Source organism: Argentina silus, assembly GCF_951799395.1.
Source record: "Argentina silus genome assembly, chromosome: 12".
Taxonomy (NCBI): domain Eukaryota; kingdom Metazoa; phylum Chordata; class Actinopteri; order Argentiniformes; family Argentinidae; genus Argentina; species Argentina silus.
The window spans coordinates 2,094,850-2,166,596 of record NC_139666.1 but is presented as its reverse complement, the minus strand read 5'-3'; the positions used below and the strand labels follow the sequence as shown (position 1 = coordinate 2,166,596).

Below are 71,747 nucleotides of genomic sequence, written 5' to 3'. Positions count from 1 at the left end.
TTGAGAAGGTCCGCATACAACGGTGCGATGATGTTCAGTTTTAGGGACTCATTCCAGTCAGTCTTCAGACTTTTACCATCCTCTTTCCAGAGGTCTCTCCTTGAAGAATCTACCTCAAAATTTCCATTTACATGGATTGGAAGTCCAGTTTTAACTGGCAACGGCAGGGAGCAGAAAGCCCTTCCAGTGAGGTCTTCCATTCCAGTCTTAGACCCCACACAAGCTGCCAGTGCTGCCTGGGGAACTTTGTCAGAATGCTTCCTTTCTACATCAGTGTTCCTTTTGAAGGAGCCAAACTGCTCTGCAATGATCCACTTGCTTGGTCTTTTATTGGATGATGAGATCTCAACATTGTAAATGGTTTTCAATGGTGTTATTGGACTGTCAGACAGCAGGGAGTTTTGAACATAGTTTTGGAAAGAGGCATTGTCCAGAATGCTCTGCTCAGGGAGTCGTTTCTCAATGGAGAAGGTCATTATGGGCATTTTTGTGTCTGAGTTGATTTCATGGAACTGTATTTTTCGGATGTTCCTCAGGAAGAGAATCAATCCCTCAGGATCTTCAGACAGGGCTGTGGAAAGCTCTGTCATGTCATTGTCAGTGACACACTGCTTTGATATTTCTGAGCTGTTTGCCATGGTACCCATCCTGATAGGCAACCTGAACATAGTGCCCTCTTTAAGGTTGAATGTTTCCGGAAGAAATGTTTGGTAAACATCAATGAATGACTTCTTGAACTGCTCCTCTAGTGAATACTTGCAGCCAGGTGATTTTCTTGGTCCATTTTCGACGTATTTCAAATTGGGATCAGATATGCAGAGCCATTTATCACCAGTTAAGATTGCAGGGCAATCTGTCAGATGATAAACTGAGTTGAATCCTAGTCCATATTTTCCGGTTTTCCCTGGAATGTTGTGTTTTCCACCTTCTCCTAACTGTTGAATGCCTGTCAGGTCTGCATCCGAAAAAACCTTGTTGTTGTACACACACAGTGCGGGGCCTTGCAATGGATTCCATCTCTTTCCAAATGTTTTTTCTGTTCTGTGCTGTCTTTTGTCCCAGACAAAGTGAATTTCTGTTGCTTCTGCATCATCTGCATTTTGTATCAGCTCTTTCAGGATATCCTTCTTTGATGGATAAGCGGCAATGATGTTTTTAATGCGAACCGTCAATTTTTCACGTTGTCCAAACTCTTTGGCAAAAGGTGAAAATGTTTCAACCAAATGATTTTGTAGTGTGTGATGTCTTGTTGTTTTCACTCCGAAATGACGTGCCATGACACGTGGTATGTATTTATGACATAAATGAACGTCTGACACTTCCATCCAGGGTGTGTCATTGAAATGAAGTCGGCTTGCTGGTTGTAAAACACCACTTTCATCAGGTATGAGGCAGTCATCTTCTTTCCCAGATTTGGCCTCAAATAATCCCCTTTGAATTATTGTGAGACAAATGTTGAGGTCAAAATTGGAAAGTGGTCTGGATCCATAGGCATTACTCAATTTCTGAAGTACAGCAAAAAACTGCTCTGATGTGAATTGCTCATTGATGCCTACACATTCCCAAACTTCATTAAAACCATGGAAGGCATATGGAAGTACATGAAGATATGGTTTAACATCAAACTCCTTATTTTTTGCCACTGACTCCAAATCCACAAACTTGCCTTCAACTAGAAGAAAGGGGAATGAGTGTGCCCTCTCAGAAATGAATTTACGAGAGGATTCCTCCTGATAATGCAGCAAATCATTCAAAAAGCTGTAGCATTCGGTGGCTACATTGGAGAGCTCTTGTTTGTTACAGGTCTCAGAGTGCTTATATGCTTCCTGCAGCTGTTGAAGCACTGTCTTAAGTTGTGGGCTTTCCTGGACTCCCAACATGCGTAGGACTGGATCATCACAATGTATTTTCAGATTTGAATGGTCAACCACAGACTGTGTCATGCTCACTAGATGGCGACAGTTATCACTGTAAATATCAATGGGCCTCTGAAGCATGACCTTTTCATTCCTCTTTTTACATGTAATCACTGGAAGGCATGCTGGAATGAATGCTGTGTTCCTCAATGTTTCCCAGTAGGGAGAGTCTTTATCTTTTAAGGAGTCCCTCATCAACTCCAGGATGCACTGGATATGCTTGTATGCTTTCCCCTTGTTTTTTAGCCAAAGATGGCCAATTGTCTCCACTCTCTCTGTGATGTCCTGCAATGGGAGATGATCATTCAGCATTCCTAGTTCTGACAGGCGTTGAATCCTTCTGGGAGAACAAAAGCCATTTGTGGTCTCTTCAAGAAAGCGCCCCTCCTTTTGTTCAAATAAACAGGCCACTTTGCCTGATGGATTCACAAGTCTTTTGATGAACTGGAGCTGCTGTCCTCCTGTCTGTGTAGGAATGCATCTATGTGTCCTCAGTAGATTGTCAATATCATTGTCATTCAGATCAATAGCATGCAGGACAAGAGCATTCCTACTCTTGGGGTCCATGGTGTTTAGATTGTTGAATACAACTTCTCTGTAAAAGTCGATCCAGTTTAATGTTCTCTTCTGTAGAGCCTCATCAAAGCCAGCCTTATGGAAGCTGTCTCTCACCCACAGTGGAAGAGGAACAACATGATACGGTGTGTTCGAATTGCTTTGGCGGCACACCCTCTTTGCGAGCTCTCCAACTGCTTTGTCATTTTCAATACTTGGGTGCAGAAATCTTGCCGTGTCCATTGAGTACCAATTTTCCCCATCACTTAAGAGCTCAAGTTGTTTGCCAGAGATAGGCTGAACAATGGCAGAGTAAAATGCATCCACCAAGGGTTTGAAGGATTTACTCACTTTCTCTGTATTGGGCCAGCACGTGAAGTAATGGTAGTTGTTGAGTTGTCCTTTTTTTGAGAACGTTTTCAACACTAGGAGAGCAGTGACATATGCTGTTGTAACAGCATCCTGAAGGAGAGCTCTGTTCCAGTCACTTTTCAGTCCACTCTGCCAGAGACCTCTTCGATTGGAGGTCACAGCAAATGATCCATTCACATTCACTGGGAGACCCGTGTCTATTGCGAGAGGAAGAAAGCAAAAAGCTTGACCAACCAGTTTGGTTTCTTTAATGACCCATTTCCCTGTTTGTGATTCTTTGTGTAAAGGTACAGCAACACCTCCAATCGGCAAAGAGAAAGCGGTCTGCTTATTTTCTGTCTGAGCCATTAGTAAAGACTGTTGTGTCCCAAAGCAGTTATATAGAAGCCAAAACTGGACATCAGGTCCATCACAATGTTGTTGCGTTACTTCAGTAATATTGATTGTATGACAATCTATGACCTCTTTGCATTTTGGATCAAGTTTCATCAACGTTTTCAAAGCATCACTTTGCATTGCATGAAAAAAGCTGTCTTTGGGAATCTTGATTGTGTTGGCAACTTTTCTGGAGGCTGTGAAGAGTGTCACTACGTGGTGGTCTTCTGGAGGAGTGGAAGCATCATCTGTGAGATTTTGAAGAGACACGGTGTCAATGTTCTTCAGAAAGAGTAGATGGGTTTGTGAATTCTTGGTAAAGTCCTGTTGAAAAGTGATTATGTCATCTTTGCCATAAACCTTTCTGCTGATTTCTGACTTGAGAGCTTCTTCTTGTGTGCGGAAAGGTAGTTTAATGAGTGTGCCAGGGTAGAATTTCTGAGTGCTCCCTCTTGAAAGATTACAATCAAAAATGCGCTCATAAGGTCTGAATTGTCCAGGAAACCTGTTGAAAAGCTGCTGCCGTGATAGGTCAAGTTTGATTCCAGGATTTCCTTTGCTTTGAATGTGCTTTTCTAGGTGGGTTACATTTGGATCAAGTATGAGAAGGCCTTCGCCACTGAGGATTGAGGGAATATCAGTCACATGATACACTGAATTAAACCCAAGTCCAAACTTCCCGATCTTCTCCACCCTGTTTTCCTTTGAAGCAGACCCAACTTTGACGATGTTTATCCAGTCATCTTGTGTGAAAAGCTCGTTGTTGAATGCCCATAGACAAGGGCCTTGACAGAGAGTCATTCCAGGGTCTATGAGGCTATCAGGGGGGTCTGTGTGCCTCCGGAAATCCACCACAAACTTACAAGTGTTTGCTCCAGCATCCTCTGCGTTCTGAATTAGCTCTTTGAAAATGTCGTTTTCTTCATCGTATTCCTTTAGAATGTTTTTAATCCTCAGTGTTATCGGCTCTGACTGCCCACACTGTTCTATTCCAATAAACTCTGGACAGAGGATCCTGGTGCTGAGGAGTGGAATCTTCAGCCACTCTGCAGTTACACGTGGGATCTCCTCATGGATGACATGGAACTCCTCCTGGTCATTCTTGAGATCTTCTAAACCATCCCTGCCAATGTCACAGAACACAGTCTTGGATAATGGCTGCAGGGTAAACCTTTGACTCCCTGCCATGACTGGCACTGGGATGTCATCCCTGAAAGTCTTCTTCTCTTTCCACATCCAGTTAAGAATAGCGAGTGACACTTTAAGCTCAGAGGGGTTTCCAAGTGGTTCCTGCCTTTCTTCAATGGTTTGTTGGATATCATGAAGGATGTCCTTTATTTCTTCTTCTGAAAGTGAGGTCTTCACTCCAAACTCTGTTAGTAACTTCTTGTATGGTAAAAATTCCTCTGGTACTCTCCCAATGTAAGAGTTTAGATCTAAATCTGGTGGATAGGCCAAGACCACATCAGAAGGAGAAACAAAATGATTGTGAATCCATATCCAAGGTATGCACTGCTTCTTCATAATTTCTTTGAACTCAGAAAAATGATCTTGCATGAATTTGTAAGTGCTATGCAACTGTCTTTTGAATTGCCCATTTTCATCTGGATCACTCATTCCCTGTGCCATTGATTTCAACACTAACAAATTCTTAATTACCTTTTCTGCAGGAGGTCGGCGTAGGAGACCAAGTGTTTTGCTTACTTTCTCACTGAGCTCTCCAGTAAGGGGCATAACATGCCCTACAATGTCTAAGTAACGGTTATGTCTTATGTCCTGTGGCTTGTTGAGACATTTCCTCATGGCACTAGAATTCAAAGACGGAATCCATTGTAGCTGTGAAAGGTGTTGCAGCTTCTGTTTTGAGAATTTTGAAAGCAAGTCGTTGTTGTTCAGTAATTTTACTAGTGCTTCTGCTTTTTTTAAAGCCTTCTTTTTTGAGTGAACATGTAATTTCTGAACATCAGTGGCGACATGCAACACATTGTCTGAGGTGATGTCAATTTCCTTTGTCTGCATTCCAAGACACGTTAAGCTCTGAAACATCTGTGGTGTCTGTGTGTACACAGGCGGAGGGAAGAAATCTGTCTCAAAAAGGGTTTTGAAGGTTTCACTTCTTGGATCGAATAAGCTTGAGGTCTTTTTCCGCTCTCCACTTTCCATTTCAAAGAAGCTCAGATCCTTACATCTTCTGAACAAGGTCTCATTCTGTGAGAAGAGGATGCTGCCATGCTGTAGTATCCAGGCCATTATTCTCTCCATCTCTTCTTTCCTGAAAGACCTCCTCTCAACACCGTCAATCAAGTGAATGGCTGCCTTAGCTGTATCCAAGAGATCAATCTTGAGCAATAGTAGGAGCCTGCGATCGGCCTCATCGGAGCACTGCACAACTGAATTGGGCATGGGCAGCTCTGCCGGGATAGCTGGTACTACGCTTACAACTACAGCCTGCTTTGATCGAGCAGCAACATATTCTCCACCCATTAATCGGAAGAGAGGCAAGTCTGAGAGCAGGTCTCGCTCATGAGCCGTGAGAGAATCCAGAGTAGAGAGGTAGTTTTTAAGTTCTTCTTTTTCAGGGTGAGAAGCAGACTTTATTCCATCGATGACCTGATGGGCCTGTACGTTCATGAACACCTGTAGAATGCTTTTTGGGGATGGTGGTAGTACATACAAGTCCAAATCTTTGTGCTTAAGACATTCATCTCTGTTTACAACTGTACCCCCAACTTTCCTCACCACTCTCTCCACTTTGTCTGGCAAGGTGGCTTGCATGCTTTTCCGAAAGACCAGGGTTGACTTTTGCTGTAGTCTTGCAAGTAATATAGAAGACTGACCATTTTGTAGGGGCTCAATTGGTATCAAAGGCATACCATTGAAATAACTTAACTCTCCCCAGTGAGTGTTGAGAAATTTCCAGAATTCTGGAAGCCACCTTAAGGGCGGATGCTGTTCACTCCCCATCTTCCAGGTAACAGGACCATCAGTCCCTTCCCAATCTCTTGGAAGATTCTTCTTGGCAAATGCAACCACAATTTTTGCATCCACGTTGAATACTTTGAATGTATCTAAAATAATGGAGATAATATGAAAATAACAACCATGTTAAAAATGCATGTGCCAATACACATGGTATCCAAGACATTTCATACATGTACATTTATTACAATTAAATTCTTACTTGTTGCAGCAAGTTTCTTCAAATGGCGAACACAGGCAGTGCTGAGATCGTCTGGTATGAACTGGTTTTTGGAACCTGGCAGCAGATCTCTGAATCAAAAGAAAAATGAACTAGTAATATCTTAATACGAAAAAGCGTGGGTCATCTACATGAAAGGTCCTGTACTGTGCTAAGATAAGTTAAACTTACCTTGGAAATGCATCGTTGTCAATCAAAGCAATGTCTTCGTTTTTGTTCGTGAATGACTTGAAAGTCCCATCACTGAGTGGCAGCAGGTGAATACCACTAAGATCATGGTAGTTCTCATCGCTCAAGATGTACTCCAAGAGACAGAGTTTGTCCTCTTTGGAAAGATTGGACACAGCACCTCGGCGGAGGACATTTCTTACGAAGGCTGGAGTCACCCATTTCAGTGTGTCAGGCTCTTCAAAAGCCTGCTGGATAGCTTCTGATACATGATCTGGAAGGGTGATAAGCTTTTCTCCACCAGCAATTAAAGCCTTTTTCACAGCAGCCATCGCTTCCAAACTCTCAGTATCGTTGGATGGGCACACTGCCTCTGACGGAGATACAAACATTCTCCCATCCTCAGCTAGAGAAAAGACTGCGATATTCTGTTCAAACAGACGTTGTAGAACATCCAAAGCAATCCCATGCCATTTTTCTTTGTGTTTCGTCTGAGTGACATCTGGCCAGAGACGATACACCGTGGAGACAGGGAGTGCAGAGCTTTTGGACAAGTTGATGGAATCCTGAAGGATCTTGAGATACGAGTGAGGGAGGACCTCTTTAACCAGCAACTCATTCCACTTGGCAGCTTCATCGTGCTTCTGGTCTTCCTCTTGCCACTTGATGTGTCTTCTGTTGTCTGTGAGGCCAAAGCATGCATTCACGTGAACAGGGAGTCCAGTCTTATTGGATTCATTGTTTGGAAGGGGCAGAAAGCAGCTCAGTCTGCCATCAGTCGAGACGTTCTCCTGACCACATGGGAATGCTAAGTCAACTTGAGGGCGAAAACATAGCTTCTTTGCTAGCAAATCTAGCTCTGGTACATTTCCCTCTTTCATGCAGCAGGTTGTCACAAGCCACCTGGTCTTCGTTTCCACATGGTCTTTGGATATAGAGGATATGACTTTAAAGCAGGTTGACCCCTCAGTGGTTGACTCCTCTCTAGACTCCAAGTCTAGATCAGGTGATGGGCTTGATGACGTCACTTGAAGCCTGACATTGACTGAGCCATCTATGTTGATGTGCATCAAGGACACTGCTGACACATTTCTTAGGAACAAAGTGCTTATGTCTGCATCGGCGATAAAGCTATCAAAAAGCTGACCCACTTTGTCAGAGTCATACAAGTTATCTGAAATCTCTGAGGCCTTATTGCGCAAGGGAAATCTAAAGAGAGTCCCATCAAAGTGCTGATCTTTCCTGATGACTTCCTCCCATCTCTGATCACTGACTAGGTCAACGATGTCTTGAAATGGTTGAAATTGATCTTGTAAATCAGTTAGAGTTTCCTTGTCTTCCTCATCATCTAGAGACCACAGAATGCCTCCAAGTCGCTCTCCAAATAGCTTCTCTTGGGGGTCCATAAAACCAAGGTACTTGGAACTGAATATGCATGGTACATCTAGAAATGCAAGTTGACAGAGCAAAAGTATACGTATGAACAGCTGGTTATGGAGGGCAATTAAAACTGTACAGTAGTTGCATCATTCATAGTGATAATAATACGTGGGCTGTAACCTGTTATGTGGTAGACAGAGTTGAATCCAATCCCAAATCTCCCAACTTTGTTTGGATCATCGCGCTTCACACTTCTGCCTGAAAGCTGAATGCCTTTCCAGTCCTTTTCAGTGAACACAGCATTGTTGAACGCATAAAGGGCAGGACCTGGTCAGAAACAGGAGAATTTCAATTAGTCACTGTAACAATGCAATTAAATCAATTCCACATTACAATTTATTCATGGACCAACAAGATAATATATTGAGATCATGTGAGCACTTGTATTCCAGAATGATTGTAACAATTATTATCTGTACCTGAATTTGTAGGAAGACCTACTGTAGCTAAGTAGAAAGCCTCGCCTTGCATTGAAAGCCTTGTGTTGCTACCTAACAGGCTAGGGTTGGGTTGGCTAACTGGCTAGTCATTATCACTTATTATTGGCAAGCTAGCTACATACTAGCTGCATGTGTTTGACAATGGTTTGACTCTATGGTAGCTAATAAAATGTATATTTCTCCAACCTCCAATGTAAGGAATAAAAATCAATTGTCGTTTCATCTGTAGTTTAGTGGGTTTATTTGGTAATTTGAATGCTTCACTGTATGCTTTTTGATATTTTATTGAGATGATCAAACCTACCAATTTGCACCAATGCCAATGTCTACAAATGGCGTATAAACCTTTATACATGCCTATAAGGGTGATTTGTAATAATGCACGTTGGATTATTACGGCAGAACATGTTAACTCTGACAGCCGTAGTTGCTTCACAAATGCAAGGCGGACGCACCTTGGTACGTTCCCAGATCATCACTCCACAGGCTCCGCCTCCCGTAGCTGCGGTCATCGTGGATGAAGACCACCCCTGAGGCTCCAGCATCGTCTGCATTCTGGATCAGCTCCTGTTCAAACCAGGGCACAAACAGTGACATCATTTAGCGCCGTTTACTCAAAGGGATGGTGTGACATTCTGGAATTCAATACCATTTTTCGATGGTTGAGAGTCGAGAGACGAACTCATAGATAGCATGTCTGTATGTCTGTGAGTGCAGTTTGAAGCTAGTTGCTAAGCCAATGCTAAACGCGTCGGCGCACAGACTGGAAGTCTCCAGGAGCAGCTAGCCTTCTCTCTATGCCAAAGCTAGGTGGTTAGCACATTTACTTAGGACATTTTAATATTTCAATTATAGTGGTTTTAGAAGCAGTTAGTAATGCCAAGTTGATAGAATCTCATGATTCATATGTTTCTTATGATTATCAGTTAAAATTAACACATTTATAAAATATTGAGGTATAGCTTTGGAAGACAATAAATGACCAATCACCCAGCTTTGGCATAGTTAGGAGGTCCTTTCCCTGCTTTTGAGAGAAGCTGACTAGCTCTTTCCTGTAGACTTCCAGTCTTTGCGCTAATGCGTTTAGTATTAGCTCAGCAGCTAACATCTGACTCTGGGTGAGTAGAAAAGGGCCTTGATTGCCAAAATAACATTTTAATTAAAGGGCCAATCTGGAATTCAAACAACAACAAAGCAGTCTCTCCGCCACCACCATGTGCCATTTAGTACTACCTACCTTCATTCATTCATTGTGAATTACCAGAGAGTACCTCTTGCTATCACACATGTCGTTGTTTTGTAAATACAGTAGCAGGTAAATACCATCTTCAACCAGAATGTAAAATAAAGTGGTACCCAATTATTAAATTACAGTGTAATAACATGTTGCTGTTATTGACGCCGGTATGAGAGCAACAATGTATTATGACCATAAAGATAATGGTTAGTTAATAATAGACTGTGGACACCTCGTGTAGCTCTTTTGGAGGAGGATTAGTTAAGCTCACCTTCAGGATTAGTTAAGCTCACCTTCAGGATTAGTTAAACTCACCTTCAGGATTAGTTAAGCTCACCTTCAGTATCTGTCCTCCGTCAGGGTACCTCCTCAGGATGTCCTTCAGGTAGTCTAGAAAGGGCGGTGCTGTGGCACCAAATGCACTGCTACACCAAAACATCAACAACATGTTATCTAGCATCCATAGTCATGAAGTAGTACTATACTAGACACATACGTGGCACGCACTCATCAGTCAGAATATGTATAGTAATTAAGCTACTTGTACTAAATTATTTAGGGCAATTAACATATTGGCATACACAGATGGCAATTACAACACATACCTGGCATGCACTCACCACTGACAATATGGTGCTCATAGCGTTCAGTCAAAGAACTGCACAGCATTCAAAATCTATTTTCTGCAATTCTACACATTTAACTACACATTTGACATGACAATAAATAACTGTCGGGCCTGTTTACAATTATAATCCATTAAATAAAATTGGGCAAAATTGGGCCTATTAAAAAGCGCGTTTCATGCAATATATTTTACATGACTATTTGTTTCGTTTGTGCATTTGGCTACCTGACTGTCTCCACGAGCTACCTGACTGTCTCTACCTGACTGTCTCTACCTGACTGTCCCTACCTGACTGTCTCTACCTGACTGTCTCTACCTGACTGTCTCTACCTGACTGTCTCTACCTGACTGTCTCCACGAGCTACCTGACTGTCTCTACCTGACTGTCTCTACCTGACTGTCTCCACGAGCTACCTGACTGTCTCTACCTGACTGTCTCTACCTGACTGTCTCTACCTGACTGTCTCCACGAGCTGGGGTGCCTTATTTATTGTACTGAGCGACTTGTGCTTTTTGAGTTTGGTTTGGCTTTTGAAAAATTTCTCGATTTTTCGATTTTAAACAATGAATGCATTATGCCCTTACAACCTCCCCCAGTGTGCTGCATTTCTCAGTAGATGCACGCACGCACGCACGCACACACACACACACACACACACACACACACACACACACACACACACACACACACACACACACACAAACACACACACAGCGCTGCAATATTGACATAATAATGCTGATATTTGGCTGCCAAACTTAAAATCACAAGTGTTCATTATCTCACTTTCCCCATCATCCCAGAAACGGAGACAGTGTGAAAAACAGCGCAGGTTAGAAGAAAATATATATTTTTTTAAAAACGTTTTTTCAGCTATATTAGCAACTGGTAACATTAGCACATAACATTGTTACAGTACACATCTGGAATGTCAAATCAAAACACTAGATCGCTCAACATCTAAAATAGCATATAATGGACTGACCAACATATTCACAAACACTTTTCTGTCACCCTCAATTTGGAGTCACACCTCATAGTTGTGTGATTAGCTCTGATTTTGAATTAATCATTATGTTGCCCAGTAAATTCACTCCCAAACACTGGTACCAGGCTCTGTTCTCGAGCCTGGGATTGAGGTGAGGTAGACATCTATAGAAAAATAGGAAATTACTATCAAACATGTTATTAATAATATTGTTTTCACAATTTCAACAATAAAAAAAAAACCTCAACAATTAACAGTTAATATGAGCTTATCATGACGGTTGTCATGATGGTCTGACAGACAGAAAGGTAGGACACTAGTAGCCCCCCGCCATGCCCTGTCCTCTCTGAGCCCCAGCCACGCCCTGAGGAGCTAGCTTTCCCTAAGCATTTCATTGCACCATCTACGGCTGTATTCTGTGTATATGATAAATAAACATTGATTTGATTTGATTTGACACTTGTATTTTCTGGGGTTTTTCCATCTAGTCTCCAGCTAATGCCTGGAATCTGTCACATCCAAAATAATAGATCCAGTTTTTGACAAGTATGCTGTATCATCATCATCATCATCATCATCATCGCCATAAGGAGAATATTGTATTCTAGATACATTTAAATGCATATTTACCTCAAGTACATAAAATGATCATATTTAATCTGAAGAAATGTCATCAAGCACAAACGTTACCCATGTAACGGTTTTATATTTCACATTTTTGTACATTTACATTTATGGCACTTAGCAGACGCCTTTATACAAAGTGACTTACAACAAATACATATGTTTAAGTAAGTGAATCATCTATCCATCAGTCATCATAAGATAAAGTAATCAATGCTCGGACCAGGGGCCATTGGCAGTCACAATGCTAGAAGAAGGATTTTTTTTTTTATTAACAGGAGAGAAACTTGTACACGGGGGTAGTGGGGGTGAAGAGGTCTATAGTCTCCTATGATGCTTCGCTGCCATGCACTTCCCTTCTGACTCAGCACTTACTTAATTCCTGTACCTGAAACGAAACTTAAAAGCCGGTCCACCAACTATCAAATCAATTTGAAAAAAAACCTGTTGTGAAATTGTGTTTCGTTTCCTTGTAAACCATTCACTTTTCAGACAGACAAGGCTTGTTTGAGTTCAAGATTGAACCCAACTAGAATTTGATTTGTAAATTTGCTGAATACAAGCTATCAAGTTCATACCCCGAAGAAACACCTTTATTTTCTGGGGGGTTTTTTGGGTTAGGGATAAAACAAACATTCTGGACAGACAGCCAAATCTACTGACCAATCACACGGTTGAATGAATGTGGAAATTGCCTTCCAAAATAAAACTGCCTTCAAAATAAAAGCCCCCCTCCACCTCTGTTTGAAATATAAACATTTGAATAACACTTTAACAAAATTAGTTTTTCAGTGATATTGATGCAGTAACCAAAATATATGAATTGAAAAATAAACTACACATTTATCACAAGAGCCACAATTCATCAAAATGTGGCATCTTGGCGCCCCACTAATAACGGAACAGGCACGTGTAACCCCCCAGAGGCGCGTGCCCAGTCAACACCGTTGGAAAAGCAGCTAGGCGCGCCGCCGCGACGGTGAAGGAGCGCGCAAAACAGATTGAACACAGCGGTGAAAAGGCGCTGGCACATTGAAAAAAGCTTATGGTCTCATTTTGCCTAACCCTGCATGTCAATTCAAAAGAAAATAATCAAACCATTTAGAAATTCTGACCCTGATGTCAAACTTATTTGACCTCTTATTTGCGGTATTATGACCCACATTCTATCATGAAATCATCCACAGCCACAACAGTTGTATGAGCATCTGGTTTTAGCGCCATATAAACATTTGGAAAACATTTAACTATTAACGATTATTTGCACAACTTTGAAACCATCTCCACAACTTTGAAACCATATTCTGCACAGCTTTCAACATCCTACTCACCGAGTTTTCTTCTGTGTCCTCGACATCCTTCCACATTTCTAGGATCCTATGAATGAGAATCAATAAATTATATGGAGATGACAAATACAACTGTCCTGTTCAGCAGGCACGCTTTATCTCTCCAAGAAAAGCTAAGAAAAGTATATTATTGTTTTAGAAAACATTTCCAAGGCACTCCTCAAATCCGCAAGCATGTGTGGTCACCACAATATCAAGCCTTGGCAGGTCCGACAGTTGACTCTTGGGCCTTTGTAGCATTCTCCCTCTTTTCATTGTTTTTTTTATTTTTATTTAACGCACCTGGTTTAATTTTCGTTAACTTCTAATACTTCTGAATATGAATAGGTTGGCCTTAACGAACGATACATGAACCATCAGGCTTGAACATCTGAGGCGTTCCTAATTTCAGCCCAAGATATGCTGTATCATCATCATCATCATTGTCATAAGGAGAATATTGTATTCTAGATACATTTAAATGTATATTTACCTCAAGTACATAAGATGATCATATTTAATCTGAAGAAATGTCATCAAGCACGAACTTGTCGTCAAAGACACAAACGTTTCCGTGTAAAGGTTTTATAACCTCCTATGATGCTTCCCTGCCGTGCACTTCCCTTCTGACTCATCACTTACTGAACTCCTGCTCCTGAAACGAAACCTAAAAGCTGGTCCATCATGACTGACTATCAAATCAAACTGTTGTGAAATTGTGTTTCCTTTCCTGGTAAACCATGAACTTCTTTCAGACAGACAGGGCTTGTTTGAGTTCAAGATTGAACCCGACTAGAATTAGGGCGAGGCTAGACAAGACCAGGCGGGGGTAAGGGGTCAGTGCTGTCATAAGGGGTGCAAGATTAGACAAAAGAAGAAAAAAAATCCACTACCACTACCACTTTTTGTAGGGTGTCCCAATAGTGTAGGAGAAATACCAAAAGTGTTTGTTGAAGTCGACTTCGTCTGAGGAACCAGTAACGGATCCTTTAGTGCACGTGTGACATCGTAGCCCCCCCCCCCCCCATATCTAAACACCATGTCAAAAGTTCCCTTTGCACTCGTGCACAAACTTCTATTGCAGTTTATTTATTAAGGATTTCAATTGCCGTCATGTTGTCATCGTCGTATTTTCAAGCCCTGCAGTCAGAATTCCACTTTATTGTCCAATTTGAGACTGCACAGACACACCGCCTGTTCTAAATTAGCCTAGCCTGAATTCAGTCAAACAAGCCCGACCCATCGCAGCATACAGGCTTTTCCTGATTCAGGTGCAGGTGTGAAGAAAACATAAATGATTGGTCATGAAAAGTGCCACAGTGAAGGGCCTGCTGCGCTATGCAGCCTGTAAAGCCTCTGCCTGAGCCTCTGTTCATACCTCAATGAGGTGAAATGGGTGAAGCTAGTTTTAGCAATAGTGTTCATCGTCATAAGAAGAGACTGCGGGGCTTCACAGCCGTCGTAAATCTCATGCAGCCAAATCGGACAGATTATAAACCCATCATGCAAATTCTTGAAAGGCGCTGATCAGCGCCGGTCGGCAACTGCTCAAAATTGACCTTCTCAAACAGACTCATCAAGGCCGGATGCACAAACTCGGAAGACTTCTGCTTCCAAGATTTATGGCACATAACAGTGTAATAAAACTGGAATCCACAAAGCAGGCATATAGGCAACAAGAAGCATTGATTTTGGTACAGCCCTACTGTACATACAATATGTTCTCGTCGCAGTTTTCTAGTAATGAAGTAAGATTTTCCTTCTGTCCCTTTAACTCCTTATCGCGTCCACATTCAGAAACACACCCCTGTTCAGCTCAGCTGGAGGTGCGCTGTAAGTAGTGCCACATACATAGACTGTAATGTATGGCTGTATCATGGTGTATTTTGTAGGGAAACCTTGTCATACTGTATTAACATTTCAATGTAATTGATGTCTAGTTCTGTTCGTAATCGTTTAGGATAATCGAGAGCGGGTGCGTCCGCCATGATGGCCGCTCCTCAATGCGTACGGGCGGCTACATATTTCTTTTATCTGTGTATGTTACTAGACGAAGATGGAAAATGAACTGTGGTTATCGTCGTGCCACAGAACGTACACAAATTCATATCATGAATGACATGAACGACGTGAGAATGTACACAATTCAGTGACCGTCAATTGGATTGAGACACAATTCTTGCCGGCACACTAACATGGTTCGGAGATGAACAATGCATTGAAATCGAATTACTATATTCCCTTCTTGACTTCGTCGTTATAGAACAGTATCAGTGACCAAAAAACGAATTACAAATCACTAGTGACCAGTAGCATAAACAGTGTATTTGCACACGTTCAATTAATACAATGCATTTGCCTCTTGCGCATTTTACGCAGTATACTATGAGGCATTGTGGTCCAAATCATCTCTCTCAGCTCTCTCTCAGCTCTCTCTGTCTCTCTCTCTCTCTCTCTCTCTCTCTCACACACACACACACACAAACACACACACATTCAATAGAGTTGTTAATCGTACAAGTTTGTACTATCAAAAACAATCACACAGCACTATGTTTTCTACTTTCAGGCGTGGAGAGGATCACACACACACAAACTCAACCATTAGCTCCAACGCCATGACAACCTATGTTTACTCCTCTCCCACCGTGGTTCCTGATAGCACTGTGCTGGATGAGGCCAGTGAGGAGGAGGGCCAAGCTGTGGCACCAGCCACCCCCAGGCCACACCTATGCTCAGAATGTGGATGCACCTTCAGCCGGCAGCCAGAGTCAGAGACACACAGGAGGTCCTCAGCTTCTACAGAACGTCCGTACACCTGTGATCTGTGTGGAGAGACCTTCGCCCAGCCCTCAGCCCTCGCCAGACACCAGCGCCTCCACCCAGATGAGAGGGCGTCCAGATGCCCGTCCTGCGCCAAACGGACCGGCCTCCCCTCGGGCCGACTGCGCCCCGCACGCGTCGCCCGCATGGACAAGCACGCGTACAACTGCCCGCTCTGCGCCAAGACCTTCATCTCCTCCTCCCACCTGACCCTGCACCTGCGCTCGCACAAAGGAGAGAGGAAGTTCAGGTGCGGCGTCTGCGGGAAAGTCTTCGGGCAGTCCTGCCACCTGATGCGCCACAAGACCATCCACAGCGGCGACAGGCCGTTCAAATGCCCCGAGTGCGGCAAGAGCTTCGGCCGCGCCTCCCACCTCAAGACCCACCGGCGGCTCCACACGGGCGAGAAGCCCTTCAGGTGCACCCAGTGTGACAAGGCTTTCACCCAGAAGGCAGGGCTTATCATGCACTATCGACAGCATACAGGGGAGCGGCCCTACAAGTGTGACCAGTGTGGGAAAGCCTTCTGCTCCTCCGCCCTCCTGCTCTCCCACAAGGCCCTGGAGTCAGGCGAGCAGAGCTTCCACTGTGACAGGTGTGACAAGAGCTTCAAGTCCGCAGCGGCGCTGAGACTGCACGGGAAAACCCACGGCACCCCGGAGGACCTCCGCTGCGGGGTCTGCTGCCACTCCTTCGTGCGCTCCTCTTACCTGCAGCTGTACATGCGCTTGCACAGCAGACAGAGGCCGTACCACTGCAAGGTGTGTAACAAGACGTTTGCCAAGATGGTCACCTTCATGAGACACTGTGAAAAACACCTGAGGCAGAATAGGGGTGACGATGACGATGACGATGACGATGAGGAGGTTGAAGAGGAGGAGGAGGAGGAGGAGGAAGAGGAGGAGGAGGAGGAAGATGTCAAACCTCCTATGGTGCCTCCGCCTCCCTCTCCTCCCTCTCCTTCATCCATGTCCACTCTGCCTCTTTTCTCAGAGGTCATCACACGCTCCCGAACAAGAGCCAAGAGTAAGATGGAGTGAATGAATACACAACCATGCACCAAATCAGAAATCGGAATTGGGTTACAGAACAATACCATTGTGCTACTTTCAATACAAAAACACTCAGCTCTTGTAAAAAATCCTTTAAAGACTTTGTCTATAAATTAATAACTATCTCCGTGCTCTGTTTTATTCTTGTTCTATGATGATGTCTTTAACATTTTGACATTGTTGTGTTTTAAAAGGCTTGTTCATCATTTATATTTAGAGGTTTTCACTGTATCCTTTGTGTCTTTAATAACAGATTTGTCAAAAGTTTATTCATGGTAGATGTAAAATTGGACATGCACTGTGAGTGAATTTATAGGACGTTGATCCTATAATGAAGGAACTTTCTCTTTTGATTACAAGGTATTTGATTACATGGTATTTGATTACATGGCATTTGCAAAGTCCATTTATGCAACTATTGTCTGAGGGCATGTCTCATGTGTCTTGGATCTTGAAGCTTACTGGCATTGTGATATAGAAAGTCTCTAGTCAAATATATTCTAATTCCATCGTAAACTAATGCAATGCAAAATCTGCAGATTAAAAAGCAACCACGTAGAATTGCTGCATACAAGTTGTTCCTCCTCTCGTCCACTAGGTGGAACTACTGAGCTTCTGTGTAACTTGGTTCAAGTAATGAAACATTTTTAATGTACGACCTAATGTATAACAAACCTGAGCTCTTAACCATTTTTCCAAAAACCAGTTTACAATGTTATTGTGGTGCTTCCTCATTCCATTTACTGTCTTTGTAATGAAAACAATATTCAGAACCTAGAGATCGCATTCCATTTTGACGACAATAAATGTCCCGTCTCTGGATTTAACAGGTTAAAGGTTATTTCATCTTCTTCCAGGCATGTGTGTGGTTCAGGGTCACGTCTTCAACTCAGTCTTCTGTCATTGTGAATCATTTAATACTACTACTACTACTAATAATAATATATTAAATGTGTATGGTTCAGGGTCACGTCTTCAACTCAGTCTTCTGTCACTGTGTAAATGAATTAATCAGAATTCAACTCTCTGTGTCAATAATAATAATAATAATAATAATAATAATAATACATTAAATGTGTATAGCACTTTCTCATGGACTCAAAGCACTTTACATGTCCAAAATATTAAAATAAAAATATAGGAGGACAGTCACAGAACATACATAATATACAGGTGAGTTTAATAATGTGTTCAATGTGGTTTGGCTTTCTACATCCTCCACTGATAGAATCTGAGTGTCATCTCCACATTGGGAAACTCTAGTTTTGGTCATAGAACAGCTATGTGACCAAATATGAATCATATCAATAACTCCTTAGTTATGTATATATCTTCAAAAACTCTGAAGGAAATTGCCATTAAAGTACAGTATATTTAGAAAAAAATATAGAAACCCAGTTGCAATCATTACTGCTGTACACAAATGATTTCCATAACTGTGTGTAAGTAGAAGATCCTGATTTGGGTGTTTTATTTGCACTGCAAAGAGAAGTATATCTGTGAAATGAACGCTTTGTAAGGAGTTCTAATGTTCATTGTCCACTAGATGGGGGTATAGGCATGGTAATGTTCAATCAATGAATCCAGCCTGATTCTGTTGACTTCTAATATGATATATAAGCCATTTATCTGACGCTTTTATCCAAAGCGATTTACATTGCAGTGAGTGCACACATTTCAGTATACATGGTCCCAGCAGGAATCAAACCCACAACCTAAGCGTTGTTAGTGTTAGAAATTATTTTTATAAAAACAGTTTATTATTGCTATAATAAAAATACATTACTGCAGTGTGCTAAATTTACTAATGTGATGGCCTGTTGATAAATGAGAGATGGATCAAGCATTAGTCCCATAGTACATTGGATTAATACATGGAGAGGTTAAGCCAGGTCATCAAGAAAGATGTTGCAACACACGCTTACACAAAGAGCTATAGTGGAAAGTACCAGGCTAGGGAGGAAAGGCTAGGGAGGACATAGGTATCTTACAGTAGCTGTCTTATCTCTTACAGGGTGCTGACTCCGCAGATGGGACAATGGTGTGACCAGCCCGTGAACAACAAGGGATGCCAAGTCTAAACCGCGGTTCCTCCCCAACCAAATAGCCAATCACAATCATTTTGTATACTGTAAATACTTTGTTTGACTGTTTGAATGCATCCATTTATGGAAGGTTGGTTACAGATTAACAGCTTGCTGACTGTGATTTTCTTCGCCAAAAGTGGTCCTTGTACAAGCCTAGAATTCTGACATATAAATAAATAGTTAAAAGTAAGAAGTAGTTTGTCTTCTCCTTCAAATAAAGAACACGTTTTCTCACATTAGTGCCATGCTCTACCAACTGAGCCACAGAAGGCCTTCTGATATGTGGCCGTACTCATCTTAGATGGGAACATTGAACCAGGCTGATTTAGATTGTGTTCAATGTTTCCTCATCAGGGAATTCTCCATTTCAAGATGCAGTCATGTAGGCTATATCATGAATCTTTCTGGTAAATAAATAATCCTGGCACTCTAATAATAATCTGGCTGGGGAGGGTATGCTGACGATATGGCACGGTGACCCTACTGACATCACCGCAGTCACAGAACAGGCTGATAATCCCTGTGCCACAACCCACTTTCCCCCTCAGCGAGTGTGACCTGTAACCTGCTGTCTAACTGCTAGCCTTTCGATAGCTGGTTAACCTCGGGTATTTGAGGAGATGGTCACGTGTGTCGGCAAGCCAGAGGTCGTTCGAGGCTCGGTCGGAGCAAGTCGAACTGCGGGGCGGTGACTGCTTGCGACAGCTTGACATCTGTTTCACAGCACTGTTGTTAAGGATAACCTGGCGGTTCGCCTCAGTGTGGTGCCTTGCTGACAACATCTCCAAGTGAAGGCGCTGAATTGTCAAACACAGGACAACACAAATATACACAGTCAGTCTCAGAATCCTGAGTTGCCAAAATACCCTAAATTATCCCGTCTTGTGGTTGCAGCTAGATGGGACATATTGACCCTGTAGCTTCGCCCACCACCACCTGTCAGGTGAGCTCTGAGTCTGTCTCCAGCGATGAAACTAAGATAGGATATGTGATCACGCATAATGAGCAACCATGCAATGCATTATTTTGCATATACGTTCAAATACCAGGATATGTTGGTCAGTTTAACTGTGTGCTAAACAAGGAAGTGCGGTACATTCACACACCTGGTCACTGCCTTTCTCAGTGAAATCTGCCAGCCCAATATATCCCTCAGGGGATTGGTGTCATGCTCTGCCTCCTGCATCATCAAGAAGCTCAGCCCGCTCACCGCTCAAAAACAACAGCAGCAGGATATAAAGCTCTAGTTAGCGCTTGTTTCATGTATGTCATGTTTCTTTATGGTGTCAAGTTCGCCAATTAAGAGTTAACAAATCCCATGCAAAGAATTGCAGGGATTTGGACATTTTTGGTCATTCAGTTGAAATGTCGTTAAATGCTGTTAAATGCTTATTTCCAGGTTCAGTTACAGTTACAGGTTACAGTGTGTTCAAAATATTTGTCTCGACACAAAAGTTCCTCTTGACATAAATGCTTTCCAACACAATGTTTAAATAATTTCTAATAAACTTTGCATGCTTCCTCCTTTTATATATCGTATATGAAAAGTCATACAGCTGCCACATAAACAGTTATGGGACAAAGACAAGAATGTTTTTTATTTGTTGTTTAAACAATTTTAAAAACTAAATTAAAATCACAATTCAAAAAGAAGCAATTTACAGATATATTGATGTCTCTTTGTATAACACAAAATGATGAGGGTAATTTGTTTTGAAGGCAAACATAGGCTTGAATCATTCCTCTGGTGCACCAGACTATTTGGGTAGACAGTCTCTTAAATCACATCAACTATATCAAGGCTATGGATGACAATTATGGTTCAAATGTGTTAGGGTTAGGGTTAGGGTTAGGGTTAGGGTTAGGTTAGGCATCCCCAAGCCATAACCCTAACCCTGTAATCCCAACCTGATGTGGTACTTGACCTTTATCTAATGTATGTGTCAGTTTTCCTGGTATTAGAGCCAATTCCATTATGTTACTCTGACTAATCTGACTATACTCTGAGACATTACACACACACACACACACACACACACACACACACACACACACACACACACACACACACACACACACACACTCTTTGGCAAATATCTGTCTGGTGTCAATTTCCCAACACATTGTTTTTACAGCCTATAAAACATAAGGTTACTGCCTAAATTCACTCGTTCTTCTTCTTCTTCTTCAAAGTCCTCTTCACGCAGCACTTATGGAAACAGAAGAAGCAGCTTTTAACCGTCACGACAACAACAACGGCCGCTATGATAAGGAGCAGGCCGAAGACATCCAGGCTGTGGTACTGGATCCAGTTCAAGTCATGGGCCGCTGGCCTCAGATGCTCCGCCCCCTTATGCCTCATCACAAACTCGGTCCAGTAGACAGCCAGGTCCAGAGGTTCTACAGGACGGTCCAGATGCACCGCGGAGAGTTTCATCATCTTCTCTTTGTAACTATGGAGACAAGATAGGGCACATTTCAAATCAAATGCTTTATTTGATATTTATTGCACACAACCCCCCCCGAAACAACACACATGCACACCCCTAGGAGAGAGCACAGGGTCAGCCATAGTTCAGCGCCCCATGGACCAGTTGGGGGTTAAGTGCCACAGGTAGGCATATGATGCCAGCAACCCTTCAGTCACCAGCTCACATCCCTCTGCCTCCTGGGGTGGGGAATCGAACCAGCAACTTACCAATTGCTGGCTGCCCTTCCTAACCTCTGGACTACCTGCCCCCTTTAAGATGCCCATAATAGGTGTAAAACATCTGTTAAGGCGGTGGAGGACACTCATTTGATATTCATTAACGTTTTGCACCATGCTACACTTATTGACCAATATTCAACACAGTGATGATATGAAAATTACAAAAAAGTTGTCGATAAGGGTACTCATGTGCAGCTTAATTAAGCCCACAAGTCTATGTGTGCTGTGGTCCTCTGTGGCTCAGTTGGTTGAGCACGGCGCTAACAACGCTTAGGTTGTGCGTTCGGTTTCCGCTGGGACCATATATACTGAAATGTATGCACTCATTGCGATGTAGGTCGCTTTTGGATAAAAGCGTCAGCTAAATGGCATGTATTGTTATTATTACTGTATCTGGACAAAATGAATAAGACTGTCCCCTGATCTACTTGAAAATCTCCTCATATAACACAATGTCTAACCTCTTGTCGTTGATGACCTTGTTGAGGGCCTCCAACAAGATGTCTGAGGTCAGGTCAAATATACTGAGGACCTCCCCCACGCCTCTGGCAGCCATGCGGTGCACGTTGTCCCCCTGGTCTCCAAACAGTGGCACCATCACCATGGGCACGCCGTTGCAGAGCCCTTCATAGATGCCATGGGCCCCTCCGTGGGTAATGAAGGCCTTGATCTTGGGGTGGCCTACACGGAGAAGGACACATCCACCAAGAGTCAGAATCAAATTAAACTAAACTTAATTAACTTAACTATTATTCCCATGACATTAAAGGGTTGGTTCAGGATTTTTCAACTTAACTCATTTTATTGTCGAGGGTGAATAAAGTCACCCAAATGGTCAACATTCTAGAGTGCCACGGGTGACTTTACTCACCAAAAATGCATCAATTATGACGCTTCATTTTGTAGCCAATCAAAGTATTGTCGCTAGGTAAACACCACATAAAACACTTGGGACTCTTGGTGTTATTGGCAGTTAGTGAGTTAAACAGTTAAACATCTGACTATAAGTTGAAAAATCCTGAACCAACCTTTTAGGTCGATAATAACTTTATGATATAATATATGATGCTCTATACCTTACCACTGTATTTAACTTAGTGTTGTGTATTTTACTTTAAAAAGTACCATCCTGAAACCTTGCCCATGTGTTCTTCCTAGAATGTGTGAGAAGCCAAACAAACCTAGAAGGTCGTTTTGAGGGAGCCACTTCATCAGTTTGACGTTCTTTGGGGCGTTTTCAGGCACGGCTCCTGTGTATCTCCACAGAACCTTGAGACACAAACAGCACAAACAGTTTAACATCGGCCCTGTTTAACATCGGCCCAGTTTAACATCGGCCCTGTTTAACATCGGCCCAGTTTAACATCGGCCCTGTTTAACACCGGCCCTGTTTAACACCGGCCCTGTTTAACATCGGCCCTGTTTAACATCGGCCCAGTTTAACATCGGCCCTGTTTAACATCGGCCCAGTTTAACATCGGCCCTGTTTAACACCGGCCCTGTTTAACACCGGCCCTGTTTAACACCGGCCCTGTTTAACATCGGCCCAGTTTAACATCGGCCCTGTTTAACATCGGCCCAGTTTAACATCGGCCCTGTTTAACACCGGCCCTGTTTAACACCGGCCCTGTTTAACACCGGCCCTGTTTAACATCGGCCCTGTTTAACACCGGCCCTGTTTAACGTCGGCTCTTGCACAAATACCAGTCAAGATAAGCGAGTTAGCATTCCTAAGAGATAAGAAAGGCAGGGGACAAAAGAGTTGTTCTCTGTTTCGGAGAACTGATGATTGATTAGGAATTTACGCATACAAGCATTAATAACTAACACAGCATAGGAAAACAAAGATTGATCTTAATGGGCCACAAAATGCTTGCACAAGGGATTGTGGTCGTAAACATGTTCTTATTGTTAGAAACCTACAACCCTAATAAATCGGATATACAGTACCAGTCAAAAGTTTGGACACAGCTTGCCAAGAGTGTGCAAAGCTGTCATCAAAGCAAAAGGTGGCTACTTTGAAGAATCTAAAATATAAAACATATTCTGGTTTGTTTTTTAACACTTTTTTGTTTACTACATAATTCCATATGTGTTCCTTCATAGTTTTGATGTCTTCAATATTAATCTACAATGTAGAAAATAAGAAAAAAAATAAAGAAAAACCATTGAATGAGAAGGTGTGTCCAAACTTTTGACTGGTACTGTAGATGACCATACGTTTTATGTTATTGACAATGATTATCCGGTCTGAGGAGGATGCTAATGGAGGTCCCTCCTCAGAATTAGCAAACAATGTGGCCTGGGTTGGTCCAGTGATCATTTGGATATCTATCCAATAAAAAGAACTACCCACTAAAAAAATTATTAGCAAACAAAATTGAACTGAGAAGGTATGTGCATCACTAAGATTGAAAGGATTGCATGTTTCATGTAAACATATTCTGTTGCACTCACAATTTGAATGTCTAGTTGTACTGTAATAGAGTGGTATTGCATTGAATTAGAGTTAAGGCCAGTTTACCCTTTGAGGAATCTGCCTGAAGGCTTCAAAGAATTGTTTGGCGTTTTCCTCTGGCATCTTGGACACTATGGATCCCAGGGTAAAGACAACAAACCCATCCTCTCCAGACCCTTCTACAAACTCTTCTACGTCCTGCAGGGAGGGAGGGGAGAAACCAGAGGTCACATGAAACAAACACAATACATCAATGTTTTTTTAGGGCATTTCTGCTTCATTGGGACAGAGATAGTAGAGATCGACAGGAAGGATGGGTGAGAGAGAGGAGGGATGACATGCAGGATATGTCGATGGCCGGAATCGAACCAGGGACCTTGCGATGACATGGCATGCGCCTTAGTGTGCTACGCCACTGAGCGCCCCACAATGCATCAATACTTAAGTATTCACTGGTTTCTTTAGTCTAACATTCACTTCAGGAGACTGACGTTATCGAAGGAGGTCAGGTAAATTTCTCATGCCCTCTGTTCATAAAAGATAAAGGCATGGGTCCTATACAACAATCACAGCAGAAAAAACAACAATGTCCTCCTTCCTTCAGCGCTCTCTAACACAATAAGGCCCCTCAGTTCCTTTCTTAGATTACCATGGCCAGAGTCCAGGGGGGAGAAACTGCTTTTCCTGGCTCAGGTTTCAGTGCCTGCTTTGAAGGTTTCCAGAGGACGAGAGTGGGTGGATGAAGCTCTCCCTAGAACATGGCCTGTTTATGGCAGCCTGCTGTTTCTCTCTCAAAACAATGCATTGCCAAACTAATGCTTATTGCACACACTCCTCCTTCAAACGATCCCTCAAAACCCATCTTTTTAAACTTGCTTTTAATCTTTAACTATTATTTATAGTTGTTTTTACTTTTATTTGTGCTTTTGTTTTACTTTCTATTTATCTATGTGTTCTTGTTCTCTCCATGGGATGTAGTGTCTTTGAGTACTGAGAAAAGCGCTACACAAAATAAATGCATTATTATTATTATTATTATTATTATTATTATTATTGTTATTATTAAGCATGAACTGTCATTGTTGCTCTCCCCAAGCTCAAGAATGTGGTTTGCAAACATCTCCAAAAAGAACTGTTTCGACATTTTGCGAACAAGACCATTGTCTTGTGGTCCAGTGGTTTTAAACTCTCCAAAGAACAGTTATGAAAGTATGTTTGGCATGATTCCCATAGCACTCTGGAGAAAGTCACTCCATATTACTGAATTTATAGTTCTAGTACTCTGGACTAAGTGTTTCTAAATGTATTTTCAGATCACAAGGCAAAGGAGAAGAAAGTTTGCAATTCAGAAAATGACATTTGAGCGTTGAACAATTGAGCAAAGATTTATTGTAAATGTTGTACTTTACGCCTGTGTTTTTTTGTGTTTTTTCTGTGTTTGTTTTTACAGTATCCTTATATTTTTGCACTTTATTTGCATTATTTATATACTTTCCAGGCATATAATACCTGTACCTTACGCAATCTCAGCCACAAACAAGCAAATACACACCTTGTTGCATGACCCGGACCCATAACATGCACGATGCCCACTCTAAGTTCTATGTTTTAACATCCTTTCCAAAGACTCACCTTCGGTAGTGGACTTCTCTTGCCGCCATTGATGCCTCCAATGTGGATCATATTGGGCATGCTGGGTCTCGGATACTCAAAGCTGAAATCATACCTGAGCAGCCAGATAGCACCTTGCCCAATGAGCTCCCTGTAAGTCATATCCTTCTCTAGATACCTGCTGGTGAGCTCGTCAAAGCTTCTATACATGACCTGACACAAGTAAGACTCCAGCACGAACGTCATCGTGTTCTTCAACCTCTGGAGGAAGTTCATGCGGTCTGTGTTGCCCGTGTAGAAGCGCGGGACGTAGGAGATGGGACTGGGGCACTGGGCCGCTCGGTCATCCAGCCCACAGGGCATCCCACGCAGGAAATAGACAGCAGGGATGGAGAAGGTTTCGGCCAGGATGGAGCCGCAGGGGAGGAAGGGGTCGGTAAGCAGGAGCTCGAAGCCTTCCCCCCGCAGACGCTGCATCAGAGGCTGGTCATACAGTAGCCCCTCGCAGCCCCTAACCTGCATGGTGGTGATGTTGACCAACCTCTCTACGTTGACGAAAATGTCCATTATACCCGGTTTCTTGGCGAACACGCTGTCTTTCAGCTGGTCCATATTGCTTTCCAGCTCAGCCTTGGTGTAAGGCACGTGGAAGGTCTGTGTCCTGTAGGAGTCCGATCCCTGGATGAGGATGCTGGTCTCTGGCACCAGGACCACCATGTCATGGCCCCTCTGGGAGAGCTCGTTCACCAACAGCTTCATGCTGAGCCAATGACTCCCGTCCACGGGCATAACCAGCACCTTCCCCCCCTGCACGGGCCCCAGAGTGCAGCAGCACAGCCAGACCAGCAGCCCACGCAGAGCAGGAACCCACACCCCTCTACCCATGCCTCCTTTAGGCAGTGTGAGCAGTGTCACTGTGAGAAGGATACTACTTCGCTGAAATTAGGAGGGGGCTGTGCTCTTAGACTAAAGGGTGTGTGTGTGTGTGTGTGTGTGTGTGTGTGTCTTTGGCTTCTGCCTGAGTAAAAAATGCTTGTGCAGGCAGACTGTTATATAAGCCTCAACAGGAAGGGAGGGCGGGACGGAGGAAGGGTGTAAAGTCCATATTGGCTGAATTCTCTCAGAGTAATTATTTATTATGTCCAATTGAGAGATTAGAATTTAGGTGAAAGATTTGCTAGCTTTTGATACAATCATTTATTTAAAGCTACACCAGAAATTGTTTAATAAACAAGTTTTTTCACACAAAGATTTAGAAAAACGTACAATATTCTGGTATTACTACCATTGTATACTGTATATACTGAGTCTTGAATTATGGGTTTCTTCTATAAAATAAACAGTATTTTGTCAATTGAACAAAATACACCCTGACTTGTTATTAAAAGGAAAAGCAATGTAAAAGTCATTAAGCAGCACATGCAAGTCATGGTGGCCATGCACACTTGCATGGATTACCTCATGTTTCGTGCGAAAACTGGCCCATTACCTACTGCTCCTCCCTGTCTCCTCCTACCCAAAACAGCTTCACACGCACACACAGGCGCTTCAAAAAGACCAGTGGCGTGCGAAGCCATCTGTCTCGGGAAACAAACACCCACACCTCCACTCGGCAGAGATAACATCAACTATATGATATACGGAAAGGAATTTCACCTGTCAGAGCCAACACTACCTGTGCTAACATCATTTCAGAGAACTTTGACACAGATACTTTAGATTTGTCGCACATTTGTATTGTATTGTATTTTGTATACCCTTTAACGTTAGGTATGGTAAAAGACATCGGGACTGAATTACAGTAATACTGACTGAAAACATCATTACGATTACAATAGACAAACTAATAGTAGTAAATATTGATTTGGGGGCGAAATGATTCAACAATGTAATAACAATTAAATGTTAGTTGTTTCTATGTTTGTTTGCATATCTGTCAGGAGGCTACAGAGTAGTAATGTATATATATTACAGAGTAAACAACGAGCTGTGGAATGTAGCCGGCCCCGGGGACAATCCAACACTCAGTAATTAGGCTACTTTGATGTCAGTGATTGACCATCTGTTTTCAGTGAGATGATGGTCCTTAGAATAAATGGAAAGTGACCACACTAAGAACACAATTAACCAACAGTATAATTTCTGAGCACACTTCAAATGACATGCCTTGGGTATTATATTCTCTAAAACGTAACGTTGGGAGTCTAAACGGGCCATTTCCCCTGTGCTCTGTAAACAGATCCTGTCGTTTTCATGTGAATGAAATTAAGAGGGCTGTTTATTACGAAATTAAGATGCCTAACCTTAACCTCTCAAATAGTACTGCCTGACCGCCACGCAAGTCGTAGTTCACGTAGTTTACGCAACATATTTTACGTTTTTTATGTTTCTTACGTCAAAACAGGCGGTCAAACGCTGGTATAGTCAGATAACATGTGCACACAGATCGTATTTCCTTGGTCTGCAGAAATGACTCCCCAGAACGTGTTCAGTTGGAGACTATGTTGGTTTTTACAGACTCTAGAGTCTAGACTGTACAGTACCAGTCTACAGTACCAGTCAAAAGTTTGGACACACGTTGCCAAGAGTGTGCAAAGCTGTCATCAAAGCAAAAGGTGGCTACTTTGAAGAATCTAAAATATAAACCATATTCTGGTTTGTTTAACACTTTTTTGTTTACTACATAATTCCATATGTGTTCCTTCATAGATTTGATGTCTTCAATATTAATCTACAATGTAGAAAATAATAAAAAATGAAGAAAAACCATTGAATGAGAAGGTGTGTCCAAACTTTTGACTGGTACTGTATAGCTAGACTAATCTCACAGTAAACAAAGACAATCCTGGCCCTGGACACAGGGCCTTTGTTTCCTAGTGCAGCACTAACACACCCGATTTATGTGTTCAAGATTAGTTGCATCAGGGGTTAGTGACAAGCGGAGACTGAAATTCACCTCTTCTGGACCAGGACCAGATTTAAGAAACCCCGGACCAGATTTAAGCAGCACATGCACCAGATTTAAAAAACCCTGGTTTAATCTACATTTTTTACGCCATATTTTAACTACTGGTACCTACCAGAGGCAAAGGATTTGGCTCTTCACAATTCATCCCACCAACCATGACCATATTAGGCATCAGAGGTCGGGGGAACTCGAAGGCGAAGTCAGAGCGCATGAGCCAGATGGACGCTTTGCTCATCATCTCCACCATAGACGTCTCCTTCTGCAGGAAGTCTGAGGCCAGTTCGTCCACCGCAGAGTACAGGTACCTGCAGGACAGGGGCTCCAGAAGGCCCCTTACGATGTTGACTGTCCTCTGCCCCAAGGTCATGTGATCGGTGTAGTGCGAGAAACGGTATGGGACGTAGGAGCTGGGCAGTGGGCACTGGGTGGCCACAAAGTCCAGGCTACACGGGAGGCCGCTCTGAAAGTAGATGGATGGGATGGCGAGATACTCTGCAACGATGACTCCGAGGGGTTCGAAGGGGTCGCTGAGGATGGCGTCGAACTCCAGATCCCTCAGAGTCTGCATCATCTCCCGGTTGTAGAGCAGGCTGTCGCAGGCGTTGCGGGTGTAGTTTCGGAGCACCTCCAGGGTCCTGAAGTAGGACCACATCCTCATCAGAGCGTTAGACTGGTCCAGGCTCATAAGTTGGTCCAGGTTGCTCCTCTGGATCTTCTGAAGCTGGTCCTTGGTGTAGGGCACTGGGAAGGTGAGGGTGGTACAGTGAGCCGAGGGACCCATGCTGCCACTCACCTCTGGTATGACCACCACCACCTGGTTGCCCCTGCGCCCCAGCTCCTCCACCAGGGGCTTCAGGCCCGTCCAGTGGCTGCCGTCGGATGGTACCACCAACAGCTTTCCTGCCTGAACCCAGACCAAACAGAGGGAGAGGAGCAGCAGCCCTTGACCTCTGAACTCGAAAATCACCCTCCCTTTAGCCATGGTTCAGGCACCGTTCCCTTCAGCAACACAAAAGTAGAGTGAAAAATAATGAATGCTCAGCTACACTGTATCAAGGGAGGTTAGGAAACATGTGTACTTATAGAAAATGCTGAGTCATCATGCTTACAGTTTAGGAGGGGCAGGCATTAGGCAGGAATCAAGGCAAGATTACAAATTAAACAAAACATGTTGAGAGCCGGGGTGGCTTTTTCCCTCTGTCCTGTAGGAGAATAATACAAATGCTGTAAACCAGTATTGGACTCAGAGTAAGTGTTCCAAAAGTTGAGAATACCTTCCACTCAATCCCTGAGTGGAAGTTTTATTCATCATAAACTCATACAGGGCCATTTTCATTGTGTAAACAACTGTCTGAATGTTGCCTGTTTGATCCTGTAATATTGATGACAGTGATCTGCACATTTGTACCCTGAAGTCCCTCATTATAAGTACCCGGGTACTGTATCTGGATTGATCATGAACTGTTCTTTAAAATGCATGTTGAGAAACTGATCAAGAATTTTAGAGTTTTTTTGTATAGAAATAAGTCCTGCTTCACCTTTGAGAAAGGGAGGAAGATTGTCCAGGCCACGCTCCTCCCTGTCCTCCACTATGGTGACACAATTGACATTCACACAGCAGCCTCAGCTCTTAAACCACCAGACTCGGTTCATCACTCTGCTCCGCGGTTCATTGGGTCAGGAGTCTTTGACTTCGACAAGGGCTTATCATTGGACTTTATTAGTATATAAAGCTTTACTTTTAAAACTCCCGTTTTATCTCACACCACTGCTTTCATGGTAACCTCGCGGTGATCAGACACGCTCTCAGAGCTTGCAACTTGTGTCCACAGAATTGGGAAAAACTGCTTCTAGCTACTGTGCTCCTCAGACTTGGAACGATCTTCAGGGTAGACTGAGGTTGGAGCACTTGATCGTTTTAAGTCGTTGGTCAGGGACCAGCTCACAGAGGCATGCTCTTGTTTGGAGTCATTATTGTGTATCTTTGGTGTTTTACTGTGTTGCATATTCAATGTGTTGTTTTGTAATTGTATTTCTACGTGGACAAGGTATACCAGTAAAAAAGACCTTGGTCTCTGTGGGGGGACATGCAGCGTTCGGCCTGTAGAGGGAGCTACAGGACCGTGGCCGGGGTTGTGTCGGCGAGACTTTTGTTGCACACCTGCTGCGAATTAAGTCTCGCCGGCCAATGTAACAATGTCCGGTGGTACACAGAGGCAGACGCAGTATAATGATAAGGGAATTTCTCCCGTTTATTTTCAAAGGGGTCCGCTGGCACGGTTCGGCTTTCCAGCCTCGTTCAAAGTCTCTCTTTTGGTGCTCGGCTCTGCTCTCGCCGCCTGCTTCTCCAGCTTAGCTCCCTTACTGAAATGGCAGAAGCACACCCATCTTAAACATTCCCCGGCGAGACTTAATTCGCAGCAGGTGTGCAACAAAAGTCTCGCCGACACAACCCCGGCCACGGTCCTGTAGCTCCCTCTACAGGCCGAACGCTGCATGTCCCCCCACAGTCTCATTGTGTTTTCGCTGGATAAATACAGGTTAAATAAATACATTTAACATTACATTCATGGAAGTAAACAGGTGCAAGGTCCTTCACAGAAGCATACCCAAGAATATGTTAGCTATTTATGCACCAGCACTAACGTTTGCAAAGTCATCCTGCATACTACAGTACTTGAGAGACATAGGCAGTGTTTAGCAGACAACCTCTGGCTCACCAAGGCCATAACACGTTCTTGTGTTATCTGTCATTTGTGAATGTGCTGACTAGCTATCTGATCATTAATTTCCCTAGCCAAGCAGCCCAACCCACTGACTCAGAGGTGAAAGCAGGTGAATGTGATCTTTCAATGAAGGTGTGGTCATGAACTGACCAATAGTGTTTACACAAAGTGTGGTGTGTTTAACAAGTGCTTAATACCTTTCAAGAACAATCTTTCTAACAATGAAACCTGTCACCTGCCCAACCTCTGGAAGTACCACGCCATCTAGTGGCAGGGTTTTACACACACTTCAGTGGGAAACCATGCCTGTTTCCGAAGAGAAAACCTTATCTTGGTTGTTTAGAATGATCTTGCTTTGCATTCAGTAATCATGCGGATAATAATAATCCTGGACAAAACAATTCACAATCAAGCCCAACAGCTTCTATTTGTAACAGTAAAAGTAACGGTATGATAGTATACAGAATCAAATAGACTACAGTGTGATGATCCTACAAATCTTTCAAGGGATGAGGGCCTTCTTTATATTTGAACTCACGCTAGTATGATTGTCATAAATCAAAGATTTGCAGGATAATAAAACTAGACTATATCCATGTGGCGCACACGAACAGCAAAGCGTGTGTTTTGTTCAACCACATGGAGGTGCCAAAGCCATACAAATGTACAGCACTGTTTGATAATGCGGTTAAAATCATCTAGTGTAAATGAATGAAGCACTAATCTATAGGTCACTGTGTCTGATATTATATCATAAAGCGACATAAGAAATATACAGTATTTGACTACGGCCCTTTGTTGTTCCAAATATTCCCACAATATTTTAATTAATAAGCTACAAATATACCTGATAATATGAGGATGTTGGTAACAATGACGATGTTGTAACCGTGAGATACGGAAACATCTCTCTATCGCAAATATTTGTGTTACAGTTCAGTAATAGATTTCTGCCTTAGTCTATCTAAACATTTAGATCCAGAGCTTTGAGTCAAAGATGGTCTGGACGCCTTTGTAGTTACCAGTATCCATGTCAGACATTAAAACAAATAGGAAACATTTGAAATTGTTCATGCGCAACAGAGTCGTAACCATTTGGAGTATTTGCACCTCACAAAAAGCAAAACTGTGGCAAGAACGGTTTTATAAAAGGTTTTATGACTAAAAGACATTGGCTGTCTCTGTAGGAGAACACTTTAAAGAACCCTTGTTGGTACCCAGAGTCATGTTTGGTGCCATGGAACCAAAAAGGGTTCTACATGGCACCATCATGAGTTCTTTGTACCAAATGGGGTTCTTCAAAGGGTTTTAATTCAGAGATATCAGAAGAACCATTTTTTCTACGAGTGTAGGCTCTATCCAGTCAGACAATAGCATGCTGAAAAAAAAAAATCCCAAACCAATCTAGAACCAAGCACTTAATGGGTTAAAAAAAAAAAAAAAAAAAAGTTGACGCGCTACCAAACAAAACTTGAAGACCATGACATCGAGCTTCTCACCAGCTCCCTTCTCTAGACTTCAAAGGGAGATAGATGTCTCCCTCTCATCTCCTTACGCGCAGACAGTGGAGCTCTCCGCTTAGGATAACGCGCTCTCCAGACAACTCTTGACAACTGTATAAGACAGTACGGGAAGACGATAGCGCTCTCAACGTTGCGGTGCGACACGGGGTTCTTTTCTGACAAAACGTCGTGTCTGCTAAACGTTATTTTGTCAAGACAATGTGTGCGTAATCGCATTATTACATTGCATCGGGACAAAAAGTAAGGCGCACAAACAGATTCACATTGTTAAGAGGCTTTAGGGCTGGACATGACTCAAGGAGATTAACTATTGTTTCAATCAAGACATCGAATTCAGTCATTGGACGTTTATTTGGACAGTATTCTCTATTAGCCTACATTTGCAGTTGATACAGTATTTTCCAATTCCGATAAGCAAAGGGTCTCGGTGCTCTTTCTGTCTCGGCAAAATCACCTCTGAACTGAGGGAAATCTCTCCCGAAAGTGGATGGGAAGGATGGATTCACGTTCTTTCCACAACTAACTGAGGTATTGCGTTGGGGAGAGAGGGTAAGGACATTTCCACTGTGTCTTTGGTAGTGCATTCAACTTACTCAGCTAGAAAAAATTCAGGCTACGCCATAATCTAATGTAATCATACAGTTGTTGCTCTATTAAGTGACATAATAACTGAGGTTACTTTATAGGCTACTCGCAATTAAAATATGTTATGGTCACCATCAGTGTCATATGTTGTATGTCTTGTGAAGTGTATTCCTGATGCCTCAATGTAAAAATACTGTCTGTTCCTTTTTCACTCTCTCTCCCCCAGCCGATCTCAGCAATGGCATCTGCACGTGCGTCTGCTTGTCCTCAAACGTTCCAAAGTGGATTTACGCATTACGCATCTTGAATAACAGTTGAAGAGAAGTCATCAAAGATGAGAACACTACAATCGATCCTGTTCCTTTTCTTCCTGCACCAGGTGAGTTATTCAAATTGTATAGATCTGCAGAATTAGAAGGAATAGGCTACCTAAGTGGGAAATGGTTTATGAAGTAGGCTATGATATGGAATGGGAGCTTCTTGCAATTGCGTCTACCGTACGCTCAGTATGTAGGATACTGTCTATTTTAATTGAGACATGAAATATGCTTTTGACATGTGCAATGGTGCAACCTTGTATGAATGTACAAGGTTGCACCATGGCACATATGAAATGCATATTTAATTTTCCCAAAATATTTGGTAGGTTACATAAAATTACAGTTTTGATGGTATCATTATTACCAAGCAAACATTACATTTGTAATGTCATTCATGTTTTACAATTTTGCTCTTAAATGCATCTGTCTTGAAATGTACAGTCACAGATGTTACATGAACTAGTAATAAAACAGTGCTTTAAGTATTGCTGAAATCTGGCCTAACCTGTAACCACATATTTCTGTGGGCAAAAACAGATTAACTGTAATAATTATATAGACGTGTATTAAATACTGCAAATTATGATAACCATGTCATTATTTTAGAGAAACAGATGGTAATAATCAGTCTCAGTCTTGTTGATTGAGTTTAAATTCCTAGAGCTAAAGTCAAGGACATTGACACACTGCATTAACACACAAGATGCAATTAATTTCCCTAATTGTATCTAAATGAAGCATATCATTTCCATCTAGCAATGTACTCTATTACAACTTTTTCTCATGGAAAATTATGAAAGCATGACATCTTGTGAATTCTTGAGAAAAATCACTGCTGATTTTTCTGACGCCTGATTATCGTAACGTACACCACATGCTTGTTATTACATTGTTATACATGCTTGTTATTACATTGTTATAACATCACTGCCATATATTGTAGAAAATGTACCCTTATATCTGAAATTACCCGTAGTATTTTAGAACCCAGTTGAGGTTTGTCTTGGGCATTATATTTCACATTAATACGAATATGCATGTTGGGTCACAAAAACATATTTGTATGTAAATTCATGGTGGCATAAAACATCCTGTAGAAACAGATGTGTTAGAAGTATTTGAATCTAGAGCCACTGTGCCAAATATAACAATTCAAAGTAACTGGTTCTGGGCGCTTGCACATTCTATTCTTGCATGCCATCAACATTTCAATGTTTTTTTGGGGTTGTGCTGCATATGCTTGGATGGTTTACAGCCATTCATTTATTGCCCTTGAATGGATTTGATCACCTCTGGACAATAATCCTCACAGAGCAGTCTTTGCAAATAAAAGTCAAGTGCTTACATTTGAGTAAGTCATAGACCCTGATTTATTCACTTAAAGGCTAACTACTGAAAACAACTGTTGTAAACAGAGTTGTGTCACATGGAATCTCTGACTACAAATGGCTTTCAGAAACCAGTGTTCCATACTATATGATTGGGTGATAAATCCACCTACATGTAAATCCTGGGGAATATGATTTTGTATTTACCAGAGATTGCTAATCTTAAACTGATGTGCCTTGGCCTCCTGCGACCTAATGCTGTTTCCCTTGCATGACTGAGCTATCCAAAGAAACATCACACTGTAAGATTGAGGTAAATTAAACACCACATTATTCACTGGTTTTATGCAGCTCTTGAAATATTGCTTTCTAGTGGCAGACAGCTAAGGACTGTAAATGTGGATCCTGTTCCTGACGCTGTTAAAACAAATATGGAACAATGCTATGAAATGAATGTAGAAGATCAACATGGTTTTAAACAAGGTGCCCGACTGAGCTTCAGACGTTTTGCGTGAGGGACCCTGTGTGTCTGTGCCTCGGGGAACTCTCCGACCTCACCTTAGACAGCCCAGGCTCCCTGGAGGGCACTGCCGTCTCCCGGGTCCTTATTCCTCAGTGGGCTCTGTCCCAGCTGGCCCTCTGTCTGGCTGTGGACACATTGTATTTGGTCCACACACACGCACGCACGCACGCACGCACGCACGCACGCACGCACGCACGCACGCACGCACGCACACACACACACACACACACACACACACACACACACACACGCACGCATGCACACACTTGTGCATGCACGCACGCTTGCACTCATGCATGTACACACACACACACACACACACACAAAAACACAGACACAGACACACACTTGTGCACGCATGCACTCACACACTCACAATCTCGTGCACACACTCACACGCACGCTTGCACTCATGCATGTACACACACACACACACACACACACACACACACACCATGATCCAAATACTGTAAATGGAGCCCCAGCATCTGTGCCATATACCCTAGGGACAGATAAGAGGGTCAAAGCCTTCACACGTGGAACCATTCTTCCTATGACATCTGCCACAGTCAACCTCTGAGAATGACAGGAGAACAATGTATATGAGGACAAAACCCCACTTGAGCTCTGCTCTCTGCATTCTGCCTTTTATACTGTAGATTTCATGCATCCGATGTCTGGAACGCAATCCCACTCAGGATTAGGAAGGAGAAGATTATGACAGAACTCATTACGTCTCAGCATTTGACTAGTATCTAGCCATGGATTTGTTTTGTAAATATTATGTCACAACCAAACCATTCACAGAACCAGAGTGAATGTGCTTACCTCTGCTGTATTATAGTAACATTGCAGCTGACTGCCACAAGCCTAGGCTGAGCAGAGGGAGAGGGAGTGGGAGAGTGTGTGTTCAGGGGAGAGTGTTAAAGCATGAAAGCTTAAGAGACCAGGTGCAAGTAACTGTGACAAGCCTAGTCTATAGACTCTACTTGAGTCATCCTGCTACTTTAATGTGCGCTGGATGGTGGCCACTTCCTAGAGAGATATAGTATGTTATAATTTTAAAAAAAAAGTGTAAACTGTAAACTGGAGGAATTAAAGCTTCTTTCGAATTAATTTATGTAGTCTTAGAAAACGTAGTGATTAAATTCTACATTTGCATCTTACGTGTCAACAGAATGTTTTTTTAGTTTTTTTAAATGTGCTGCTGATAGTGAACAGCAGTAGAGGAAGACAGCCCGGCTGAATGTGAAGTTAAAAAGGGATCTCTGGCAAGGGCACTAGTTTGAGGCCCATCCTCGTAACAAAACAGAAATTCTCCATAAATTCCCTCTCCAGGGGCCCTCCACCCTTTTTCCCCTTCCATGCGTCCAATTAGCTCTGATTTCATTATTTATTTATTGTATATTTAAAGGCAACCAACACTGGAAAAGTGTAATAAATGTACAGTGGAGGGGATTAGGAGCAGCTCTTTAATCTCATGCTTCTGATAATACTGCACGGGCTGATTGATTAGTTTTTCAGGAAGCTTATGTCAGAAAAACCTAATCCGTCTTTGGATTGTGCCAGCCATGTAAGGTTTTTCGCTTCGGCACTTTATCATGGCGGCGAATTACAGAGCTGCTGGGTTGTGATAAGGCCCCTCGCCGCATTCACAGGCCCTTTCCCTCTGGACAATACAAACGCTGTTTATATTCTTCACAAACCCGCTTTAGCCCGGTCTTCACATCAACCTCTCACAGGATTTGCCTTTTTGAGAGAGAGGGAAGAACTTTTAGTCTCCGTGAACGCCGCAGAAGCCAAACGGGAGAGCGAGAGAGAGAGAGAGAGAGAGAGAGAGAGAGAGAGAGAGAGAGAGAGAGAGAGAGAGAGAGAGAGAGAGAGAGAGAGAGAGGGAGGGAGAGAGAGACAGACAGAGAAGGAGAGTGAGACAGAGAGGGAGAAAGAGAGAGAGAGAGAGAGAGAGAGAGAGAGAGGGAGGGAGGGAGAGAGAGACAGACAGAGAAGGAGAGAGAGACAGACAGAGAGGGAGAGAGAGAGAGATTTTTGGGGGGTTGAGTAAATGGTGGTCTGGCTAGAAAGCTAAAATGTCTTCTCTGGAACTGGTGAATTTGAGTGGGTTTGTCTGTAAATACAAGAGATGCTCTGGATTTCAGGAATCATTTTGGAGCTTATTTCGGTGCTGATGTGTATCTGGGCTCATATTGGGGTCACATTCTGTAGCCTGAAGGCTCTGCTGGGTAATCCCTCATAAACAATACTGTCTGTCTGTGACATTTGCAGTCCTCAGACCTTATAATGTGTTTTGTCTTCTCCACCAAAGCTTGTCGTTTTCTGGTGTGACATCTTGCAAATGCATTTTGAACAACAGCTGGCGGACACAGGACTGCGTTGTGAACAGTCAAATGATCAAACCTAAATGTCTATTCGTAGGAGCAAAGGACTGATGAAAATGTTCATTCAGGCAGTGACATCGACAGTATTGCCCCTGATGATCTTTCCACATCTTTTAGCCTCCTTGCTAAGCTACAGTATGTGTGGCGTTAGCATCCACATAGGAGAATACCATACTGAGATCTCCAGTTGGACCTCCACTTTAACATTGTCAGTATCATAGCACAGGATAACAGCACTGAAGCCGCATCTTGGGGAGGGGCATGTTTTCTTGGGCCACGCCCACTTCCATGGCGTAGGACCTCGGCCCACGATGTGAAGTCCTGCGCCATTTTGAAAGGTATCAAAAATAGCGGAATGTTAACGATCTGCATTTGATCTTTGCGCAGTGTGTTTGAGAGAGGTAGTCCTTGCCCTTCAGGTCAAGGTATTATTTTTTTTAAAGGCCTCGGGGGCTGTTGATATGAATACTTTTTACTGTATTGGCCTGGGGTAGAGTGGAAGGCAACGCAGGCTTTGCAGCTGCATGGCATTGTCATCAACTCTCGGCCGTGCGAGACAGATACTGCAGCACGACAGCACATGGCCGATGGTTTGGCTCCTTCACAAATGCTCTCCTCATCCCCATTACTCAGGCCCGCTCTCCAGGAGAACGGCCAACGACGTCTAGACTGCACTTCACACTCTATGTGATGCTAGTTGCTGAATTGATTGGAGGCCGCTCAGGATCCTTGACTTATAAATATTCATATATACCTTTCATATACTGAAGACAACCTATTGCTCCCTATTTGATACAACACCAAAAGTATTGATCCTACCCTACAAGACATGCCTGAGATTGTATTGATATTTTTCTGGATACTCTACCAATGTGACCTTTATTCTGAGGGGTCTGCTATCGATGTGGGGGGACATTCAAACACCTTGATTGGCTGTAGAATCACATCCGTAATCCATAATTGTGTTAGTGGGTACTCAGGTACTTGATGGTGTTTTTCATACTTCTACCAGACTTTGGTTTGACTATAGTAATTACCACCTGGTGTTTGGGCAGGGCAATCACAATACACGTCAAGGCTTTGTAAAATGATTTAGCCTTTTAATTAAATCCGTACTGCTTTCTTCTACAAGATGAGTCCTGGCAGCTTTAGAATAAGCATAATAAATCTCTCCTGATTATTCCCTGTGTTTTCATTTTTCTTCTCTCCGTCTTTGAGGGTTTCTCTTTCAGCTTGTCATTTTCAGCCTAACAAAGTGCTGTCAGCTCCCCTCAGTCTTTGCATATTTCCTGTGAAGTACCTGTCTTCACTACAGGAGAGAAAAATGGAGGCGATGCCTTTTCTCTCTCGCTCATTTTTTCTTCTTCAAAGGGATCTGTCTCTTCCAAACCAGTCAAGGTGCAATCTACTCAGAGGAAAAGAAGCATTTGCTCTGTCAAATTGGGCTTATCCATTAAGACGAGCGGAGAGCAAATCAATGAAAAACCATGAAACATTTGAATATGGCACCGTGTTTACGTTCAACTTTGAAGAGAACAAAAAGAAAACGAAATTGCAGTTGTCAAAAAGACAGTTGTCTTGTGAGGAATACTTGCCTTGAGATAAAAAATAATAATAAGACAAAAAATAGTAGGTTTAAAGTGAGGGAGATAAAAAAAACATAAGCCTTCATATTTTAACAACAACTTTCTGCAGTTATCCACTGGTGCCATGTAACCCAACAAAATGTACAATATTGCTCTGTAAAGAAAAAAAAAAAAAAAGCAAATTCCAAAAACTATCGTTTTATAATTCCCTTCAATCCCACCTATCAGCGGTAATGGGGTTGGATGGTGTCAGAAGTGAGTGTGGGAGTGGATGCTGTGGCCGTGTAAGGGGATTATGAAAGTGATGATGCGTTGAAAGGTAACACCTTCAGGAAGCTGGAGTGTTCAGGAGCTTTGCTGCTGTCAGATCTGGCAGGAGTTGAGATAACACAAGTATCCCAGATTACCTCACCTGACGGCTCTCTGGCAGCCTCCCGCCAGACATGGGTGCCTTGTAGCGCCTTCGTTAACGCGTCGTCCCAGCGTACGAGAAAACATCATCAGCACGTTCAAGCTCACACCCTTGGCTGTTTTAGCTAATGTCCCATAGGGTAAAATAAGGTCAGGTCAAATTTCATCCGTGTTATCCAGTACAGCTTAAGTTGCTGTCACAACACACTATGATATCCTCAACATGAAATATCACTTGAAATATGAATCAGTCTGAGCTATAGTTCAGATAAAATTACGGAACCCAAATGATCATGATATACCTGGGTATAGTGTGGTCCTCTGTGGCTCATTTGGTAGAGCATGGCGCTAACAACGCTTAGGTTGTGGGTTTGATTCCTGCTGGGACCATATATACTGAAATGTATGCACTCACTGCAATGTAAGTCGCTTTGGATAAAAGCGTCAGCTAAATGGCATATATATATATACATATTAGAATAGTGTGGTGAGGCCCTTGGAAGCTGTTTACAATTCAAACAAAATACAATAGCGCATGGAGCGGGCATAAATACAGGCATACATTCAACCCAAAACAGGAGACACTATGGACTCTATTTTCAGCCTGTGAAAAACTGACGCACGTCAAACTCAGGTGTTTTGGCAATTTGTGTCGGCAGTAACTGGTGAAAATAGCACAGCCCTGAGGTGCCGTCTGCGCCCAGGTGGGTGGAGCAGTGGTAATAGGGGCTTGTTCACGACAATGAGCAGGTCAATTCAGCCTTTGAAAATAGCGCTTATATTTCAGACACTGTCCCCATTGTGTCCCCATAGTGTCCCCATAGTGTCCCCATAGTGTCCCCATTGTGTCCCCATTGTGTCCCCATAGTGTCATGGCCAGCACCACTCGCCAGCATCTGTATTTGGACTAAGAAAGGCTTCTACGCCGTTAGGGTTAGGGTTAGGGTTAGGGTTAGCCCTACAGCCTTATAGCTTTTGACGAAGACTACGGTGTAGAAGTCTTCTTCCCACTGTTGTTGGAGGGGCTTCGTCCTTCCAGACTTTACCGACACCAGCACCCCATTCCACAAACTCCTGTGGTCATCATGCCACCGTGCCTTAACTCAGACTACAACACAGCATTCATCCACACAGAGGCGTCGTCAGAGAGCCTGCAACACATCCAGCATCACTGCAGCAGACAGTTGCGGTAACATGCTGTTATTTATGCTAATCGCCTCCGTCAGAATGATTGTCATGTTTCAGAGACTACCTTATTTGGGCCTGTCTCCTCATCGTCAGTCGTGTGTCATGTGAACATGCTCACTAGGCTCTCTACCTGTCTGTCAGCCGCTGGGCGGGATGAGAGGCAGACAACTGACACTGTGATGACGCTGGCCCGGGCTGATGAAAGCACAGCTTCACATCACCTAACAGGATTCCTCTCAGCATGCCACCACACCAGGACATCAGTGTCTGTGTAATAAAGCTGTAATTACTCTCGTAACAAACATGTTATTACACAATCGTGGGGTAATTGCTTCGTAATTGCACGGTGATGGGGCTGTTTAAGCATTAGTTCCCGTGCCCACTGTAATAACAAAAACGATCAAGAAATTTTAATTGTAGCGTCCTCACCATAAGTGTCACTTGATATGCAGCCGTGTAAGCAGCAATTGAATGCAGCAGCGCTTCAGACACTGGCATTTGCTTGACAAATCCTGTGTCAAGTGCCTCTCTGGAAAGGTTTGGAAAATATCAAGCCACCTAATATGGATTTTGTGATCAAATAGGTGATGTTACGTCAACCTAGGTAATGACCTGTGCTTATCTATTAATAATTAAGAGTATGTAAGTAAGTATCCACACACCAAATCCACACCATTGTAGATACTCACCCGGGAATTTGCATTCTTAAAGGCCTAATGATGCATTAAAAGAGACCCAGTCAGTCAATTTACAGTTTGATCCGTAACACTTCGGAGCAAATCATGAGTCATTACAGTCTAAGCTGGACATGCTTTGGCATATCACTCACATGGGGTCAGGTGGTTTTGACACCAGGGATTATATGGCAGTAAATATCTCAGACACACACACACACACACCTACATGCATACGCGCGCGCGCACACACACACACACACACACACACACACACACACACCCATACACACTCAAACATACACACAAAAACACACGCGCACACACACTCAAATATACACACAAAAACACACGCGCACACACGCACGCACATGCACACGCACACACACACACACACACACACACACACACACACACACACACATGCACGCCCCAACCCAACCACCACCGACCCTGTGATCAGTAGCAGCTCACTGCTGTGATCCTCCGTGCTGCTGAGCACCTGCCACGTGTTCCCTGGCCGCCCCGTGATTAAGAGTGATGGTTTCGGAGCGTGAGGCTGTTCCAGCCGTCAGAGCAGCAATCTATTCTTCAGGAACGTGTAGACTCAAGCCCTCAGCAGCCTCAGCAGCCCTCAGCAGCCCTGAGGCCTCTAGGGCCCTCTCTCCTGGAACCGGCTCTTTGTGTGAATCATTACAAATGAAATGCCCTGTAACGTTGAGGGAGAAGGAGATGGCGGGGGGGTTGTGATGTGTGTGTGTGTGTTTGTGTGTGTGTGTGTGTGTGTGTGTGCATGTGCGAGCGTGTGTGTGTGTGTGTGCGCGCACGCGCGTGCATGTGTGTGTGAAAGGATAGGCTTAATGTGAATGGAACAGCTTGTCATGTTTGATGCTTAGAAACAAGCAGCAGCAGCAGCAGCTTTCCTAGAATCTGTGAGTCCGGTGGTCCAGTATGGTCCTGGGAGCATCGTTAGCCCTGGTGAGCTGCCACCATTTAATACCACTGTCGTCCCTTCCAACATTTTACTTAGAAGACAGACATTAACGTAATGAAGCCTCAGACACAGAAAATTAGCAGAGAAATGAATTGCACCACCAAAGTGAGGTCAATTTGCACAGATAAATCCATGCAGAACAGCGGAGTGCATCGTCGGAAATCGCTCGGCTCGCACCGTTGAACAGGTTAATTACTCATTTTGTTTATTGTGACGAAGACGTCTGAAGCTCTCCCCTACATAACCACAACCACGGAAACAGAACAAATGATTTTTATTTTAGCTCACCATAAAAAAGGGGAGAAAATAGCGATGCGTGACGATGCGAAACAAACACTCTCACGACAAAAACAAATCTCAGCCGATGACCAGGTGACGTGTTGCTGGTGTCAACCTGTGCCAGGTTGTTGGTCCGTGAAAAGAAGGAGGCAGGTGAAGAGAAGGATCAGATTCCAGACACACAGACATCCTACCAGGCCTCTGCGGTGTGTAGCCCGCGGCAGAGAACCCATCACCGTGGAGCGGTGTCGCCGGCCTGCTCCCCGCTTCCCCGCAAAACGCATTTTAACGGCATCCTCACAGACGATCCAGCAGCCCAGATGTCACTGACTTCTTAATAACTTTCTAGAGGCTAGTTCTGGTCACTGTGGCAATTACCTTTATGTCAAGCTCTAAAAGATATGTCTACCCACGGGACAAGCAGTCAGCCGCCTCCATAATGCTCATTACAGATGGATGTCCGGGCTGATTCATCCAGACTATTGTGAGACTCTTATCTCTGTGCTGTCATTACCGAAACATAGGGCTCTAACTTCACCCCCAGCAGCCCCCTCGGATAGTCGAGACGCTTGGTACATCACAGGTGATTAAATCACAGATGCTCTCATATAGTGACTTTGATGTCTTGACATGGCAGTGGTGGTTGTAGGTTCTTATACCAGTAGTACGTTTTGCTCGGGAAATCTGGTCAGGAGAGAGTAAATCACAGGGTACTATGAGACAGTCAGATCATGTTTGTAGTTAATCGCTGTGCCTTGTACACTTGGAATTATGTCTCTATGTTTTAAATGTAATAAGGTATGGGGGAGTTATTATCATAATACTGTCTGTTTAAAGTAAAGTTGCCCTGAATTGCCTCTGGTATCGCAGCTCTGATTAAGCAATCTTAATTAAGCTTTTGTGTGTTCCCCTTCAAAAATCCCATTTTGAAGTATAAATCAACGTCTATTTCTTGCACTTTAAGAGGCACAGACACAGACAACACTGCACACCAGTGTCAGGTATAAAGCCGATAAGTGTGTGTGTGTGTGTGTGTGTGTGTGTGTGTGTGTGTGTGTGTGTGTGTGTGTGTGTGTGTGTGTGTGTTTTCTCTCTCAAGACATTTAAGCATTTGATATCCCTCTCGCTATCCCCTTGTTGTCACAGCAATTTCCTCGCTCGCGCATCATACTGTTTTCTCATTTCCATTATAATAATCTTGTACAAACTTCACCTGAGGCTTTCACAAGTAATGTGAGATACTTAGAAAGGTAAAATGGAAGTGGAGAAATTAATAATACACTCTTCTAGAGCGCAGAAGTTAATATCCCTAGTTATGTTAACAGGAAAACAGTCACACAGACACATTACTTGTGCAAACATAACCCATTATCATTAGTTAAATGTCACATTATTTGACTTCACATACGTGAACGTAGCCAAATGATATGATAATATGAATATGAATTCAGTTAAATAGTTTTTTTAAATGAATTGTCTATGAATTGGACTTGCTATTGAGTGACATCGTCATGCACTCCCCTCATTCATGTTTACGTGAAGGAATTGTCTTAATTAAGCACCGGGGGAGTGATGGATGGGCCAGGCCCGCCACCCGTGAGAGACACATCGATTTCACATTACAAGCGGAGAGCTCTCAAATGGCTGTGCTATTATATACCGTTTGCAACATTTATTAAGGTGTGCCTGGTGTGAATCTGACGTTGTCTAACGCATCAACAACATTCATTTCAAACACATTCAAATGATGAGTGAGATGATATGATGTTTTAATCATTCAATATTTACAGCTTACATTGCATGTTACACATGATCAATAAATAGGTACAGTTATGCAACATTGGAAATTGTGTAATGCAGTAACCAGTAAGCCCGTAAAAGGTGGGGGTAACGGTGGTAGCCTGGTGTAGTTTGTTAACTGTGTACACATATGCTTCAATTAAGCTTACAGCAAAAACAAATTATAATTAGGTTGAAAATACTGTACAGATTTCAAACAGCCCCAGCTCAGAGCCGCCACATCTGCTTCTGCCAATGACCCCTCGAACCAGGCCCCGGGGGAAGCAAGCACTACTAATTACTAATAAAACTAGCTAAAGCTTATTGCCATGAATTATTAAAGTTTTATCTGAAGTGGACCAGGAATCAATCCTGAAGCAAAAGGGATGGGAGGAAGGAGGGATCACTGCTGAGCGTTCTGTCTGGTTTACTGGATTAGCACTCCCTTTTGTTTATTCAACACGTTGGGAAGCACATCTTCAGTAATTATTATAATTCTAAGAAAATATGGTTTAATTTTGTTATTGTTTTGTTACGTGTTGTTGCTCTTGTGCATGTGTAGTTACACCGTAATTACCCTACTTACGACACTGTAATGGCATGTCGTGACAAGGAGCATCATGATTTTTATGAAGCAGTGCGACAATAATTACAGTGTAACAACACAGGAATAGAAGCTATGAAAGTGCTGACTCTATTGTTGTCATACTCCTATGATATAATATCAACACATTTCTTGTCGCATTAAACCAGACAATCCTTACTTTAAGGCTAACAAACGTTTGGCAAAATAGGCCGATGCTCACGGACATGGGAAGGTTTGCCTCTTTCTGTTCAATGGGGGTAATTTCTGGACAGTATCTCTGACTAACGAGGCTCAGGAGTAGCCCCCGGGGGAACATCCTCCTGAACGTAACTCATCTGTGTCCCCCTCTGTTTACTGCCGTTGACTATTATGCAACAATTCCGACAGTTGTTTACCTCCTCTAACCTCTCCCTCCTCTCTTCCCTCTGAAGGTCACATGCAGGAAAGTGCACGGTCCGGAGGCAGAGCTCATCGAGTGGGGGGAGAGTGAGAGCGAGCAGAAGTTCTCTCCCACAGGGGCCAGCCCGCGTATCCTGAACCCCCTGCGTCTGTTCGCCAGGGGTTCCCCGGGGCTCAAAAACAACATGCGGGAGATGCCATATATAGAGAACATGGACGACTTCTGGGATTGGTTATCTAACCAGACAGATGTTCAGGGCACCCAGGCCAGAACTAAGCGCAGGCCCATTGTAAAGACCGGGAAGTTCAAAAAGATGTTCGGCTGGGGCGACTTCCACTCCAACATCAAGACGGTGAAGCTCAACCTCCTCATCACGGGCAAGATCGTGGACCACGGCAACGGCACGTTCAGTGTCTACTTCCGCCACAACTCCACAGGCCTGGGGAACGTCTCGGTGAGCCTGGTGCCGCCCTCCAAGGTGGTGGAGTTCGAGGCCGCGCAGCAGTCCACGCTGGAGACCAAAGACTCCAAAGCGTTCAACTGTCGCATCGATTACGAGAAGACGGACCGCAACAAGAAGACCGCCCTGTGCAACTTAGACCCGTCCAAGGTGTGCTACCAGGAGCACACCCAGAGCCACGTCTCCTGGCTGTGCTCCAAGCCCTTCAAAGTCATATGCATCTACATAGCCTTTTACAGTGTTGACTACAAACTGGTGCAGAAGGTATGCCCGGACTACAACTACCATAGTGAAACACCCTACTCCTCCACTGGATGATCTCCAGTTGGTGCGGTAGTATGTGCCCTGTCTGGATCTCCCTTTAGAGTTAGTATGACCAAGACAGACCCTGGGTGAACCCTCTCTCTGACACCTCAGCTTCATCAACCTCCATGTGTTCTCTGTAAATCACAGGCAGTTAGGAGAGCGTCCAGATGTTTTGTGTTAGGGTAGACCATAGGCGTGTGTTCACAGACCAATCCTCTTCTTTTGTGCCAGTAACTATGTTAACGTCACGTCACTGAGTCTCGGAATACACTGAAAATTTAAAGTTCCAATTAGCTTTTTTTTTGTATTGCTTATATTTCTTATGTGTAACTTAGAACTTGCTATGACTGTTTGGGTAAAATGACACTGTCTCATATGCAGAACAAACCTCGGCTCATATTTACGAACGCACCTCCTCCCATTTCACTATTCTATGAAATGTAAAATTACATATTTGACAACAGAAAATATCCAGCGAAACAGTCTAGTTCAGATGAGTTAGATTGTTATTTGTATGTGGGTGAAATCAATTCGGCCTTATTACCCAACAACAGTGTGTGTCCATGGCAATCAGGGTGGCTTGGGCAAGAATATTAATCATGCATTAACAATACACATCACCGTAACACATCAATGACCATTTGCACCTTATCTGAGAGCTGGATTATTCACTCACCTCCAATATCATTGGACTGTTATGACATTTATCAGATTCAGCAGCCCAACAAATCTTGCCAATATCTTAGTTCCTGTGCTAATGTAGTGGAATCAAATCCCAGTATGACTAAGAGACCTGAAAGTGGAGAGAGCAGTTCAGGTGCTTGGTAACAGTAGTGGAGTTGCAGTTCAGGTGCTTGGTAACAGTAGTGGAGTTGCAGTTCAGGTGCTTGGTAACAGTAGTGGAGTTGCAGGACAGGTGGATTTAGTGAATCTGGCAGCCAATTAACAGCACTTTGTTATGGTTCTGACACTGAGCCTGACACTGCCCGGCTTTAATTGTCATTAATTACATTAATTAATTTAGTCATTATGAATGAGACGACCAAAAGCAAAAAGTAAAATGGACGGTGTTCTGTGGAACAATGATCATGTCGGTGATCATAGACCAGAGCAGGATGCTCTGAATATACAGTATTGTCAATATACTGTAGTACAGGTTTTTCACAGTGCACAGAATCTGAGTTGAATCCTACCAACTGTCTTTTTTTTTTTTTGCTTAAACTGAAAAAAGAAAAAGAAAAAAAAAAATGGGCACAAACATATCAATCAGAGCAGTATGGTTCTCAGGTTCCAAATGGTTACATACATAAAATACATACATTAAACATTGCTAATCCATGTCGGTCATACTGTATAGTACATATCCAGGGGTTGGGCGAGGGCATGTGTCATTGACTACATGTTTGTCAATCACTTGAGGTTAAAGAAATGTTGAGTAAGACGGCGAGAAAGCTTTGTTTTATGTCTCTGATTGTTTTCTTGAAACCTGTAAATGATGCTCTAATATTATAGAAATGACGAGAACTGTATTATAAAGAAAGAACTGAATTGAAGTTGGTCTATGTTAATGTTTTAGTTTGAATCCTTTGTGCAACGCAAAGTGTGTTATGTGTAAGTCACAGTAATTCTAAAACTATACGTGTTTACAAATGGCTAAAAAGTAAATGATGTCAGTTTTATTTTCATCTGTCATACATACACTCACTGAGCACTTTATTAGGAACACCTGTACACCTTCTCATGGTGGAGGAACACCTGTACACCTTCTCATGGTGGAGGAACACCTGTACACCTTCTCATGGTGGAGGTGGTGGAACACCTGTACACCTTCTTTTTCTTGGCACACTTTGGGCCTGTGAATACCAATCTATCATCGCTTGAATGCCACAGCCTATTTGAGTATTGTTGCTGACCATGTGCATCCCTTCATGGCCACAACTTACCCATCTTCTAATGGCTACTTCCAGCATGATAATGCACCATGTCACAAAGCAAAAGTCGTCTCAAACTGGTTTCATGAACATGGCAATGAGTTCAGTGTTCTTCAGTGACCTTCCCAGTCACCGGATCTGAATCCAATAGAACACCTTTGGGATGTGGTAGAACGGGAGATTCATAGCTTGAAAGTGCGCCTGAAAAATCTGCAGGAATTGCGTGATGCAATCATGTCATCATGGACCAGAATCTCAAAGGAATGTTTCCAAAATCTTGTGGAATCAATGCCATGAAGAATTGAGGCTGTTTTGAGAGCAAAGGGAGGCCCTACCCAGTATTACTATAGTGTTCCTAGTGTTCCTGTTGCTCGGTGAGTGTATATATATATATATATATATATATATATATATATATATATACAGTATATACAGTACCAGTCAAAAGTTTGGACACACGTTGCCAAGAGTGTGCAAAGCTGTCATCAAAGCAAAAGGTGGCTACTTTGAAGAATCTAAAATCTAAAACATATTCTGGTTTGTTTAACACTTTTTTGTTTACTACATAATTCCATATGTGTTCCTTCATCGTTTTGATGTCTTCAATATTAATCGACAACATAGAAAATAATACAAATAAAGAAAAACCATTGAATGAGAAGGTGTGTCCAAACTTTTGACTGGTACTGTATATATATATAATCTAAGAAATGTTCCTTACTTTTGGTGTTTAACAGTAATATCAAGTAGATGTAGTAGAACATACTCATGGCTATTTAGAGATTCCATTATTAGATTATAATTTCTGTAAACCTCCCTTTTTTACCTTTCTGTAAAAAGTTTCTGCTTAGTTTCTTAGTTTCTGCTTAGTTTCTGCTTGCACCATCTTGTTTCCGGTTATTATTCTGTAAGATAGAAATAAGAGATCTGTTGTGTGTACAGTATAGTGGACGTAAAACATTCATTTTGAAATTTTTACCTTAATTGGGGTTTATTTTATTAAAATGAAATTGTTTGTAAGATCAATTAGGTTTTTATGACATGATTAAACATCATTGGAACTTGGCACACAGCATTTGATCAATGGTTTATTTTCTACTAGTATTCCAATTCATTCATTGCCCTCTAAAACGACTAACTGGTAGACCATACAGTACATGCACATTCTTTTTGTTTTGTTTAAATATGTTTTTTAGGGCATTTCTGCTTTATTGGGATAGAGACAGTAGAGATTGACAGGAAGGATGGGTGAGAGAGAGGAGGGATAACATGCAAGACACGTCGAGGGTCGGAATTGAACCAGGAACCTTGCGATTACGTGGCATGCGCATTAGTGTGCTACGCCGCCAAGCCCTCCAGTGCACGCACATTAAATTATTCTCTTTAGGCATACTCTATTTTTCTATGACGACTTTTATCTACAGTAGGCGATAAACCTACATTTTCAAACCATACATTTCTGTATAGCTTTTTAATTTGCTCTACATCCGTGTCCACAAGCGAGGCGGGACCCATTCCTCTGGGAACACACTCAGACATTCTGCTGGGGCCATCGGGGACAGTGCTCTTTTCATTTTCTTCCATTCCGTCTTATCTGATCAGTGAGAGGCATCCTCTCGTACAAGCATCAAGTCACATCATACATTCCTGCTCTGCACAACTAAATCTCAACAGGGAAAGGAATACAAATGTCTTTCTTCACAAAACTGGTTTTATTGAAATTTCCTGTGGAACATGCACAACAGCACAGGTAAACTCACCTGGATAGTAGACAAAACAAGATCAATAAGAAAAGGAAGAGCTTCTGGGTAACAACCATAATGCACCTCAAATGCCCAGACGCTCTTTATTTGGAACACAAATATTCCAGGTCTCTCAAACCTGGTATTAGATCTCCATCTATGTAATCCAAATTGTAACTGTTACTCAAGTCAATCTGACGTGTATGACTACCTACAGGTAGTGGCATGTGGCGTGTTTCAACCAACCAACAATCCTTTCCTGTAGGTGAGTGAAGTACAGGAAATGACTTTATGATGGTGATCTGTGATCTGGAGCAAAACAGAAAAGATCTCCTCAAAGATGCCCTTCACAGATATCTCACAAAACTCAGTGTGTTTCTTCATGGGATTAACCCACTGTTGGTCAGAATATGGACATCATACGCACGCACAAGACTATCTGAGCAGTGCCGTAACGTCAGCACTTGCCTTGGCATTCCCTGATTAAATGTAAAAAGAAACAAACTCTTTTGAGAAACAATGTAAGTCTTAGCCGTACAGTACAAGGACAGCGCTCACAGAACACTTGATTTGATCTGTGGTTCATATTTCAAATGTCCCAGTTTGAGACAGAGGAGTGGTGAAGATGAAAGGTTTCAGGACGCCTGCTAATACACAGATGATATCAGGAGTTTCCTGGGAGCCATGGAGAAGAGGGGGGGAGGGGAGGGGGGGCTGGGGGGAGCAGCGTGCAGCCACTGCAGATGAAGACGTCTCTGCTACTCCTAGTCAAGACTACAGGCTGTTTAATTAGCCATGATACAGCCAGGCTCTACAGAAGACCTGAAAAGACCTGCTTTGGTGTGAAGCATTCAAGACAAATCACGGAACACGTCAGTCTTCATCCTCAGCTTCGGACCGAGGAGGACCTCTCAAGACAACAGAACACGGCGGGCCGAATCTAACAGCATACGATTCTATGACGCGTGTTGTTTATTTTTAAAGCCAACAGATGGTGACGGTAGACCTGTAATTAAGTGAAACAATAGGTGTGTGTTTTCCTTTCCTGGATAACACATTCATGTAAACTGCTAAGTGGATACAGTTCCTCCATTAGTCAGGACAGTGAGAGTTGGGTAATGGGAAGTGTTACAGGGAGATTAAACAGTCACTGTTTTCCGGCATAAACACATCAGCCTATTGTTGGGGAAAAAGAACATCACCACAAATTAATATAAAACAAACTACATTTATGACATAGCACAGCCTCAGACATATTTGGTACATTTATTCAAGAGCTGATTTGGTGCTATTTGGTGAACAACAAGAGATCTAATCCTCCATGCAGCATGAACTGTGCATACAGGCCTCAGCCTTCTGTTATTATGACTGGTCCACTTAACAGCAGATGACTTCACGTTGGACAGCATCTACGTTTATTTTTAAAAAAAGAAAGAAAAAAAAAAGAAAGAAAAAGAAACTGGGAGGAGATGGGGGGGGGGGGGGGGGGGGTTCCCATGGTGGAGTTGCCTTGGAAGTGGGCAACTCCCAAATAAACACACTGGACAGGAATATCAGGAGCTTATGACACATCATGACTCAAGAAGCACAGTTTGAGCTTCCAAATAAAACTATCAAAAGAATGGCAGCTACAACAAAAGGTGAAACGGCTGCAGATCGGGAGATGGCATACGGAAAACACTGCACTAACCACCGTCTCCTCACGCCAGTCTGCTCATGTTAACCGGGTGCATCTAGAGGGGAGTCTCTCATGGTATCAAAAATAATTCAGCATCATCTGACCAAGGCGGACATACAGTGTAAGTATGTTTAATACTGCAACACTGGTTTGACTGAAACCAGCAAGACCCCTCATAAAAACAGCTGTACGGCAAATAAAATGCATTCAACTGAACAATGTCTTTGATGGGCAAGGGAAGAGCAGGGTTCCCCACACACGAGATGAAGACCACAACCATCCCGTCCTATGAGCAGACAAGACAAACATCACAAAGAACAACACAAATAGAAACGCAGCTACAAAAACAACACAGAACCAATGCTAACACTCTACATTTGATGAATACCTTGAGGAATAAAAAAAAAAAAAAGGAACAAAAAAAAGGAAAAAAAAGGTGTAGCATGTAAGGAATGCGTTCCAACTGCTGGAAAACGTCTTTAATGGGTTAATGCAGGCATTCTTGCAGACAACAATCTTTTTTTTTCAAATGGAAAATGTCAACATCTCAACGTAACACAGAATGACCGAGTAATTCCATGTAAAAATGTTGTTGCTTTCGGTAATTTACAAAATCCTCCAAATACACATAAGTGTGTCTGCCAAATCCCACCACATATGACACACTGTTAACAATCAACTAGAGACCCCCATCCATACAACACATACATTTAATAGTGCCAATGGAACCGATGCTCAGCATCCTATACAATTCCAAGCATGTTGGAGGAAATTTTGCGCATGGACTATACTCAATTCATTGAAATTCTTACAGATATTTTTCGAAAATTGCAGAAAATAATACAATTAGTTAATGAGAAAATTGGAACTTGGACACTCTCTCTTTTCAACAATACAGGACCATGCATTAGTCTCACCCAATTTCTTCTTTTGTTAACCACAATATATTGAGAATATATAAATATTTGCAAGTAGTTGGTAGTACTATGGAAAGCTAAATCTCTTGACATGTCACACACTTCTGTTCTTCTGCACTGTGTGAGTGAACCAAATGGGAGACCGGGTAAACATACTTTCCTATTCATCCAATAGTTTTTAATAGGTTAGGGGCAGAGTATAGACACCGTTTCCTCACCTCACATACAATACAGCATTAACACAGGGTCTTATAATGCCAGTACAGCATTAACACAGGGTCTTATAATGCCAGTACAGCATTAACACAGGGTCTTATAATGCCAGTAATTTTTCACAAATATGCAATAGAACGACTTGCTTTTACACGTCTTCTGAAGATGGTTTAACTGTCATTTACATAGAAATGGTGCCATCAATATGGGGCATATTCATCTTTTAAAAAGTGTAAAGAATTGACCTTGCACTGAAAGTGTTCACGCTTTTTTTAATGTCTAGTCACAAAATGAGCTAAACATTACAAATATATAATATTTCCCATGAATCAAACCCTTTACACGTTCCTATAGAACTCCATATCAAAATGACTATATAGTATGGGAACTAGTGCAATCTGGAGGAGGCCTGGTCTTTGTGACAAGGCAGGCACAGAGTAAAATAGACAAAGTACTCTAGAGCAATGGCAGATAGATTAAGGCCATTTTTGAAATTACAGAAAAATAGCAGACAAGAACTCAAGGACCAAAACACCAAACTTTCTCTCCCCCCCCGCCCCGCCCCGCCCCCCCCCCATCCGCTGAAGTCGGTCGGTGCATGCCAGCCTCCCACCTCCCCTGCCAGAGAGCGTCAGTCCTGCTTTGTTTACATGGGTTGGGGTGGTGGTAAGAAATACAACGGCACTCTTTCTAGTCCTTCCTTGTGTGTCTTTATGCCTCTCGCCTCCAGTAATGTCTTATGGGACCGTGGGCCAGTCAGGACTGTTTTAGGCGCTTCCTGGGCAGGCCGAAGGGTGGGCATTGTGCTGACGCCAGGGCGCGGAAGGCCTCTGCCACTAAGTGAGGGTGGGAATGGATCATTGACTTCCAGCCTGCGGTCTCCATTATGTCCGTTGCATGACTGTAAGCAAAGACAAAAGGACGTTAACGCACAGACACGCATGCGGCCGCTCGCATTAAAAATCAATCTGGATTAATGTGGATGTAATGACGAAGCAAATAAGGGGATATGAATGAGGGGCTGTGTCCCGGACAGCACAGGCCTGCTGCTGTGTCTTAAGTACGGTAGTTACAATAACACCTTTTGTTTGGGTCCAAATGAATGCGCGATGAACTAAAAATAAAAGCTGTTCTCCTCAGCAAACAAGTACTCACATCTCAAGGTCTCCTAAAACAACAACACACTAAATCAGTGTGAGAAAAACTTCAGAGAACAACCCCTCTCCATTTCATATTCAAAAAATGTTCCATTTCCTCGTCTTATCCAGGTATAAGTCTATTAATAACAAGGATACAGAGATATGGAGCCCCACCGAACAGCCAAATAGCACCCTGTCTGCCGCGGTTAAAACAATGAATTCTAATGCATCTCGTTGGGGAGAGATAAGAGTTTGTTATTCATCTTGTGCCACATACATCAGCTAATTACATACTTGCTATTCCAGTTCTTCCCATCTTTACAGCCCAGCTGTCTTAGGACACTGCACCTACAATACGGAAGATAAAAAAGTGAGCATTCAGGGACGGTAAACAGAAATGGCAGCAGGGATTCATCACAGTGACTTTTGTGTGTGTGTGTGTGTGTGTGTGTGTGTGTGAGATACTTGCCTGTTGATAAAATCTATGGCTTGTGCTTTGAGCTGCTCAGCACAGTGCAAGTCTGCGAGGATGAGTGTGTCGGCCACGTTCTCCACCGAGAGGCTGTTGCAGAGGGCCTCTTCACACATGACCTTTAAGCGCTCCAGAGCGTACTGGAGAGGCGTAGAGGACAAGACAGTAGGCTTACAGTGAGGGAGGGCGTAGAGGACAAGACAGTAGGCTTACAGTGAGGGAGGGCGTAGAGGACAAGACAGTAGGCTTACAGTGAGGGAGGGCGTAGAGGACAAGACAGTAGGCTTACAGTGAGGGAGGGCGTAGAGGACAAGACAGTAGGCTTACAGTGAGGGAGGGCGTAGAGGACAAGACAGTAGGCTTACAGTGAGGGAGGGCGTAGAGGACAAGACAGTAGGCTTACAGTGAGGGAGGGCGTAGAGGACAAGACAGTAGGCTTACAGTGAGGGAGGGCGTAGAGGACACGACGGTAGGCTTACAGTGAGGGAGGGCGTAGAGGACAAAGCAGTAGGCTTACAGTGAGGGAGGGCGTAGAGGACAAAGCAGTAGGCTTACAGTGAGGGAGGGCGTAGAGGACAAAGCAGTAGGCTTACAGTGAGGGAGGGTGTAGAGGACAAAGCAGTAGGCTTACAGCGAGGGAGGGTGTAGAGGACAAAGCAGTAGGCTTACAGTGAGGGAGGGCGTAGAGGACAAAGCAGTAGGCTTACAGCGAGGGAGGGTTGTTTACCCAAAGAACTCAAGTTCAGACAGTCACAACGTTCAGAACAAAGCGACCCTGCGCCCCCTCAATCACAGAATTATAAGAAAGTCAAACGTTTTCAAATATCAGTCAATAGCGATTAACGTCTACGCCTGTCAATCAGTAAAGGAGCGAACAAACATGAACAGAGATCATTTGGTTACGCCGGACTTACTTTGTCTGCTGCAGCCAACAAATTGTCGGCCATTTTCTCCAGGTTTGGTGCTTTCCCTGTGTAGATGAAGCCCATCATCTCTTTAAAGACATCCGGGTCGACGTCGCTGATGTCGACCCGGTTCTGACGAAGATTGGGAACGAAGACATTGTGTTAGTGATCGATCAATCAAGCTTTATTTATATAGCGCCTTTCATAAAAAATTGCAATACAAGGTGCTTAACAGTAACATTTAAAATACATGAGTACAGAACATACAAGCATACATACATAGAGAATAGAATATTGAACACTGTCTGAATGGGCCGATGAGCAAAGCAGGAGGGCTACCATCACCCGTTTCCAGAGCAACTGAACCCAAAAACTCGCAAAACCCATTGTGAAATCACCCAAGATGAATGCTGTATCTCCCAAAATCTAATACAGCATCTCTTAAATCAGACAGGATCTCTGCTAAACCCACCTTTTTACTCTCCTCCATTTCATGTTCAAACATGGCATTGAAGACCGGGGACCTCGCTATCAATCAGAGAAACAAAAACATGAAGGTTAAAATACAAGGACTTTATACAAAAAAACTAAAAACAACTAAACATATCCAACAACATCCATTTAATTGACTCAATGTGATCACCAGCATGCATCAATTCACCAACACACCCGTGTGAAGAAGGCCCCTTTAAGAACTGGAAAGGCGAAGGATCCATGTCCATGTGGCAGCAGGCTGCAGTTGTGACCATGTCTAAAGCAGCCCCCCCCCCCTCCCCCCCCCCCCTGGCCCCCCCAAATCCCCGTTCCTCCAGTCAGCAGGGCTAAGGAGAGCCAGGGGAGTAGATTAGCAGTCTAGGTGGTGGCTGAAGTGGTGGTCGGGTCTTACCTGCCAGGATGGATTTGTGGGCTTTGAACTCCTGCCCTCCGACGTAAAGGCTGCAGTCCGTGAACCGCGAGCATTCCCAGAGGTTCCCCAGGTCGTCCGACAGCTGGCATTCCGGAACCTTCAGCATGTTCATGTTGGACTGGCCCGAGATGTTCACAGAGTCCTGCACCACACTCACCTGGGAGGGAGACGGACGGTCAGTCGGAAACAAAACACCGTTTACGATGTGACACCACACACACACACACACACACACACGACAAGCCTGGTCCGAGACCTCCATTGTGTGTGCGCTTTGGTATAACAACATCTGTTCAGAAGATTTGGCTGAACAGTCAGTCTAAACGCTGGTGGTTTTGAAAGAAGTTGTAGTTGCTAAGCTAATGGCGGCGCAGAGTCTCTCTTATGGCCTTTGTTGAGGCAGTAACAGAGTTCTGTGATAGCGAGATGGATCTGCAAATTGCAAAAACACAGCCAATTGTAACCCAAATTAATTAACTTCCCTGAAACGCCTAATTAATGAGGAGAGACATTCCATCTTCAATTTGAATCTAATTTGCTTATGAAATTGCCAATTTCCCTGAAAATGTTAAACCTTCCTGCAAACCTTGTCAGGCACACTGGCAGCAAGTCCTGGCAGTATTCGCTTAATTGCATTTATAGTAAATTCATCGGACACTTCATTTAACTTGTCCCTCTAAAGAGACATTTCAGAAAACGCTTATTCTTCTTGACACATTGTATTCAATTATTTGTTGTACAACTACAATTAGTGACATATAATGGATGTTGTTGTTGTTGCTGAAAGGGCCATTTCACTTTCAGAAGTTAACACTTGAATTGTAATGACGCAACAGAGCCTGGCCATGCCCACAGAGATGTGTAAACATCTTGCAGGCTGTAAAAGGATTCTTCATTTCATCAACAGAGCTGGGTTTGCATAACCTTGCCAATTGGCACCACAGCCTACACAGTTGACTTCCTTATATTTCCTCATCAATGAGATTTAAAATTGCTATCGTTTATTAGGCCATTAGGATCCGGCCCACGCCCTGCTGACGCACCCTCTCCTCCTTACTTCCTGTCTTTCTCTACTGTCGCTGTCCAATAAAAAACTGAAAAAACCCACTAGAGTGGGACTATCACACTCCAAGGAATAACCTTAAAAACATAAAGAAGAGAGTTGATGTATACCACGTAATCGCAAGGTTCCTGATTCGATTCCGACCCTCGACCTATCTTGCATGTCATCCCTCCTCTCTCTCACCCATCCTTCCTGTCGACCTCTACTATCTCTATCCCAGTAAAAGCAGAAATGCCCTAAAAACATATTTAAAAAAAAGAAGAAGAAAGAAATAAAGAAAAGAGTTGATGCATCATTACCTCACAGAACAGCGTGAGCTTGTCGTCTGGTAGGAGTCCGTTGGCTTCATCAAGCAGAAAATCCCGTCTAATAAACTTTTTGAAGCCCCAGTCCTTCCCTTGGACAAATCGATACGCTCTTTGGCTTTCTGCAGCGAGGGGTAAGAAATTAAAAACAACTTGTTAAGTTGATCTCATAGATAGAAGCTAATCAAAAGTTATCAATGGCGTTGACTCAGGACAGTATCACAACTGTTTGGGGTTATCGAGTTTGTGCTTACCCATTGCTTTAGTCTCTTCTCTCTTTGCGTTCAATAAGGAAAATTTGAACTTTGCTCTGACTTCACTTTTTGGACAGCTAACAAGAAGTAAATACAACGACAGATAATCTTTGCTTTCGTCATCAAGTCCCTTTGGATTGACGCGCAGACACCTGGCAGGTAAACAGAGATAACACAGCATATTAGTTATGCTACAGAAACACAACTGATTTGGTATTACCACATTCATCATCACTGTCAACACACAGCAAAGAGATAAGCTTTTCAGAGAAAGATGTTTCTTTTCTTCCCCCTTACTTGAAGCACTGAAGTTATACCTAATCCATTACGGATGTGTCACAATGAATACAGTGAAGAGGACGCGCGTACCATTTCATCTTGTCATTAGGACCCGACGAGAAGGTGGAACTCTTCAGTACCTCCCCCATCTCCTCTCTGCAGAAACTGAAGTTGTTGATAGTCCACATGTAGGAGAACTTCACAACTTTAACCTGGAAAACACACAAACAATTAAGTCCTTGAACAATGTCACTATAGTTATATATGTTATGTTATAGTTATATTACTACTTCCAAAGTCACAGTCTGAGCTGTTGAGAAGTCCAAATAAAACTAACATCCAATGCATCTCCAGCTCTCTGTGGTTTATATTAAAGGCAATTAAAAATAAGGCCAGATCAGCAGGCCAAATAAAGCAATGTCATCAATATCCCTGTAAGGCACCAACAGTATGTTCATGACTGAACAGAGCGTGTGTAATACTGTCTCTGTGAATGTTGTTTGTATTGTGACTGGCCTATGTAGTTTCATCAACGCTTTTCAGTCTTTCTAGGCATCTCTCCTGAACAAGTGAACCTTTACATCACAGGATTTTCCGGTAAAGTTCAGGTAAAACAGCTGTGGGTGACGCGGTGGGGACAGGGGACAGGGGACAGCTGCTGTCTTACCTGTGTGTAACACCAGCTCTCCGCCACAGGCCCACTTGACATCTCCCCAGGCGGAGGAGGGGTGGGAACCCGTGACATCGCCAGCTTGACCCCCCCCTCAGCAGAAGCGCTGATGTCCCTTAGCTTTCACCACTTAACCTTTCCTGGGGAAAGAGGAAAGGCACTGCTTAGGAAAACAAATAAACGGTGGCAATTCCGCGGAACATCTCACCCACATATAGGACCGGGGCTCGTCATCAGCACTCTATTTCCAGATAAAATGGCCGGTCACAGGCTGACTGGGGTCACCAGGTCCACAAAAAGATTTGCAGAGGTTAATGGGGAAGTGAGAGAGGGGCATTAACGTGAGGCCAGGGACGAAGACATGGATGACACATCTCGTCTCTTGTGATCTATACGCCAAGTGATAACCGTAAACAAGAAAACACATTGTAATATCAATCACTGGACAGTTGAGATAACACGTGACTTAAGTTCAATGTCTTATGCAAAAGTCTCCCCCCAAATCTCTCAGGGTTTCATTGCTTGCCTCAACAAGCCTTTGACCAGCCTAGGCATGCCTGTGGTAGAGGTTGACAGTTGAGTGGAGGTGAGTTGCCCCGGCACTGGTAGACAATGCCATCTTCCAATTTCAAACTGCTTTGCTTCCCCCCCGCTGCCTTGACAGACTTTGCATCCTGAGATGACCTAACTCATGTTGACGCAGATGCAACAAACATAGCCCGTGCATTTCTAAGAACATGAAACAGATTAGGAAAAACTCTAAAATGAGATTACGTTGCTAGGAAACTAAATCTGTCGAACTTTACTTACCAGATGTTTATAGGGCTTATATTTCATGCTATTGATGGTAATTCCGTGTACGCACCTCTCAAGAGGATGTGATCGAATAAATGTATGAGGATCGGGTCTCCCTAGGTTATCACTGCATGCCTCATGGTCCTTACAGTTGATCCCACTCTGAGAACAGAAAGAAATGCCCAAAGATATGACACTTGTTGTACGCAACCGACAATTTGCTTCAAATGCTTATTGCCCCCAACCTTTTTATTGCATTGAACTATCCTTTTCAAGGGTGACTTACTTATTGGCAAGTGACACTTCTACTCTGGAAATTCCATATTTGGAGAAGCACCATAGCCAGTCATCACTCATCAAGTCATTTGCAATCTTTCCTTTGTTTTCCACATGCAAATTAAGCATATTAACGTCATTCGGTGTAAAATTAGAACCATTTATTTGTGGCTCACCGCAGGTCAGAATGCATCAAGTTCTAGAAACCAAAACTAACTGAAGTTAGCAAGCTATCATGAGTGACTACGTCGACCATCCTCAAATCAAATCTCAAATGTAATTCTTCGGCTAGCTAAGCACAAGCTACAGCTACAGCTACCTAACACCCAGATGTCAGTAAGCACGACATCCTATCAAGACAAAAAACACTGAATTCTGCACTGGCCGATGCATCGTTGATTGTGTCATCCTTTCATATTTGGCCCAGACAGTCAGCTAATTTATTGGCTAGCTAGCTGGGTTGTTTGTTGTCGGTTTGGCTAACACAGGTTAACTTCGGGTTGCATTCTTTTTGCAGCTTAGCTTTTAAGCTAGCTAGCTATCTAACTTAAACCCTCTACACAAAGGGTAGACGGGGGTAATCGTCAGCGAGCTAACCAACACATTAGGTGTTAACTTACTAAGTAGCTAGCTAAGTTACTGAAGCCAACCGTAATGATCCAACTACAGCAGCCAGCTGGCTAGCTAGCATACAGCATGCTAGCATTGGTAGCCATGTCTGGATAGTTGCTGGCTCAGCGTGCTAGAAAAAAAAGAAGCAACTACTAGTCATTTAGGTAGCGAGCAAGCTGACTAACTACGCTAGCTGATGAAATAGCTGGCATCAATGACAGTTCTGATAAACCTGACCTGGGCGTTTTACAAATTGGAAACGTGTAAAGTTTAGCTAGCTAAACTAGATAACCAGCTAGCAATGCTACTTTGATTGACCAGGCCCGACTAGCGAGCTAACTGATGAGCTTAGCGTGCTAACGAGTTGCTAGCAAATCACGGTTGCTAATTGGTCAATATCCAGCACCGCTATGAAACAAAGGGCCTTCACTATCATCTCCAAAAAATAACATCAGTGTCTGGACTAGAAACCAAAATGCTACATCGTTTCATAGGAGCTATATCATTTTTAAGACCGCTTGAACAAAAACGCATTTCATGACGGATAAACGAGCTGGCTCGAGTATTGTGTTGATAGTTGTGTTGGGTTCAAACTACATGCTGATCCTCTGAAGCTGGAAAACACAGCGCGCTAGCTAGCGTTAGCCGAGGGGAAATGGAAAAAGAAGATGTTTTCACTACGAACCTTTCATTTCCATGCTTCCACTAAAGGTAGCGAATTTTATCTCAGCCTCTCCTTTCACCATCGGCTATTCAAACCATGTGAAAACAAGTTTTACACATCCACTTTTCTCAATCAAATTTTTTTTTTTTTTCCCAGCAACCAATGAATGTATTTTCAGGCTGGCTGGCTATGCAGTATGCTACCAGGCTAGCTGGAGCCGGAGCGGCACAGGCAGATCGCTTTAGCTTCTCCCTGCGGACTGCGCGTGCGCAGTGGCTGGAGATGTCAGACTTCCTGGTCTCATTACCAGCTGATCAGTCTACTCACTGGTCAGACAATAGAGTCCATAGGATATTTATCTACGGAGATCTACATGGTTATTGCTCTATTTAGTTCATTAATGCGGACTACCGTGCGAGCAGTCTAGCATGAAATTTAGCTTTTTAGCTTTGTAATCACCATTATGATTTCCAGAGACCTGTGAGAAAGGGTAATATCTATTTCTAAAGGCCTACCAGTTTGCATCATTTTCATTAAGTTTGACATCATGACATGCACAAAGCAAACCATCTCTTCTATAACACAGTTATTGCATCGACATAATATGTTGTTTGACACATGGGGTCAGTTTCTGGTAACTGATTTACATTGTTGTGACACAAACTGCTTCTTCATGTTATGTGATGCAAGGTAACCAGCTCACCAGAATAACCATATCTCTCGTAGCAGTGTTTATTTCGGCTTTGTAATAGAGGATAACAATAAAATGAGATAATCAAATGTCAAATGATGAATTTCTCTCAATCTACTCTCACATTCTCTGTCATGGCATTGCTTGATAAAGTATCCATGCAACACATCTACAGCTATGGTGATTTTCTTGACAAAACAAAATGACAGTGCAACGATTTCTGAACCCCAGCTGTACTTCCTACACGCCCAGGCCTCTCTCCTCCCTCTGTCTCTAATATCATTCCTCTGGCAAACACAGAGCGGCTTTGCGTAAGCCACTGTGAAACAATACTCTGTAATGACCTCCTGTAGGCCTGTGATAACTAATTCCCATTCACTTCAGGATGGATAGGCTACAGCTCAGAATTAGCTAAAATGTTACAATCTGTACCAATCAGCTGGTATTCATGGTTGTACTGTATGTAGACCGTGCTTGTATCATTTATTCATGGTAAACTAGTAATGACAACGATGGAGATTTATCTACAGTAAGTTATAGCACATGGACACCCAACATACATGTAGGCCGAAGCACAGTCAGGAACGCACAAATTAATAGCTCCGATTTCTTGGGCAGATAGAGATCCACATAATTGTAGGCCTCCTTTGAAATACATCAATAATGATCAAGCTTGATCTAGGATAGAGCACACTCATCAGTTCATAACAGAACAAATACACTAATGCGTTTCATGAGCAAAATCAGAATATGTTATGAACAGCCAGGCTCCAATTCTACAAAGCACCACCGACTATTGAGAATACGGCACTAATTGCATTTACCTGCTATTCTATTCAGAGGGATAGCACTGTATACAGTACAGTAAGTGGGTGTTTAGTACATACATTAAATACACATCTGCACAGGTTAAGGTTAGTTGAAATGGGAGTGCATTTAGATGAAATTTCAATTCATTGTGATGTTCATCCTGGATTTAATTTCCGAACGTCTCTTGGAAAATACCATCGTATGAATATGTCTTTGTTGTCAGATCTTTTCTGGTCCCCTGCTGTTGAACAGCAAATGAGGTCTTTGTGGTATAAGGTGTGTAGCCATACAAAAAAACAGACTTGATTTTGCGACTGTAATACAGTGTTGGCAGAGGTGATTTCAAACAGCTCTGCTGATATTACTCCTGACTAGCAGCAAATGGCCTCCATGATGAAGAGTGATATGGACAGACCTCATGACTAGAGAGAATAAGGCTATTGTGACCAGATGACCTCACTGACCTTATCAGAACATAGACACAAGCTGATCAAAAAAAAAAAGGGAAAGACATTTTTCACCCAAAAATCTTTGTCTGACTCACAATATCTCAATATCCTTGGAGCCTGACTTTATACAATTTTCCCACAAAGGAAAAATAATCCAGTGTCTCATATTCCAATAAATGTAATGAAATCTTCTAATAAGATATTGTACAGATGGTGACAGAGCTATGCCCCTCCCCAACCCAGAACATTTCAACCTGTAGGCAATGTCGCTGTCCCCCGACACACGCAAGGGTCATTACACTATGTATGTTAATGCCATGTACTGTTTGAGGAGAATTGAACATTAGGGAGTCATTCCAATGTAGGGAGGATTGTATATTTATATACGCCATTTAGCTGATGCTTTTATCCAAAGTGACTTACATTGCCATGAATGCATACATGTTTTGTAGATATGGTCCCAGCAGGAATCGATCCCACAACCTAAGCATTGTCAGCACCATGCTCTACCAACTGAGCCACAGAGGACCGCTCATCACCATTCTTATTACTCTTTCCCGTATTACTTCATAGTCCACATGTCTACGTTTCGTGATACTGACACCGATTAACAAAATTTACTATTTCTAATAATGAGGAAACACGTTTAAATATAAAATCAAGTCACAGTATCCTCTAGAGCCATATGACTCACCATTGTGGTGCATTAGAAAATCTTCCATCTCATACTCAAACATTTGCAAGTGATATGTGGTTTGGCATGATGATACACTCTCACAAAGTGTCGTAAAACAAGAAAGCAAAGTCCTATACATAATACACACTACTATTCATGCACGCGTCATTCATGCATTAAAATGATGATTCAAAGCCTATAGACTGGAGTGCTGTCCATTATTTCATTCACTAATGTATTATATTAAGATTCAGCACCTGAGCAGTACTTTGGAGGAGGTTTTGGAGTGAGAATGTTGTTTCTTTCAGTACAACAATACAATACAACAACATTTTTCCCAATCAGTTGGCATCTTTTTAAAAAAATAAATAAATATGTTTTTAGGGCATTTCTGCTTTATTGGGATAGAGACAGTAGAGATTGACAGGAAGGATGGGAGAGAGAGAGGAGGGATGACATGCAAGATAGGTCGAGGGTCGGAATCGAACCAGGAACCTTGTGATTACATGGTAAGCACATTAGTGTGCTACACCACTATACGCCCCAGTTGGCATCTTAACTGTGTCATTGCCATTGTGCACAAGATATGTCTGTTACATAGCGCAAGTACAGTATATAAGCTTGATGCTGCATATTCTGAATCATTAACTTTGCATGTTCAATGTAATCATGCTGGTTGACAATAAGAAAAGTATGATGACCCTTATGTAAAGCAATTTTTTGGGGCCGATGAATGTCAGTGGAGAGAGAGTGTATGAAACCTTCTTTTATGTTAATGTATTCATAATAAACTATATGCAAAGTGGAAATTAGTTGCTCTGCTTATTGAAATGAACATTTCAATCTCCATGACTTCCAAAGTGTCCTTTCCAGTACCTTAACTCAATTTGCATTGAAATGCATCAGAGTACACCTTAATCATTCTGGGCTTTACAGATTAATATACAAGATTATGCTATTTAGCACGGGGCTTGATAAATCAAGTATTTTGAATTAAATGGAATGTGACGCTCTGACATACAAATCATTTATTCTAAATGTAAAAATGATGCCAATTATGTACTCGATGTTCTCCACAGGTTTGTCATTTGATACTGCTTTCCCCGGTGTAATTTGCACCGTGTACCAAATCTACTGTATCAATATGCAGAAAGTCCAACGCTGTTTTTTTCAACGCACAGTCAATGCCTGTAACATCTGGATCAGTAGGAGGCCAGCAGCCCCTTTGGTGTTGCCACAGCATATTTCACACATGAGCTGACAGTCTAGAGGTGAGCTACACACATTCCACAGACAGATTTCTGAATATCTGTATCTATAATGAGCTTGATCCAGCTAAATCCATCATTCCCACCAGCTCCTTTAATCTCTCCAACAACTGCGTTGGCTGTGTAGTACAATGTCACAGGGATGGCTGGGGCTCAGTGTTATGCTCGTAGTTGCTACCGCGGCTTCGTAATCCAACTTGTGAGGTTCCCTTGCCAGAATAATAATTCCTTAGTGATATAGATACTGCATGTGCTGACAGTTGTGCTACACATTAATATGAGTCATAAATCTTGAAATTAATTGCTATGAATATTCCCAACGTCACTCATACACCGGGCATCGCGTTTGACAGACAGAGATGTACAACGTGGGGTTGTGGTCAAAATAAACTCTATAGGCTGGTCACCCGGACCCAAATAAGATGACTGCCAAACTGAAAAGCATGCTGAATGAAGAGACTCCATAGAAAGCAGTTTTTTCAGTCCAGGAGAGCGGTTATCTAGGTCTGGGAAAACCAGCACCTGAATACTCAAATGATTCTATGTGCGACTCTGTACTCATTCCATTTTGGCTGTCCGGTCTGTGTTCGCATACTGTATGCACTGCAGGATGTCAATTAAAGTCTACCTCTACACACATTTGTTGGTGTTATCTGGTTGGGTGAGCGGGAGAATGTGGTAAAAAAAGAAAATTCCCCCTACTAATTCCACAAGGAAATTCAATGCCCCTCTCTGAAAAGCCTCTTTGGTACCTGCAGGCTCAAGCCATGCTGGTTATTGGGCCTGGGACTCCCCCATTTCCCAGATGTGATCACTGAAATAGCATTGGAGACTGCTTTCTCTCCTGTGCACACGGCCCCTTGCCTTATGAAGTGAGAGTTCACATCCTATTGTGTCTTCAAGAGAGATGATCAGTCTGATCTTGGGATTCTGAGGATCAATGCTTCTTAGGCTCAATGCTTTTTTTTCTCTCAATGTCAACATTAAGGTGAAGTGTAGGGATCACATGGAGACTATCACATGGAGACTATCACATGGAGACTATCACATGGAGACTATGACACAGGGACTATCCAGGAGACTATCACATGGAGACTATCACATGGAGACTATGACACAGGGACTATCCAGGAGACTATCACATGGAGACTATGACACAGGGACTATCCAGGAGACTATCACATGGAGACTATCACACAGGGACTATCACATGGAGACTATCACACGGGGACTATCCAGGAGACTATCACATGGAGACTATCACATGGAGACTATCACACGGGGACTATCCAGGAGACTATCACATGGAGACTATCACATGGAGACTATCCAGGAGACTATCACACGGGGACTATCCAGGAGACTATCACATGGAGACTATCACATGGAGACTATCACATGGGGACTATCCAGGAGACTATCACATGGAGACTATCCAGGAGACTATCACACGGGGACTATCCAGGAGACTATCACATGGAGACTATCACATGGGGACTATCCAGGAGACTATCACATGGAGACTATCACATGGAGACTATCACATGGGGACTATCCAGGAGACTATCACATGGAGACTATCACATGGAGACTATCACATGGGGACTATCCAGGAGACTATCCAGGAGACTATCACATGGAGACTATCACATGGAGACTATCCAGGAGACTATCACACGGGGACTATCCAGGAGACTATCACATGGAGACTATCACATGGAGACTATCACATGGGGACTATCCAGGAGACTATCACATGGAGACTATCCAGGAGACTATCACACGGGGACTATCCAGGAGACTATCACATGGAGACTATCACATGGGGACTATCCAGGAGACTATCACATGGAGACTATCCAGGAGACTATCACACGGGGACTATCCAGGAGACTATCACATGGAGACTATCACATGGAGACTATCACATGGGGACTATCCAGGAGACTATCACATGGAGACTATCACATGGAGACTATCACATGGGGACTATCCAGGAGACTAGGAGTGATCTGAGCACGGAAACATCTTTAGTCAAGTGGTGATCTGTAGATCTCCTTTACAGTAACAGCACATCTATAATATGTAGTACTGTCATTCTTTATGGGATTTGGAGCGAAATCAACTCTCCGAGGGGCAAAGCTGTGAGGAATGATTCTGAATCAGGAGAGCAAGTGGAATGAAACTGTTAACAAGGTGAAATTACACTTGTTTTCTCACAAACTTAGTAAAGTATTTGCAGTGTTTTTCCTTCTCAACAATCTCTGCCTTCTCAGGATTATGACAGGGCTGATTCTGTAGCGTGAAGAACCGGAGCAGATGCTCTATTACAGCGATGTCCATTGACAATTAGCATCATTCTTCATAGCTCATTTCCCATAGAGCGACAGCAGAAATCGCACACAAGCTCCACGTTATTAATAGAGATGCTTCTTATGGAAATGAGACACTCATTTCACCCAGAATGCCCAGTTTTTATTCTGGTTGATTTTCAAATGAACTGTGTCAGTCTATATAATTCATCTTCCCCTTTTCAACGTATTGCTACCACAAGATTGTATTGTATTGACTGAGATCAAAGCTTGATAGAGGAATACAAAGCAAGCATTTATCTCTCACTGCTTGACTCTTTGTTTTTGTGTATTCATACTTCAAACTAGATCTCTCTGATGATCTCTCAGTGTGAGTCTACATAATCTATTGTTAACCATTTACATTGTTACACAAATCATTAAGGATGTGCCAAAGACAGTTAAACCCTTTTCTATCGCAGTTTTTTTGTTTGTTTAGTTTTTTTTACACATATTAAATATCTCCCTGTTGGTACCACTGGGGTCTCAGCAGTCATATTGTAGAACACATCTTCTTCTTTCTTGTCAGAACAGAGGAGAGCTGGGATCTGAGTGTAGAACGAGGTGCTGTGATTCAGAGACGTGGCAGGTGGACGTCTCATTCGTTAAGCAGGGAGGAGATAACAGACCTTTCTTCTGGCCTGACTCACGCACCTGTTCTTCGCTGGGATGGCTGCTGCCTGACAAGCTCCTGTCGCCTCCTCTCCTTAATCTCTCTCCCTCTCTGACAGGGGAGTTTAGAAGCTGCATTATGTTTGTGGTTTTTTTATTCACCCAGTGGGAAATTATACCAAAGACTCCCCCACTGTAAGATGTCATATTTTGTTAAGTACATGAATCCGAATGTGCACGGTGTAGAGGAGATTGATGTTTTTGACTTCTCCTGGAAAATCTGGTTCCCAGGCGTGATTCAATAGGGGTTTAGGAAGTAAACAGTGTTCTAAAGATTTTTCACAATACCATTCTGTAAATGAATTGCAAGTTCTTGACTGTACAATGAATCTACAGTATATGCTGAAGTAAGCGTGCTCGTGGGCGCCATGCTAGTTACAGCAGTATCGTATCACCCTTAATGGGTACAGGTGGAGTACATTTAACCCAAACTCCTGGCTCCCCCTCGGCCGGTGTGTCCATTGTGTTGGCAGCGCACAGGGAGCGGTTTGGGGAGATGACCCGTCTGGATGCATTACTGAGAGGCTGGTCAGTGTGCAATTGCTGATCCCAGGGAGCGATAAAGAGACGGGGCCCGTCTGAAAAGCTGAAAAACGAGGCTGGAGAGAGCCATGCCACAGACACACTCAGAAGGTCAGCGGCGGAGGAACCAGACAGGCACTCTCCAGAATGTCCTTACCACCCCCAGCGGTGTGAAGGACACAGGGGTTGGGGCGGGGGGAGGAGAGATTGGGGGGGGGCGGGGGGCGGGGGTGGAATTGTTGGAAAGAACAAGCAGAGAAGGGAAAAAAAAAAAAACACTGATTAGGAAGCATGCCCCACTGATCGTGGCCTCTGCATGTGACAGAGCCTTTTGATTGATTGGGAGATATGCAAACCGGCTAATCCGCTGGACATCTTCATTATCTCTGCCCCTGCATATGGTCATTTTAAGGACATGCTTATCTCCGGCTCCAGAGCCAACCATGGCTCTTCATTCATTTGTGGGACAGGATCACCCTTTGTGTACGTGTCTGTTGCTGATTCATTGTTACAATAATCATTCATTTGATAAATTGCAGGACTTGCAGGATAGAATTATACTGTACATACTAAAACAGTAATGATACAGTATAGTAGTTATAAGTCAGATCTGTATCTGTCTCTTTACACAATTACACTCTAGCAAATAGAGCAAAACATTATTATTTTTTTGTTTACCAGGAGAGTGTTTACCAGAAGAGTGTTTACCAGGAGAGTGTTTACCAGAGGAGTGTTTACCAGAGGAGTGTTTACCAGGAGAGTGTTTACCAGAGGAGTGTTTACCAGAGGAGTGTTTACCAGAAGAGTGTTTACCAGAGGAGTGTTTACCAGAAGAGTGTTTACCAGAAGAGTGTTTACTTGTGCATTTTTCTGGAGGTTTTCTCCATCACATTTCTAGGCAGGTGCATGGCTGCCCTCCACAAATGACTTCCAGGATAATTTCATATTGATTAATGCAGATGCGTTCCTCTTGGCTCTCATGCACTACCTGGAGTCTATTTGGTGTAAATTACTGATGCCATTTCACTGCACAAAGCCGCTCTGTCCAATAAGGTACTGGCTCATGTGTCGACTGGGGCCCCCCAAACTACCCTTCTGCCTGCAGGAACCACTAAAGCTTTTAATTGCCTTCTGTGCAAATGGTCCTTTTGCACTTGATCAAGTGTCTGGGAAGTTGGGCATGGGCTACTTTGGGGCTTGAGAGGGTGTGCGTGCGTGTGTGTGTGTGTGTGTGTGTGTGTGTGTGTGTGTGTGTGTGTGCGTGTGTGTGTGTGTGTGTGTGTGTGTGTGGTGTGTGTGTGTGTGTGTGTGAGTGAGTGCGTGCATGCATGTTTGTGTGTGTGTATGTGTGTGTGTGTGAGAGAGAGAGAGAGGGAGAGAGAGAGATGGAGAGAGAGAGAGACAGAGAGAGAGAGAGAGAGAGAGAGAGAGAGAGAGGGAGAGAGAGAGATGGAGAGAGAGAGAGAGAGAGAGAGATGGAGAGAGAGAGAGAGAGATGGAGAGAGAGGGAGAGAGAGAGAGAGAGAGAGAGAGAGAGAGAGAGAGACAGAGAGAGAGAGATGGAGAGAGAGAGAGAGAGAGAGAGAGAGAGAGGGGGGGAGAGAGAGAGAGAGAGAGAGCTTATCAGTGATATCACAGTCCAGTCTAAATAGTGCTGCACTCGATCCATAACTACATGCCCCTCCCCCCAACGGGCATGCAGCACACCACTCAGCAGAAATATTGAGTAAACCAGAAAATAAAAAATACCCATTGGATTCTTCTTTTTTTCTTCTTCTCTTTTTTTTGTAACAGTTTTGCTGTGGTACGGTGGCTGATAACCCAGTAAAGTGATAAACAATCAAAGTGTGGCTTCAGTGGAAATGATTGCATTCTGTACCCGAGCAGTGAGATGGGAGCCATTATTAACACCGGCCCTGTCCTGACAATGCTATTTTCTGGAAGGTAATTGCAGATTCAGATCTCTGAGAGGGCCTGACTGGGAGTAAATGCCACCTCTTTAATTATGGTCTCCTCTATGTCTCCTCTATTGAGCTGCAGAGATGTCTATCGCTCCACGGGATCCCGGGAAAATGACTCTAATGGGAAATGACCAGTGTCTGGGAAGCCGGCTCAGATTAGAAGCGACGTCTCTAATTGATGGCGGCAGAAATCCCTGGATAGATGACTGGGAAAAGTCACTTTGGAGCAAACATAATTGGAGTGATTTGAGTCCTAACAAGAATCGCTAGATAATCTCTCCTGATGTGTACCTAATACTACAACCTGACCAAGAAATCAGTTTGAAGCCCCCTCTGTAGTTTACAGACCATAAAGAATACAGTCATGATGTAAAATGGCTGTTTAGAGGAACAATTAAACACGGATAACACTGTTGGCCCTGCGTTGACGGTCACAGAATGAATCACAAGAACACTATAAATCGTATTATGGTATCAGTGT

The 71,747-nt window shown here is 43.0% G+C and overlaps 5 protein-coding genes across 10 annotated transcripts in view; 2 read left to right on the top strand and 3 right to left on the bottom strand.

Annotated features, from left to right (window-relative positions):
- Positions 1-13,867, bottom strand: part of sacs2 (sacsin molecular chaperone 2) — an 18,764-nt gene extending 4,897 nt beyond the window's left edge. Inside the window, exons 1-8 of one of the 2 annotated variants that reach the window (XM_083681257.1) lie at positions 13,765-13,867; positions 13,275-13,320; positions 10,040-10,127; positions 8,921-9,032; positions 8,146-8,292; positions 6,589-8,029; positions 6,400-6,488; positions 1-6,286 (exon numbers count right to left, since the gene is read on the bottom strand). The exon at positions 1-6,286 is cut by the window's left edge and continues 4,897 nt beyond it. In XM_083681257.1, coding sequence (XP_083537383.1) covers positions 1-6,286; positions 6,400-6,488; positions 6,589-8,029; positions 8,146-8,292; positions 8,921-9,032; positions 10,040-10,127; positions 13,275-13,300 — 8,189 coding nt within the window. In that variant the 5' untranslated portion in view covers positions 13,301-13,320; positions 13,765-13,867. Of the gene's footprint in view, positions 6,287-6,399; positions 6,489-6,588; positions 8,030-8,145; positions 8,293-8,920; positions 9,033-10,039; positions 10,917-13,274; positions 13,321-13,764 lie in introns of those variants that run through there. The other variant, XM_083681256.1, reaches the window with a different exon arrangement.
- Positions 13,868-15,014: 1,147 nt separating this feature from the next.
- LOC310812948 (uncharacterized protein) lies at positions 15,015-18,048 on the top strand (the record flags this gene model as incomplete). Its single annotated transcript, XM_083681713.1, has 2 exons — positions 15,015-15,019; positions 15,841-18,048. 2 exons carry the CDS (start codon positions 15,015-15,017, stop codon positions 17,132-17,134), a joined length of 1,299 nt encoding a protein of 432 aa, XP_083537839.1. The 3' UTR covers positions 17,135-18,048.
- A 2,756-nt stretch (positions 18,049-20,804) lies between these two features.
- LOC310812645 (UDP-glucuronosyltransferase-like) lies at positions 20,805-30,016 on the bottom strand. Of its 2 annotated transcripts, none has more exons than XM_083681290.1 (5): positions 29,093-30,016; positions 24,468-24,599; positions 23,125-23,212; positions 22,405-22,624; positions 20,805-21,686 (listed from the first exon to the last, which is right to left on the bottom strand). In XM_083681290.1, exons 1-5 carry the CDS (start codon positions 29,960-29,962, stop codon positions 21,398-21,400), a joined length of 1,599 nt encoding a protein of 532 aa, XP_083537416.1. In that variant the 5' UTR covers positions 29,963-30,016; the 3' UTR covers positions 20,805-21,397. The 2 variants fall into 2 exon arrangements, with proteins under 2 accessions (XP_083537416.1, XP_083537417.1); XM_083681291.1 differs by lacking the exon at positions 29,093-30,016 and adding an exon at positions 26,034-27,043.
- Positions 30,017-34,148: 4,132 nt separating this feature from the next.
- On the top strand, positions 34,149-47,056 carry nxph2a (neurexophilin 2a; the record flags this gene model as incomplete). The annotated part of the gene is made up of 2 exons (XM_083681680.1): positions 34,149-34,193; positions 46,310-47,056. 2 exons carry the CDS (start codon positions 34,149-34,151, stop codon positions 47,054-47,056), a joined length of 792 nt encoding a protein of 263 aa, XP_083537806.1.
- Positions 47,057-54,087: 7,031 nt separating this feature from the next.
- Positions 54,088-62,111, bottom strand: spopla (speckle type BTB/POZ protein like a). 4 transcript variants are annotated; one of them, XM_083681286.1, is made up of 13 exons: positions 61,888-62,111; positions 60,601-60,691; positions 60,385-60,476; positions 59,517-59,659; positions 58,940-59,061; positions 58,571-58,722; positions 58,311-58,438; positions 56,928-57,105; positions 56,514-56,569; positions 56,051-56,173; positions 55,134-55,276; positions 54,959-55,012; positions 54,088-54,426 (listed from the first exon to the last, which is right to left on the bottom strand). In XM_083681286.1, exons 4-13 carry the CDS (start codon positions 59,592-59,594, stop codon positions 54,282-54,284), a joined length of 1,179 nt encoding a protein of 392 aa, XP_083537412.1. In that variant the 5' UTR covers positions 59,595-59,659; positions 60,385-60,476; positions 60,601-60,691; positions 61,888-62,111; the 3' UTR covers positions 54,088-54,281. The 4 variants fall into 4 exon arrangements, with proteins under 4 accessions (XP_083537412.1, XP_083537413.1, XP_083537411.1 ...); XM_083681287.1 differs by lacking the exon at positions 60,601-60,691 and having other exon boundaries at positions 60,330-60,476; XM_083681285.1 differs by lacking the exon at positions 60,601-60,691.
- Positions 62,112-71,747: the final 9,636 nt, after the last annotated feature.

Excerpts from the sequence above, each read along its gene's own strand:
- LOC310812645 (XM_083681290.1), bottom strand. The coding sequence starts at position 29,962 with ATGGCTAAAGGGAGGGTGATTTTCGAGTTCAGAGGTCAAGGGCTGCTG. Across the intron at positions 23,213-24,467 it reads TCAGGCAGATTCCTCAAAGG|GTTCTGTGGAGATACACAGG; the intron begins GTAAACTGGCCT and ends TTGTGTCTCAAG. Across the intron at positions 21,687-22,404 it reads AAGGTCATCAACGACAAGAG|TTACAAAGAGAAGATGATGA; the intron begins GTTAGACATTGT and ends TTGTCTCCATAG.
- spopla (XM_083681286.1), bottom strand. The coding sequence starts at position 59,594 with ATGTCACGGGTTCCCACCCCTCCTCCGCCTGGGGAGATGTCAAGTGGG. Across the intron at positions 59,062-59,516 it reads AGAGCTGGTGTTACACACAG|GTTAAAGTTGTGAAGTTCTC; the intron begins GTAAGACAGCAG and ends TGTGTTTTCCAG. Across the intron at positions 55,277-56,050 it reads TGTTGGCTGCAGCAGACAAA|TACGCTCTGGAGCGCTTAAA; the intron begins GTAAGTCCGGCG and ends ACGCCTCTCCAG.